Genomic DNA, 72,089 nt, shown 5'->3' with positions numbered 1-72,089 from the left:
TCCAGTTTTTTAAGGAATCTCCACAGTGTTCTCTATAGTGGCTGTACTAGTTTGCATTCCCACCAACAGTGTAAGACTGTTCCCTTTTCTCCACACTCTCTCCAGCATTTATTGTCTGTAGACTTTTTGATAGCAGCCATTCTGACTGGCATGAGATGGTACCTCACTGTGGTTTTGATTTGCATTTGTCTGATACTGAGTGATGTTGAGCATCTTTTCACATGCTTGTTAGCCATCTGTATATAATTATTTTAATACGAGAAAGTATGCAATTACAGTCTTCAACAAATATTAAGTGAGTCCCTACTTTTTATCACTACTAAAATAGATACTGGAGATACATCAGAGAATAAAAATCTCTTGACAGATTTTACAGAAATATCATTAGATGAATCAATAAACAATTTTCCTAACTTGGAAGAAATATTTTAATTTCATGCTACAGAGTATGTTATCAATATGCTAATTGCTTATCTACAATTAAATGTATAGATCAATGGTTGAAAAATCAGGAAATTATAATCTGAGAATCTCCTGTACTTATGTTTAAGAGACAAAGGTGTCTCTAAGAAGGTAAAACCATTTTATCAACAAATTCATTTTCTCATAGCAAGATTTATTCTGATGTCATTTTTAAAAGATGATATATAATGGAATCATCTATAGGATTTTTTTTAAGCCACACAGCTACGCTGCTGCTGCAGCTAAGTTGCTTTAGTCGTGTCCGACTCTGTGCAACCCCAGAGACAGCAGCCCACCAGGCCTTCCCATCCCTGGGAATCTCCAGGCAAGAACACTGGAGTGGGTTGCCATTTCCTTCTCCAATGCATTAAAGTGAAAAGTGAAAGCGAAGTTGCTCAGTCCTGTCTGACTCTTTGCGACCCCATGGACTGCAGGCTACCAGGCTCCTCTATCCATGGGATTTTCCAGGCAAGAGTACTGGAGTGAGGTGTCATTGCCTTCTCCGACACAGCTATGCCACCTCCCAAAGAAATGGAATTATATTTGCCTAAAGACTAGTGCTCAGACAAGATTGAAAACAAGTGCCCTATAAAATTAGAAAATCTAGAATAGGATGCTCAGAAATTTGGGTCAGTCCAGCATTTCATGTACTCTTTATGGAGGAGCCTGGAAGGCTGCAGTCCATGGGGTCCCTGAGGGTCAAACATGACTGAGCAACTTCACTTTCACTTTATATTTTTGTGGGTTAACATTTTGTAGTGTAGTGCCAAAACTGCAGGTGCAAAGGAAGAAATAGATATAGTGACTTTGACGGAAGCAAAGATGTTGAAAGTAACGTCTTTACTTTAAAAAAGTAAAAAAGATATTTTAAGTGTAGGACGTGAAATGCCCACTGAAAATCTGCAATAAAAAAACTCACTAGCAAATAATCCTATGTCCAAGTAAATTGTCTTTTATATATGAAAGAGACAGAACTTTTCTGATATGAAATAGCTCAGATAGTAGCTCATGTAATAGCTCATGTAATTTCTTAAATTTTTCAGCATTAATGCAGTCAAGCAAGAGATCAATGAAAGTGTCAAATATCCAAGAACCAACAGACTAAAGAAAAATTGTTACCAGTATTTGAAATATGTTGTTGATTCGTAGTCAGAATCCACTTTAGCATCCCACTGTCTGGTTTCTTGTACTATAAGGGCTAGAAAGTGAAAACTATTAGATATATTCATGTAAGAATTTAAAGGGGGAGGCAGATAGAGACTGTTCTCTGAAGTATTCTTTTCTAGAAAGTGAAATGTAAAGATGCCAGCATTTCATCTCTAGATTAATGGTTGTCAAGATGAAGATTGGATGGCAGTGTCAGCCAGATTCTCTGCTGCAGTGTGCTTAATTAATTTACTAAAGACTAGTCACAAAAAAAAGCTTGAACTAACTATGTTTAATAATGAAATAATGAATATTTTCCTCCTGAATTCAGGAACAAGATAAATACAAATCCAATTTAAAACTGTAGGAGAGACTGTAACAAGAATTAATAAGTGAAGTTGAATGCTGGCTTGATGAAAGGTGAAAATTTAAACCGAATTGGATTTCTATATGAGCAATAAACAATTGAAAATTGAAAGTGTAAAATAATACCAGTTACAATAGCATTTTTTTTTTTTATCTTTTGATCTTTTTTTTTTTTTTTAATTTTTATTTTTTTTATTATTATTATTTTTTTTTTTTAATTTTAAAATCTTTAATTCTTACATGTGTTCCCAAACATGAACCCCCCTCCCACCTCCCTCCCCATATCATCTCTGTGGGTCATCCCCATGCACCAGCCCCAAGCATGCTGTATCCTGCGTCAGACATAGACTAGCGATTCAATTCTTACATGATAGTATACATGATAGAATGCCATTCTCCCATATCATCCCACCCTCTCCCTCTCCCTCTGAGTCCAAAAGTCCGTTATAGACAGCTGCGTCTTTTTCCTGTCTTGCATCCAGGGTCGTCATTGCCATCTTTCTAAATTCCGTATATATGTGTTAGTATACTGTATTGGTGTTTTTCTTTCTGGCTTACTTCACTCTGTATAATCGGCTCCAGTTTCGTCCATCTCATCAGAACTGATTCAAATGAATTCTTTTTAACGGCTGAGTAATACTCCATTGTGTATATGTACCACAGCTTTCTTATCCATTCATCTGCTGATGGACATCTAGGTTGTTTCCATGTCCTGGCTATTATAAACAGTGCTGCGATGAACATTGGGGTACATGTGTCTCTTTCAATTCTGGTTTCCTCGGTGTGTATGCCCAGCAGTGGGATTGCTGGGTCATAAGGGAGTTCTATTTGCAATTTTTTAAGGAATCTCCACACTGTTCTCCATAGTGGCTGTACTAGTTTGCATTCCCACCAACAGTGTAGGAGGGTTCCCTTTTCTCCACACCCTCTCCAGCATTTATTGCTTGCAGATTTTTGGATCGCAGACATAAATCACAGCAGGATCCTCTATGATCCACCCCCCAGAATTCTGGAAATAAAAGCAAAAATAAACAAATGGGATCTAATTAAAATTAAAAGCTTCTGCACAACAAAGGAAAATATCAGCAAGGTGAAAAGACAGCCTTCTGAATGGGAGAAAATAATAGCAAATGAAGCAACTGACAAACAACTAATCTCAAAAATATACAAGCAACTTATGCAGCTCAATTCCAGAAAAATAAATGACCCAATCAAAAAATGGGCCAAAGAACTAAATAGACACATCTCCAAAGAAGACATACGGATGGCTAACAAACACATGAAAAGATGCTCAACATCACTCATTATCAGAGAAATGCAAATCAAAACCACAATGAGGTACCACTTCACACCAGTCAGAATGGCTGCGATCCAAAAATCTACAATAGCATTTTAAATAGAATAAATTTAAATGAATGATGTACAAGACCTCTACTTTGAAAACTACTAAACATCACTAAGAGAACTCAAAGAAGGCCTAAATAAATATGGAGCTAGACCATGTTCATCGATTGGAAGACATAATATTGTTATAATGTCAATTTTCCCCAAACTGATCTCCAGATTCAAAACATCTCCAACTAAGTAGGCAGAATAATGGCTCCCCCAGAGAGGTCCTCATTCTATCCCTTTGAACTTGTGAATATATTATGTGATGCAGTAAGAAAGAGTTAAAGTTTCAGATGGAATTAAGGCTGCTAATCAGAAACCTTAAAGTAGGGTTTAAGGTTAGCCTGTTCTGAATTATATGGATGGACCCAATACAACCAGAAGCATCCTTAAATGAAGAAAAAAGGATGCAGAAGAGTCAATGTCAGAGTGATCGATCTGAGAAAGGCTAGACTGGCCATTCCTAGCTTGAAGAGGGGAGGAGTCCATATGCCATGACCATGGCAGCCCCTAGAAACTGGAAAGTGCAAGAAAATGAATTCTGCCTAGAGCCTCCAGAAAATAATGCAACCCTACCAACACCTTGTGATTTTCTCAGAGATATCCATTTTGGACTTCCAATCTCCAAAAATGTAAGATAATAAATCATGTTATTTAAAGCCACTAAGTTTTTGGTAGTTTGGAACAGCAGCAATAGGAAATCAATATATCAACCAATTTTGTTTAAGAAATTCACCAGCTGATTGCAAAACTGACATGCAAATGCAAAAACCTACACTATCCCCAAAACTTCTTAGAAGAACAAAACTGGAGGAATGACATCACCTGATTCCTAGATTTACTATAAAACTACACCAATCAGGACAGTGCAGTATTGGCCTAAGCATAGACAAATAGGTCAATAGAGAGCTCAGAAATTGATGTATAGGGTCAACTGACTTTTTCCAAAGGTGTCAAAATTTAATAAGAAAAAGAGAATCTTTCAATGAATGGTGTTGAAATTACTGGATATTCTATGGAAAATACTGAAGTTCAACTTCTACCTCACACCATACAGAAAACTTTAACTTGAAATGAATCCCTGACTAAAAATAAAAGCTAAAATAACAAAGCTTCTACAATAAAATATAGAGAAATATCTTCATAAGCTTAGAGTAGGTAAAGACTAATCATAAAAGAAAAATTCATGTGTTGAACTTTTTAAAATTAAAGCTTTATCTCTTCCAAAGACACCACTAAGGAATTAGAAAAGCAAGCCATAGTCCAAGGTTCCTGCATATTCAGGATGATCTGTGCAATCACCAACAGACAACACTGCCTTTGTGAAACTCTGGGAGACCAATAAGAAGTACCAGCACATCACTGGAGCAGAGACAAATACAAGATGGACATACTGATGAAGTTAAGAACAGTTTTACTTTACTACCTACCACCTCTCCTCCAAGGTGTCACAGCTCAGTGCCAAAGGAGACTTCCTTAGCCTGTGATTTCTCCACTGGGAGAATGTGAGAGTATCTGAGTGAGCAACCAGCTTCCCTAGCTGTACAACAAAGACACTGACAAGCAAACCAGCAAACCGACTTCTTTCTCACTGTATTCAGTATGCTGAGATGTGCTGCAAGACTCGCGGGGAGTGGTGACCGTGAGGACGGAAGAGCCTGAAAAAGCAGCAGCTAGGACTCTTGGAGGGCAACAAAAAGAGACAGTTCCTACTAAATGCATTGCAGGCTCCATCAGCAAAAAAAAGACAGAGGACAAAAATAAATAAAAGTATGAAAAAGACATTACAACTGCTACCACACAAAATAGATAGGATCAAAAAAGACTACACCAATAAATTGGACTACTTAGAAGAAACGGTTAATTTGTAAAAACATACAACCCACCAAGATTGAATTAGAAAGAAATATTGGTAGAAAATCTAACAGACCAATTACTAGTAAAGACACTGAATCATATATGACAAGCCCAGAGCAAACACCATACTCAATAGTACAAGGTTGTAAGCTTTTCCTCTAATATCAAGAACAAGACAATAATGACCACCCTTGCCACGTCTATCAATATAGCTGGGAAGTCCTAGAAAAGGAAAAGAAATGAAAAGCATCCAAATCAGAAAGTGAGAAGTAAAACTGTCTCTGCAGATGACATGACCTTTAATATAGAAAATCCTAAAGACATAATAAAAAAGCTCTAAGAACTAATAGACAAATTCTGCAAAGTTGCACATAGGAAAAATACAGGCTATTTAGACATTCCGCACATATGTAGGGGAGTGTGTCAATGGATAAATTATATCCTAATGTAAGTATGTGATGAACACAGAATTCAAGACCATGATTCCCCTGGGGGTCAGGCAGGAAGAGAGACCGGACAGTGTGAAGCCACATAGCCAGCTCTAAGCTATTAGTAAATTTTCAGCTCTTGAACAGAAGGGCAAGCTGACACGTGTTCATGGTATTATCTGTAATTCATTGAAAATGAAACAATGATTCTATGGCTCATGAACCTAGAATTTTAATTATTCCATGATTTTGTAATCAAATATTTTATTTCCTATGGACACAATATCTAGATAATTGCCTGTATTTCTCCAACTTAATCTTACCTCTTGAATAAACCAAATTTCAATTAAATGTGTTATTTTAATAAATATGGTTTACATTATATTTATAATATTCCATAGAAACATAAGCACAATATATAAATTTACCTCTGAAATTAATTTCCATGGAAGAAATCTAAATAGAAAATGGATAGACCCCAAAGTCTTAAGGGAACTTTTCATGAAATTGTTGTTTGGATTAGATTCTGACCATAGTCAAAGATTTGTTAATCACCTCTGTGGGGCACCAGTCCCCAAGGTCTAAATCACATCCACATAGTAGCCTTTAAAATTGCACACAAATATTTCCCTGCTACATCATTACGATTCTTGTAGTATACGCAGACCAACATAGCACTCTCTTTGTTTAATTAGGCAAAAATCTATCTACAAATGCATTTAACAAAAGTATACACTAAAAGACTACAAATATACTATCAAAAATACATTTAACAAAACCTAATTCTTCAACTCTTCAACCAGTCCTGCATCTAGCTTTTCTCCAACATCCACATTATATGGAGACCTCTATTTAACCTGAGTTCAGCTCGTATTTAAACATGAATGTGATTGTCATGTTATTAATAGTATAAGAAACTGGTGGCTATTCCAATATTTCATAGGCTCAGTGACTCGCCAAACAATTTTTCTGAATTATCAGTGAAATGAAGGATCATCATAGTGTGCACAGGAGTACATCTGGACTACTTAAGAGCATGACAACTGTGAATTCTACCCTCATGAAAGTATGCTGCTGCTGCTAAGTCGCTTCAGTCGTGTCCGACTCTGTGCGACCCCATAGACGGCAGCCCACCAGGCTCCCCCGTCCCTGGGATTCTCCAGGCAAGAACACTGGAGTGGGTTACCATTTCCTTCTCCAATGCAGGAAAGTAAAAAGTGAAAGTGAAGTCACTGAGTCGTGTCCAACTCTCAGCTACCTCATGGACTGCAGCCTACCAGACTGCTCCTTCCATGGGAGTTTCCAGGCAAGAGTACTGGAGTGGGGTGCCATTGCCTTCTCCGCATGACTTTCTAATATGTTTTTCTTCTGGTAAGTATTTGCTGCTATCTCCAACAGAAGACATGGAGTAGAAACCAGATCCTAGGTAGCACAGATGATCTCAGTCTAACATGAAAGCAAATATGTGACAGATATGTGATATAAAAATGAACCCTAATACACTAATTCCCTCTCAGGAATGAAGATTATATTAAATTTCAACAAGAGCAGTTAGTGAATATTTTAACTTAGTAAATGCTCTCTATGCTGAGCATCTTACTAAACAGTTTATATGAAATATATCATTTAATTATCCTCACAAACCATTCTATAAAGCAGGTGCTCTGCTGCTGCTGCTGCTGCTAAGTCACTCCAGTCGTGTCCAACTCTGTGCAACCCCATAGACAGCAGCCCTCCAGGCTCCCCCGTCCCTGGGATTCTCCAGGCAATAACATTGGAGTGAGTTGCCATTGCCTTCTCCAATAGCAGGTGCTCTAGAATAACTATTTTACAGATGAGGAAACTCAGGCTGAAAGACAATAATTAGCTGCTTCAGTTCACACAGTGAGAAAGTAGCTGAAGGGTGTTCTAATACCATCACTGATGGTCTGAATCTAGAGTCCGGAGTCTTAACTACTTGTACGTTGTATTTTTCTGCTTTGGCTTTGTATGGTTACAGCAATGTACCATTTTATTTTACAGTTATAAAAGATCCTTTTAATATCTTTTTATTTTTTATAAAATTTTAGACAACTATGAAATTTTATGTATCTAGTTTTATCTCCATATCATTGTGTACACTCAAGTTATGTTTAAATACGTCTGGTTCATTTGTCTTAGATTTCACTAAAGAAAGTACAATGTAAAGTTATGCTACATTATTAGAAACTGAAGTTCATACTATGAAAAATGAAAGTGAGTTTTAATTAAAATATAGCATGCCTCTTTTAACATCCATTTCTTCAACACATGTTCTAAGTCTCTTTTTATATCATACTGACTTTTAAATTTAAAATAATATCTAAATTTTGAGACTTCAGAGCTTAAACCAAAATATTAAAAAGCATAAAATAAAGTCTTATATTTGGGTTCACAAGATTAAATTACATAAAGTATGACTCCTGTCTTGACAGCACTTCTAACAAGTTCAGTTCAGTTCAGTTCAGTTCAGTCGCTCAGTCGTGCCTGACTCTTTGCGACCCCATGAATCGCAGCACGCCAGGCCTCCCTGTCCATCACCATTTCCCGGAGTTCACTCAGACGCATGTCCATCGAGTCCGTGATGCCATCCAGCCATCTCATCCTTGGTCGTCCCCTTCTCCTACTGTCCCCAATCCCTCCCAGCATCAGAGTCTTTTCCAATGAATCGACTCTTCCCATGAGGTGGCCAAAGTACTGGAGTTTCAGCTTCAGCATCATTCCCTCCAAAGAAATCCCAGGGTTGATTTCCTTCAGGATGGACTGGTTGGATCTCCTTGCAGTCCAAGGGACTCACAAGAGTCTTCTCCAACACCACAGTTCAAAAGCATCAATTCTTCGGCACTCAGCCTTCTTCACAGTCCAACTCTCACATCCATACATGACCACAGGAAAAACCATAGCCTTGACTAGACGGACCTTAGTTAGCAAAGTAATGTCTCTGCTTTTGAATATGCTATCTAGGTTGGTCATAACTTTTCTTCCAAGGAGTAAGCATCTTTTAATTTCATGGCTGCAGTCACCATCTGTGGTGATTTTATTGACTTCTAACAAGGGGCCTTATATAATCCAAAGTTTAAATTAAGACTGTAATGTTTTCCACCTGCTAAAACTGGCTACATTTTAGAAAGCATGTGTAAATCATAGACTGTCACTATTCTCTTCAACAGTGTAGCACACATGGTGCACTGTGTTTACTTCTAAACTCACTATTCTGAGGCATTTGATAAACCATGGTGCATCCAATGGACTGCAACCAGAAGAGCATAGTAATTAAAGATCGTTCAGTGACCTATGCACTTGGTCTGGAACATAAATGTAAGTGTATATTTAACAATAGATTCTAATATTAAAGAGACTTAAAAGACATATAAAAATTCTTAATGAACCCAATTAAACAATAGTCTCTACAGATGCACATTTGAGTAATTAAACTAGTAAAATACAAGGAGGTGGTTACTATAAACTAAAAAATTTAAGCATTCCAGTTTAGTTGTAGACCACATGGTGAATCACCCACATGAAAAACAAAGGAAATGAGGGATAAATAGAGTAACAGTGATTTGGGGGTAGGAGAATATAGCTTTTCATTTTTAGAATTAAATGTGAACAAAGGCTTTCTGCCTTTCATTGGAAAGCCTTCCACAGAAGGATGCACTTCCAAGTATCTTCACAAATATTAACCATCACAATATCCCTTCGCATAACACATAGAGAACCTAATAGACAGACAAGTTGAATAAATTGCCCAAGGACACATTGCTTCTGAGTGATGAAGCTGGAATTTGATCCCAAGCACTCTGAGTCAAGAACTTGTGCTCTTAAGCAATCTGCTTAACTTAGTCTGGCATCTACTGCATAGAAACTGGATATTCATAATTATATTAAATTTCCATTTTATATTGAGAAAAACTACACCTCTATTTCATACTACTTAATAATAACAGTTCTTTCATCATGATTATAATATATGATCTTCTAATTAAAATGCTTATACAAATGATATACTGTAGGTAATTTATCTTTACCTTATCTTACTATAACTGTAACAAATAGGTAATTATTCCTTGGCCACAAAGACACTATAAATGCAAAGTATACATTTAGGTCTGAAGTTCACAGTTAGAGATTATATACATTAAAAAATTCATAAACTAACTCAGTAATTAAACATTCCATCTGTTTAATGATATGATACCATATCCAGACAAAGTAAGACTGATATTATTGTATCCCTTATCTGTATTCTTTTAGAGTTGAAATTAGGTGATAGTTTTACCTATAGGGTTCCAAAGCAACCAGAGGATAAACTCATGTAATTAGTAAATTCCATGGGGAAAAACAACTCATTCATTGTTTAATAAACTTCTTGTTTCAATTAACTGCCTTGTTAATTTTGCTGAAGGGACAGATAAATAGGAGCTAACGCAGATTGCTACCATGTGTATGTGGGGACCAAAGCCTTCTGGAATTAGTTCAACTTTTAACTCTGAAACAAATCAATAAGACTGCTGAGATGGTGTAACAACATTCATAAAGGTGTTCAAAGAAATCTATAGCATCTGTACACATAAATAAAGGTTAATAAAAAGGTTTTTTTTTCCTGGCACCAAAAGCACATTGCACAAAAAAAGGGCAGGATAGTAAAGAACATCAAAGTTAATACAAGAACAACAGTGTAATGTTGAATAGAAGGAAAAAGTGGAGGAGGATGCTGGTTGTGATGATTATTATTATGATTATAAAGGTTGAGATATAGACATTTGGAAGTGAATATGGAAAGTAATTGTTAGCAAACGGTAGAGCTTACCCCAGGAGAATGTCATTTAACTTTTACCTTAAGCTCAACAGCTTTATAAGAAAAATATTTGTGTGACTCAGTGGTCAAAATTTATTTTTAGAAGCGTTCTGGGGAATTCTCTGGCAGCCCAGTGGTTAGGATCCACATTTTAACTGTTGGGGTCCCAGGCTCTATCCTTGGTTAAGGAACTAAGATCCTGGGAGCCACGTGGCATGGTAAAAATAAAAAATAAAATAAAACTACACTTGATATGATTAAATATGTAGACATTTGGGGAAATGAACACAGCAGATATGTTAAGAGGTGTTCCAAAATGGAAGAAAGTATGCAAATAAGTGACCTTTGGATATTCATAACAAACTTCAGAGGTTTTTAGTTCTACCTAAGGCTGACACTATGTTTTCTTATCATGGTATAGCTTCCTAGTTTTTCAAAAGGACCAATGGGAACCAGCAATGGAAGTTCCAGAACAGACTTCATCCTTCTGGGCTTTTCTGATCGGCCCCAATTGGAACACATCATCTCTGTGATTGTCTTCATCTTCTATATTATAACCCTGGTAGGAAACACAACTATCATTCTTGTATCTTACCTAGACACCCAGCTCCATACGCCCATGTATTTCTTCTTATCCAATTTGTCTTTTGTGGACCTCTGTTACACAACTAGCATTATCCCCCAGATGCTGGTAAATCTGTGGGGTCCAAAAAAGTCTATTACATATGGAGGCTGTGTGCTCCAATTCTTCTTTGCCCTTGACTTGGGAGCCACAGAATGCCTTCTCTTGGCTGTAATGGCTTATGACCGCTATGCTGCGGTCTGTCAACCTCTTCACTACACAGTAATAATGCACCCGGAGCTTTGCCAGAAGATGGTGTTGATTGCCTGGTTAGGTGGTCTTGGCAGTGCCTTAATTCTTTGCTCTTTGACTTTGAAGTTGCCGAGATGTGGGCACCAGGAGGTGGATAATTTTTTCTGTGAGATGCCAGCATTGATCAGGATGGCATGTGTCTATTCAAAAGTAATTGAAGTTGTTGTTTTTGCTCTTGGAGTGGTATTTCTTCTGGTACCTCTGTCACTAATTCTCATCTCATATGGAGTCATCACTCAAGCTGTCATGAGAATCAAGTCAGCAGCAAGGTGGCGAAAGATCCTTCATACATGTGGTTCCCACCTCACAGTAGTATCTCTGTTTTATGGAACAATCATTTATATGTACATGAAGCCACATACTAGTGCCTCACAAGATGAGGGGAAGTTCCTTACTCTCTTTTACACCATTGTCACACCCAGCCTTAACCCTCTGATATACACTTTAAGAAACAAAGATGTAAAGAGTGCAATGAAGAGAATATTGTGGATTAAAATAAATGGCCAGCGAAGTCATGAATTAAATAGAAAAATCAGAGTGTAGAGAGTTAAAGAAATAATATTGACCTTTCCCAACAGAAGATTAATCAATACTTTTATTCAAAGAGCAATTCTTGGGTGTTTACCATGTACCAAGAATTGTACTAGGTACTGACTCTGTAAATAAATAGGAAGTAGGGATAAATGATAAGGAGACAGATAAATAAATATACATAAATAAAATGTAATTCATACATTTAAAAGCTTCAAGATTAATCAGGGACTACAAATAAATAAATAATTATGAAATGTGGTAAGTATAGCAATGTACAAAAGATTGAGGAAATATTATTCATAAGCATCTATTATAGATAAGATTGTACTGATTTTTTTTTCTTCCCAGACATATCACTTATATTAGAAATAACACTCATTTACCTGATTTTGCCAGAGGAGATTTTGTGGTGAAGACTAACAGCTCACCAACACTCATTCCACCTTCTGCCTCAAGTTTTAAAAGACCAGAGGGCTACTACACTGGGGCTTCCCTGGTGGCTCAGTGGTAAAGAATCCACTTGCCAATCCAGGAGACACAAGTTGGATCCCTGGGTTGGGAAGATCCCGTGGAGAAGGAAATGGCAACCCACTCCAGTATTCTTGCCTCGGAAATCCCATGGACAGAAAGTCTGGTGGACTGTTTGTGACAAACAGTCAGACACAACTTAGCGAATAAACAACAACTACAAGTTGACCATTTATACTGAAGTCAATAAAAAAGGCTATGCCCGCCCCATGGAAGTGTTTATGTGCAGTGTGCTCAAGAGGCAAGGATACGGCGAGGGCTTCTGCTGGCTCTCCCAGTATATTGACTGATGTTTGGACAGTGAAAATAAAAGAGTTTTACTTCTCTGGACTGATCCTATTCACAGCTTCCTCATGAACTTTTCTAATAGAACAAGGAAAGCTCTCCAACCGTGTCTGGCGTTGAGAAGCCAAGAGTCTCTCTCTGCTCTCTCATTGCCCAGTGGTGACATGTGCTCTTCTCCACACTGTTGGGAGGTAATGCTGCCCCACGTGCTGGTGCAGGTCAGCACCCCGGGCCTTGGAGGTGGCAGGATTTGTCGAGTAGAGCTGTGTGCTATCACGGGCCACCTGGAAAGAAAAACACGTCTTACCACTGTGGTTGATTTCAAAAGAAAGTGATTCTATTTTTTAAAGAAAGTGTCGTTAATGTAATTGGTGACCCTCCTCATAACTTTTTTTTAAGTTCACAATATACTTGGTCCAGAGTTTTCTTTTTTTTTAATCTAGTAAATGGCATTTAAATATTTCATAAAATTATGCACAGATACACGTTGGAGTCCAGAGCTGAGTTAAGTGAACAGCAGGCTGGTGAGAGAGGCTCCCCTGTCTCCCTGACTGCCTTTAGTAGGTGGCACCACCCTGTGGGCAGAGCACCAGGAAAGAGCAGAACTGCAGCCTCGCGGCCGAGGCTGCTTTCCACTGTGCTGGGCTCCGGTCATGTCTCCTCCCAACATGGATAGCAGATGGGTCACTGAGGAGGAGTTAGTTCTAGCGTGGGTTATTGTTACTGTCTTTATTCAATAAATTACCAATTTCAGCCAGTCTTTGCTTTTATGCAGTTTTAAACTTTCATTTCTTTCTGTAGCACCTTTTCCATTTTCAGTTGTAAAAAGTGACTTTCGCCTCATGAAAGATTTGAGAACATCTCCCATGTCACACACTACAGGTGTGTCTCAGTCATTTTTGCAAATTCTAGGGGAAATTTTTTTCTCAATAGGAGAGTCACACAGGACAAAGTTAACAGCTTAAGGACTCTTAATTCTGTGAGTTGAGAAATTCAACGTCTGATATTGTAGCATTTGTTTGAATCTAGGAAAGATTTATTCCACTTGCAGAATTTGGTTTCTTTATTGGACTTCATGAACTCTGTTTGTTTGTATTGGTTATCAATTTTTTTTTGGTGTTAAAGGTTATCATCTGTAACTTTCCCAGATTTTGGGGGTGGGTGGGAGGTGTTATGAAATTGTCTTTCTCCAGGCCAGAAATAACCTGGGGAAATTCTAATCCAAGAACTGTGTGTTGAGCTGTTCCTTTTGAGCCAGCATCACTTGTCAGTTAGCACAGGTATAAAAGCCTCCGCATCCCCAGCGGTGTGATGAGGGTTATTTTTATAGCATTCCACTTCTCTAATGCCACGTGTGAAATTGGATTTTCATGATCTTAACCAATGTTTTGGGAGAAGGCGATGGCACACCACTCCAGTATTCTTGCCTGGAAAATCCCATGGATGGAGGAGCCTGGTGGGCTGCAGTCCATGGGGTCGCGAACAGTCGGGCACGACTGAGCGACTTCACTTTCACTTTTCACTGTCATGCATTGGAGAAGGAAATGGCAACCCACTCCAGTGTTCATGCCTGGAGACTCCCCGGGACTGGGGAGCCTCATGGGCTGCCGTCTATCGGGTCACACAGAGTCGGACATGACTGAAGCGACTTAGCAGCAGCAGTAGCAGCATTCCTTATTTAACACTATCTGCTTGTACTTTCACTTTATAATGTTCTTTCTTTTCTTGAATTATAGTGGTCACTTCAGTTTAGTCACTCAGTCATGTCCGACCTGTTGTGACCCCATGGACTGCTGCTCATCAAGCTTCCCTGTCCATCACCAACTCGCAGTAGTAGATGGTAATTTGAGGGGAAGGTTTTGATGCTCTTACCTGACAAAACAAAAATTTAGTAATCATATGTTTAATCTCATTTTTACTTTATTTTCCTGGTAAATATATGCAAAATCTGGGGGTCTCTATGCTGGAGAATAAATTAAACTTCTCTACAAGTTGATCATTTCAGAGACTGAAAATCATCTTTGTAAATGAAAGAGTCTTCACATCTATAGTGCCACTGCTATGTCATTTCAAGTGCAAACGAATCCACCATCTGCCTGAAGTATCAAATATTTGGGGAAAACTGACATTAGGCTATTTCTCACCTGTGCTTTCAGTTCTGTTAAACAAAGGCAAACCTTTGTTAGGAAAAACAATTCCTTTGTGAGAAAGAATATTAGCTATTTGACATCTGTCAGAAACAACAGCTACTTCTTGAAGAAGACACTAATTATTACCACTAGACTGCAAAAATATAGATTTTTATCTTTGGAGTTGAGGATTCAAGGGAATTTATACTTTTTTTAAGATACAGTAGTATCATCAAAGGAAATAACATTAAAGAATAACATAACTTTAACATATGTTTATCTCATATTTTAAGTGCACATTCACAGTAGTCACATGAAAATGATGGGTTTTAAGTTTTTGTGCGCCAACCAAAATATCAAAGAAAAGTTTCCATCCTTGCTGTCCTGCTGGTAAGAAACATTTCATGAATTTAAATATGGCCCATTACTTTTCTTTATTGTCATTATTTTGCAATTTATTCATCAACCCCCAATTGCAATATTAACAGAACATTGTCTCCATTTTGCTCTGCCTTTCCCCCAGAATGATCTCCAAACATGAAATTCCACAAATGAGTTTGCATACCCGACCAGGAAAGGACTGGTATCTAAGTTCACTACTGCCATTTCGGCTTACTGCCACAAGGTGGTGCTATGAAAAACGGTCCTTCAAGATATAAGCACTGACATTCTAATAAGAGCTAAGAAGGTCACAGCGGTTCTTATAAGGAAACTGACTCTCCCCTTTGCTTTTTCATAACAATTCTGCACCAGTGAACCCGGCCTTCAGTCTCCCTTATTGGCAGATTTTTGTTTCCAGATTTTCCAGTCCGAAATTCACCCATCTTCATCAGAGGACCTGCACTCCATTAACTCTGGCCGAATTTGCTTGGGCATGAGGTTCTTGAGGCCTGGATCACTTTGCTCTCTTCTTCATTTGGGATCCCGATCTTCATTGGGTTGGGCAATTTTTCCTTCATCAACCAATCCGCCAACCTACAACTAGCTCTCCAGACACACACACACACACACACACACACACACACACACACACACACACACACTTTTATAATTAATCACACTCTTTCCTGAGAAGATGGCAAACTCTACCCATGTCCTCTCGATATCCCCAGCATCTCTAATTTACAAATTTGCTGCAAGAATGTGGTGCAACAGGCAATAGGATAAATACAGCAACATCACACAGTGAGAACCAAAGAACAAGATTTACTGGGGAAACATAGGAAACCAAGAGTCAGGAACAAGAGGTAAAGTACTTCCACTCTCTCATAATCTCAGGGAGAGGTGAATCAGCACCAGGGTCAAGCTGCTCTACTCCTGACACAACTGCTCTAGCTTCTCAAAAGAGAAACTTGAATTCTACTTCTTAGTGAGACATCAAGACTACTTGGTTGCCAGGCAGTCTGGGCTTAGATGCCAACTGTTTGAGGAAGGCCAGCTGCCTGGCACCTGAAGACTGTGGATACCTGGAAAGTTGGAGCCTATCCTGCTAGGGAGTGTAAGGCAATGGTCCAATGGAAAACTGAGTTTGAGTGCACCGCTTCCCTCCAGTAGGAGAGGGAAACCCCAGTTCCAGCTAGCTCCTTTCCTAGGCAACCTAGAGTGACATCTCAGGATCACTTTTGAGTAGTTCTATTCATTGCCACACAGAAGATTAAGAAAAATATTTCACACAGTGTTAGTAAAGTCTGTAATTAGTATAGTCGGTAATTAAAGTTCTCAATAAATATTAACTATTGTAATTAGTTCTATTTGACTATTATTCCTTTTATATAAACCATTAGGAATCTCATGTGAGAAGAGTATCAGAAGCAATTGACGGGGATGGACTTAGTCTTTTTCTAATCCATTAGCAAAAAGAAAAAAATATCTAGGAGTACCTCAAACCTCACCCTTAACTCTCTGTGGGTAAATTGGACTTAAAGTATACACTAAACCAGATGGACTTAATATTTACAAAACATTCCATCCGAGAACAGCAGAACACATATTCTTCTCAAATACCCATGAATATTCTCAAGGATAGATCATAAGAACTAATGTTGTTAAAATACCCATACTACCACCCAAGGTAATCTACAGATTCAATACAATCCCTATCAAAATTCCAATGGCGTTTTTCACAGAAATAGAAGAAACAATCCAACATTTGTGTAGAACCATAATGAACCTAAAGAGCCAAACCAATCTTGAAAGAACAAACTAGGAGGCACAACATTTCCTGATATTAAACTATACTACAAAGCCATAGTAATCAAAACTGTATGGTATTGGAATTTAAAACAGACACATAGGTCAATGGAACAAGAACAGAAAGCCTAGAAATTAACTCCTACATATACAGATAATTCATTTACAATAAAGGAGCCAAAACCATGCAATGACCAAAGGACAGTCTCTTCAATAAATGATGCTGGGACAACTGGATAGCCACATGCAAACAAATGAAACAAGACCTCTCACAATACTCAATTCAAAGTATTACACCTCTCACAATCATTAACTCAAAGACGGATTGAAGACTGAAATTTCATGACCTGACCATAAAACTCCTAGAAGAAAACATAGGGTGAAATGAATGGTTTTTTGGATATGACACCAAAAGCACAGCAAAAACAAAAAAAGGCAAAGACAACCCATGAAATAGGAGAAAATCTGTAAAATATATATCTACTAAGAAGTTAATAGATAAAATATATAAGGAACTCATACACTCAATTGCAAAAAAAAAAACAATTATCCAATTTTAAAATAGACTGAGTACCTGAATAGATATTTTTCCAAAGAATATATAGAAGTAGCCAAAGGTACATGAAAAGATGCCCAACATCACTAGTCATTAGGAGAATGCAAATTAAAACCACAGTGAAATATCACCTCATACCTGTCAGAATGGCTATTATTAAAAAGCTAACACAAATAACATGTGATGGTAAGGATATAGAAAAAAAGGAACTCTGTACACTACTAGTAGCAAAGTAAACTGGTATAAACCATTATTTTTAAAAGTATAAGAGTTCCTCAAACATTAAAAATAGAAGTACCATATGATCCAGCAATCCCATTTCTGGGTATATATTCAAAGGAATGAAAACAGAACTCAAAATGATATCTGCACTCCCATTTTCATTACAGTGTTATTCACAATAACCGCAATATGGAAACAACCTAAGTGCCAATCGACAGGTGAATAGATGAAGAAGATGTGGTATATATGATGTAGAATATATAATGGAATATTACTCAGCCATGGGAAAGAATGACATCCTACTATTTGTGAGAATATGGATGGACCTTCAGTGAAATGTGCCAGAGAAAAACAAACAATTCATGATATCACTTATATGTGGAATTAAAAAGAAAAATGAGTAGAAAAATGGTCAACAGGGGCTAGGGAATGGAGAAATAGAGAAAGACTTATAAAAGGTTACAAGGGGAATTCTTTGCCAGTCCAGTGGTTAGGTTCGGTGCTTTCACTGTCATAGACCTGAGTTCAATCCCTGGTTTTGGAAATAAGATCCCACAAGCCATATGGTGTGACCAAAAAGAGGGGAGGGAAATGGTTACAAACTTCAACTATAAGAAAAATAAGGTCTGAAGATCTAATGTAAAAACCTGGCGACTGTAGTCGATAACATTGTATTTTATAGTTGAAACTTATTAAGAGAGTAGAACTTAAATGTTCTCATTCCCCCTAAAAGAAGAATAAATATGTGAGGTGATGGTGTATTAATTAACTAGATGGGTGGGGAAGACGGTGATATCCTTTCATAATGCATACACATATCAAATCACAATGTACACTTTAAATATCCTACAATTTTATACTTCAATAAAGGTGAAATTTTAAAAAGAAAGGCAAAGCAGGGTAAGGGGAAACAATCATGAAAAGTGCTATTTAAAAAGGATGGTCAGGAAGTTCTGAGTATGTGATATGTGAGCAGAGACCTGAATGAAGTAAGGGAGTCAGTCTTGCAAAAAAATATAGGAAAGAGAATTCCCAGGAATTGCAAAAGATATGGCTCATGTGTTTGCCAAACAGCAAGAAAGTCAGTGTAAAGCAAGTGATAGAACTGTAGGAGATTCTTTCTATAGGGACAGTTGCTGCTGCCGCTGCTAAGTCACTTCACTCGTGTCCGACTCTACGTCCCCATAGACAGCAGCCCACCAGGCTCCGCTGTCCCTGGGATTCTCCAGGCAAGAACACTGGAGTGGGTTGCCATTTCCTTCTCCAATGCATGAAAGTGAAAAGTGAAAGGGAAGTCGCTCAGTAAGTGTCCGACTCTTCGTGACCCCATGGACTGCAGCCTACCAGGCTCCTCCGTCCATGGGATTTTCCAGGCAAGAGTACTGGAGTGGGTTGCCATTGCCTTCTCCACATACTATAAAGCTTCTTCTGAAAGGGATCATTCAGAATGTAGGATGATTCTATAACAGTTGTTCCCAACCTTTTTTGCCCCAGGGATGGGTTTCATAAAAGACGATTTTTCCATGGACTGGGGGATGGGAAGGAGGGTGGCATGGTGGCGGGGGGGGGGGGGGGGGGGGGGGAGGATTGCAATGATGCAAGTGCATTATATTTATTCTGAACTTTATTTCTTTTATTATTACATCAGCTCCACCTCAGATCATCAGGCATTAGATCTTGGAGGTTGGGGACCCATTTCTTATAAAACAAATTGCCTCAAGTCTTTCTTTAAACAATGCTTTGAAAGAAAACATTGGTGATTTGTTCTGATTCCACATATCCAACAAAAATACCACATAAGCAATAAATGCAAGTCACATCAGTATTTTAAGTTTTCTTGCAGTCATTTTTATAAAGGTTAAAATGAATAGCTGAGATTTTAATCATGTTTAATTAATTGATATATCTAAAATATTGTTTCAACATGTGATCAATATAAAAACTGAGATATCTTACTTTTTCTGTACAAAGTAAAAACTGGTGTGCATTTTAACTCACAGCACATCTCAATCACATTAACAGCATTCAGCTCAGTAGTTACATGTGACTGCTGCTGCTGCTAAGTCACTTCAGTCGTGTCCGACTCTGTGCGACCCCATAGATGGCAGCCCACCAGGCTCCCCCGTCCCTGGGATTCTCCAGGCAAGAACACTAGAGTGGGTTGCCATTTCCTTCTCCAGTGCTTTTTCACTTTCACTACATGTGACTAGAGTCTACTCTATTAGACAGCATTGCATTAGACAGCATTGCTGTTCAGTCACTAAGTCGTGTCCGACTCTGTGACCCCATGGACTGTAGCCTACCGGGCTCCTCTGTCCATGGGATTTCCCAGGAATTAATACTGGAGGGGGTTGCCATTTCCACATAGTTCTAAATTAGACTAAAGAAACACAACTACTGCAATGTGTGTACCTTAATCGAATTCTGATCGATGGTGCCAGAAAAAACAGCTATAAGACTTTGGAGGATAATGGGGAAATTTGAATGTGGGCTGGATGTTAGATGTATTATTGAATCAGTAATTTTCTTGAGTATGATAATGGTGTTGTGACTATGGAAAAGAATGCCACTATTGTCAGGAAAGCATTCTGGGTATTTAGAGATAAGTATCATGATCTCTTCAACTCATTTCCAAATGGTTCAGAGACAGGCAAAGTAAATATGACAAAAATGTTTTATAAAAGTGGGGAGTGATGGGAAGCCACTGGAGAATTTTGACAGCACCTGACTTGCATGTTCAAATAATCTGATTGACTGCTCTGTAGTATGTCTAGCATCTATCCTGGAGGGAGACCAGTGTAACATGACCTAAATGGAGACAGCAAGAAATGTATTCAGGATATATTTTTAAAATAGCATTAACATGATTTGCATGTCTTCTTGAGAAAGAAAAAGGAAGATGACTTTCAAGAGAGTGGTATAAACGTAGGTATTTATTTTTCCCATTCCACCGTCTGCCTTGAAATGACCCCATGAATACAGAAATACCATGTGTGTGGTTTATGTAAACATATTGTTGACATAGAGATGATAGCAGAGCATCATTTAGTTTAACAGGATTAGAGTGACGGTCAGGAGAAGATACAGACATTAAGACCCCCTTGCCTGAAGAATAGAACATGATACTCAGCCACAACTTAGAACAGGGAAACCAAAAGGAGCCAGCAAAAGCAAGAGGAAAGGAACAGTTATAGACACTGAAAGGCAACCCTGAAAAAGCATATGATGGAAACCAAGAATTCATTCCATTCAATACCTGGCATTGAAACATGTATACTATCATGTAAGAATCGAATTGCCAGTCTATGTCCGATGCAGGATACAGCATGCTTGGGGCTGGTGCACGGTGATGACCCAGAGAGATGTTATGGGGAGGGAGGTGGGAGGGGGGTTCATGTTTGGGAACGCATGTACACCCGTGGTGGATTCATATCAATGTATGGCAAAACCAATACAGTATTGTAAAGTAAAATAAAATAAAAATAAAAATTAAAAAATAAATAAAATCATTGTCTTATTGTGCCCCCACCACCACCACATTTACCACGTTAGGTGGCATTTAATCAGAAAGGCTGCTTTCCAAGGCAGCTATCACAAAACTTCCCACTGAGCATTTCTTGATCAACACCTGATGTCTTGCTAATTTGCATAACAATTAATGTTCAAGTGGATTATCAGTGAAAAGTAATATTAAACATACGTGGCCTGTTCAACATATATAGAAACACTCCTCATTCTGGCGTGAGAGGCATAAGAATCAAAAAAGTATGGAACCAGAATTTTAGTGACAATGCCCAGGATTTGTTTCCTAAACGGACTTACAGCCTTGTTGTTGTTGTTTCTTTTTTGACCTGAAAGTAACCAAAATTCTGCCGCTGCTGTCACATCGTCAATAAACCTTTTATGAAAGGTAGTAGTGGAGCATCTGAAACGGCAGTGAACTGGGACCTCATGAGCTTATAGAATATATGGCACAGCTGTCTTATTCTAGCAGGTAGAATATATGCCTACCTGCTAATGTCTGCTTAATAAACCTCCATATGAGTGGTACGATTTGGTCGGTGCCACTTTCACTACAACCTGGACAAAAGGTTGCAGGGAAAATGCTAGCCCTGCAGTCATCTCAAGCTTTTCAGGGACTGATTATCTACCAAAATAACCTGAAAGCTGAAGGTGACCAAATTGGCTTTTATCAGGTCAGAACCCTTGTACAGCCCAATTCTCTCATTACACACTATTAATTCTTTTCTTAATTTATTATAACTTGCTTCCTTGCACAGATCATTTCCTTGTTACACACTATTAATTCTTTTCTTAATTTATTATACCTTGCTTTCTGCATCTATAAAAATGAGAATCTGAACTAAAGTGTTTAAGAACAAATATCTACAAGACTTTCTTGTCTGTTAACAGCTGAGAGACGTACGCATACACCCTCCAAAATAAGAAGAAACAAAACAATCATTATTTTAAAATAACAATTCACTCCTTTTAAATATAACAAATTCATATGAAAATGATTACAAGCCCCTATAGTTTCAGCAAAGAGAGAATATACAAAATAAATATTTAAAATCTACAGCTCTCCTATCAAGTTAGCAATTAAATAAAGTACATCAACAAAGATAAAATTAAGATATGTAGAATATTTTTATGAAGAAGTTCTATTCATCTTTACCAAAGGAGGAGAACTTTAATAAACTGAGACATGCTGTATTCTTCAAAAAGAAAATTTTAAATATAAACTTTTTTAAAACCTTAAATACAGATATTTCAGACAACTTCCTATATTTTGTCTGGCTTATAATAAATTGATTTCAAGATTTATTTGGAAAAATGACAGCTTAGTAGATCAAGACATTCTCTATTTTAAAAAAGGTAATAGATAAGGAACTGCTATGCCAGGCATTGAAATGTTATCAAGTAATAATTATTCAAACTATTGGTTTGCAGATGATTGAAACAAAATGGACAGTTCCAAAACAAACAGGTGGGCATTTCTAGTTCTGGCAATAGGGTGATAGATCATTTTAGCTAATCAAATGATGGAACACAGTTCATTACTCAGCTTGTTAACTGAACACAAAGTGGTCAAGTAAGACATTTTCTGCAATTTGAGAGCTTTTTGTTGGTAAACACTGTTCCCACAATATTGAGTCATCTATGTGAACAATAAAATTTTATAATCTGTTGTTCCCCCTTTGGGGCTTCCCTGGTGGCTCAGACAGTAAAGCGTCTGCCTGCAATGCAGGAGACCTGAGTTCGATCCCTGGGTCGAGAAGATCCCCTGAAGAAGGAAATGGCAACCCGCTCCAGTATTCTTGCCTGGAAAATTCCATGGACAGGGGAGCCTGGTAGGCTACAGTCTATGGGATCGCAAAGAGTAGTACACGACTAAGCAATTTCACTCACTCACTCATTTTCTGGTTTCTTCATTACCCTTTTCTACAGATGTCAAAAAGTGAAAATAGTGGACATATCCAATGCCAGCTCAGGTAGTAACTTCGTTCTGCTGGGCTTTTCCGATCAACCCCAACTGGACCCCATTATCTCTGTGACCATTTTGCTCTTCATATCATGACTCTGCTAAACAACACAGCAATTATCCTGCTAACTTTTCTGGACAGCCGATTTCATACACCCATGTACTTCTTCCTCAGTAACCTCACATTTTTAGATATCTGTTACACAGCTAGTATCGTTCCCCCAGACATTGATAAATCTGTAGGGGCCAAACAAATTAATTACTTATGCAGGTTGTATCCTACAGTTCTTCTTTGCCTTTGACTTTGGTGCAACAGAAAACCTTTTTTGGTTGTCATGGCCTATGATCATTATGCAGCAGTCTGCCAACCCCTGCACTACCTGGTATCATGCACCCTCAGTTCTATAAGAAGATGGCAGCAGCATCATGGTTGACTGGCATGTGTGGTGCTCTGACTATGAGCACTTTTGCCTTTTCACTGCTGCTTTGTGGTCACATACTCAATAACTTCTTTTGTGAGATGCCTGTCTTTCTTAAGATAGCCTGTGCATACACCAAAGTAATGGATGTTACCATTTACACACTTGGAGTAATTTACCTTGTTTTGCCACTATTTTTCATTCTTGTCTCAGATGGAATCATCACTCATGCTGTGACTAAGATCAAGTCAGGCAGAGGGTGGAAGAAGGTGATTAACACCTGTGATGCTCAACACCTGTGGTGCTCATCTCACTGTGGTCAGCCTCTTTTATGGCAGTGTCATCTCCATGTACTTGCAACCAAAGAAAGGTTCCATGCACAAAGCTGATAAATTTCTTGCCCTCTTTTACACCATTAACACCCCAAGTCTTAACCCACTAATATACACTCAGGAATACAGATGTCAAGGGACTTTAAAATGGCTTTTTACAAGAACCCAACATAGGAGCACCCCACATGTAAAGCAAATGTAACAAGTATGAAAGGGGAAAATAACAGTAACACAATAATAGTGGGAGACTTTAATACCCCAACTCACACCTATGGATAGATCAACCAAACAGAAAATTAGCAAGGAAACACAAACTTTAAATGATAAAATGGACCAGTTAGACCTAATGGATATCTATAGGACATTTCACCTCAAAGCAATAAATTTCACCTTTTTCTCAAGTGCACACAGAACATTCTCCAATATAGATCACATCCTGGGCCATAAATCTAGCCTTGGGAAATTAAAAAAAAAGAATTGAAATCATGTCAAGCATCTTTTCTGATCACAATGTGGTAAGATTAGATGTCAACTACAGGAAAAAAAAACTATTAAAAATCAAACATATGGAAGCTAAACATGCTTCTGAACAACCAACAGATCACAGAAGAAATCAAAAAGGAAATCAAATATGCATAGAAACAAATGAAAATGAAAACATTACAACCCAAAACCTATGAGATTCAGTAAAAGCAGTGCTAAGAGGAAGAAGGTTCATAGCAATACAAGCTTACCTCAAGAAACAAGAGAAACATTAAATAAATAACCTAACTTTAATAAAGCAACTGGAAAAAGAAGAAATGAAGAACCCCAAAGTCAGTAGAAGGAAAGAAATCACAAAAATCAGACCAGAAATAAGTGGGAAAAAAGCAAAGGAGACTACAGCAGAAATCAACAAACTAAAAGCTGGTTCTTCAAGAAGATAAATAAAATACACAAACCATTAGCCAGACTCATTAAGAAAAAAAAGGAGAAGAATCAGATCAACAAACTTAGAAATGAAAATGGAGAAATCACAACAGACAACAAAGAAATACAAAGAATCTTGAGACTACTATCAGCAACTATATGACTATAAAATGGACAACTTGGAAGAAATGGGCAAATTCTTAGAAAACTGAACCAGGAAGAAATAGGAAATCTTAACAGAACCCATCACAAGCATGGAAATAAAAACTGTAATCAAAAATCTTCCAACAAACAAAAGTTCAGAATCAGATGGCTTCACAGGTGATTTCTACCAAAAATTTAGAGAAGAGCTAACACCTATCCTACTCAAACTATCCAGAAAATTGCAGAGGAAGGTAAACTCCCAAACTCATTCTATGAGGCCATCATCACCCTAATACCAAAACCAGACAAACATGCCACAAAAAAAGAAAACTACAGGCCAATATTCCTGATGAACACAGATGCAAAAATCCACAACAAAATTCTAGCAAACAGAATCCAACAACATATTTAAAAGATCATACACCGTGACCAAGTGGGCTTTATCCCAGGTATGAAAGGATTCTTCAATATTCATAAATCGATCAATGTGATACACCACATTAACAAATTGAAAGATAAAAACCATATGATTATATCAATAGATGCAGAAAAAGTCTTTGACAAAATTCAACACCCATCTGGAGAAGAAAATGGCAACCCACTCCAGTGCTCTTGCCTGGAGAATCCCATGGACAGAGGAGCCTGGTAGGCTGCAGTCCATGGGGTTGCTAAGAGTCAGACACGACTGCGTAACTGCCCTTTAACTTTTCAATTTCATGCACTGGAGAAGGAAATGACAACCCACTCCTGTGTTCTCTGGAGAATCCCAGGGATGGGGAAGCCTGGTGGGCTGCCATCTATGGGGTTGCACAGAGTGAGACATGACTGAAGTGACTTAGTAGCAGCAGCAGCAACAACAGCAACACCCATTTATGATTAGAAAGAAAAAAAAAAAAACTCTCCAGAAAGCAGGCATAGAAGGAACATCAGTTCAGTTCAGTTCAGTTGCTCAGTCGTGTCCGACTCTTTGCGACCCCATGAATCGCAGCACGCCAGGCCTCCCTGTCCATCACCAACTCCCGGAGTTCACTCAGACTCGTGTCCATCAAGTCAATGATGCCATCCAGCAATCTCATCCTCTGCCATCGCCTTCTTCTCCTGCCCCCAATCCCTCCCAGCATCAAAGTCTTTTCCAATAATAAAAGGCATATGTGACAAACCCACAGTGAACAGTATCCTCAATGCTGAAAAACTGACAGCATTTCCTTTAAAGTCAGGAACAAGAAAAGGGTGCCCTCTCTTGCAACTACTATGCAACATAGTTTTGGAAGTTTTAGCCACAGCAATCAGAGAAGAAAAAGAAATAAAAGGAATCCAGATTGGAAAAGAAGTAAAACTATCACTGTTTGCAGATGACCTGATCCTCTACACAGAAAACTCTAAGGACACCACCAGAAAACTACTAGAGCTAGTCAATGAATAAAGTAAACTTGAAGGATATAAAATTAACACACACAATCCCTTGCATTCCTATACACTAACAGTGAGAAAACAGAAAGAGAAATTAAGGAAACAATCCCATTCACCATTGCAATGAAAAGAATAAAATACTTAGGAATAAATTTACCTAAAGAAACAAAAGACCTATATATAGAAAACTATAAAACACTCATGAAATAAATCAAAGATGACACAAACAGATGGAGAAACATACCATGTTCATGGGTCAGAAGATTCAATATAGTGAAAATGAGTATACTACCCAAGGCAATCTATAGATTCAATGTAATTCCTATCAAGCTACCAATGGTATTTCTCACAGAACTAAAACAAATAATTTCACAATTTGTATGTAATACAAAAAACCTTGAATAACCAAAGCAATCCTGAGAAAGAAGAATGGATGGAGGAATCAACCTGCCTGATTTCAGACTATACGACAAAGCTACAGTCATCAAGACAGTATGGCACTGGCAAAAAGACAGAAATACAGATCAATGGAATAAATAGAAAGCCTAGAGATGAATCCACACACCTATGGAAACCTTATCTTTGACAAAGGAAGCAAAAATATACGATGGAGAAAAGACAATCTCTGTAACAAGTGGTGCTGAGAAAACTGGTCAACCACCTTTAAAAGAGAAACTGGAACACTTTTAACACCATACACAAAAATAAACTCTAAATGGATTAAACATTTAAATGTAAGACCAGAAACTATAATACTCCTAGAGGAAAACATAGGCAGAAAACTCTCTGACATAAATCACTGCAAGATTCTCCCTGATGCACCTCCCAGAGTAATGGAAATAAGAGCAAAAATAAACAAATGGGACCAAACAAATAAACTTAAGAGCTTCTGCACAATGAAGGAAACTATAAGAAAGATGAAAAGAGAGCCTTCAGAATGGGAGAAAATAATAGCAAATGAAGCAAGATAAAGAATTAATCCCAAAAATATACAAGCTGCTCATGCAGCTCAATACCAGAAAAATAAATGACCCAATCAAAAATGGCCCAAAGAACTAAACAGACATTTCTCCAAAGAAGACATACAGATGGCTAACAAACATGCAAAAACATGCTCAACATCACTCATTATCAGAGAAGTGCAAATCAAAGCCACAATGACATACCATCTCATGCCAGTCAGAATGGCTGCTATCAAAAAGTCTACAAACAATAAATGCTGGAGAGGGTGCAGAGAAAAGGGAACCTTCTTACACTGTTGATGGTAATGCAAACTAGTACAGCCACTATAGAGAACACTGTGGAGATTCCTTAAAAAACTGGAAATAGAACTGCTGTATGACCCAGAAATCCCACTGCTAGGCAGACCCACTGAGGAAACCAGAAGTGAAAGAAACATGTGTACCCCAATGTTCATTGCAGCACTGTTTACCATAGCTAGGACATGGAAGCAACCTAGATGTCCATGGGCAGATGAATGGATAAGAAAGCCACGGTACATATACACAATGGAATATTACTGAGCTAATTAAAAAGAACACATTTGAGTCAGTCCTAATGAGGTGGATGAAACTGCAGCCTATTATACAGAGTGAAGTAAATCAAAAAGAAACATACCAATACAGTATATTAACACATATATATGGAATTTAGAAAGATTGTAACAATCACCCTATATGTGAGACAGCAAAAGAGACACAGATACAGGAACAGATTTTGGACTCTGTGTGAGAGGGTGAGGGTAGGATAATTTGAGAAAATAGCACTGAAACATGTATATTACCATATGTGAAATAGATGACCAGTACAAGTTCAGTGCATGAAACAGTGCACTCAAAGCCGGTGCACTGGGACAACCCTGAAGAAAGGAATGGGGAGGGAGGAGGGAGTGTGGTTATGGAGAGGGGGGACACATGTACACTCATGGCTAATTCATATCAATGTATGGCAAAAACAACCACAATATTGTAAAGTAATTAGCCTCTGATTATAATAAATAAAATAATTTTTAAAATAAAAGATGATATATAATGGAATCATCTATAGGATTGTATAAGCCACATGGTATGCCACCTCCCAGAGCAATGAATTATATTTGCCAAAAGGCTAGTGCTCAACCAAGATTGAAAACAAGTGCCCTACAAAATTAGAAAATCTAGAATAGGTTGTTCATAAATTTGAGTCAGTCCATCACTTCATGTACTCTAGTTTTTGCTAGGGTTAACATTTTGTAGTCTAGTGACAAAATTGAAGATGAAAAGAAAGAAGCAGATATAGTAACTTTGATGGAAGCAAAGATGTTGGAAGTAAAAAAGACATTTTAAGTATGGTCCTTGAAATGGCCACTGAAAGTCTGCAGTGGAAAAATTCACTAGCAAATAATTCTATATCCAAACAAATTGTCTTTTTATGTGAAAGAAACATAAGTTTTTCTGATATGAAACAGCTCAGATAGTAGACAATTGATGTGATATCTTAATTTTTTCACAATTACTGCAGCCAAGAAAAAGATCAATGAAAATGTCAAATAACCCAGAACCAACAGACTAAAGAAAGCATTGTTAACAGTGTGTGAAATATATTATTGATTGATACTCAGAACCCACTTTAGCTGCACTCTGTCTGGTTTTTTGTACTATAAGAGCTAGAAAGAACAATTACATATATTCATGTAAGAATCTAAAGGAAGAAGCAGGTAGAGACCATTTTATGCAGTGTTCTTTTCTAGAAAGTGAAGATGTAAAGATGCCAGTATTTGATCCCTAGATTAATGGTTGTCAAGATGAAGATTGGATGACAGTGTCAGCCAGATTCTCTGTTGCAGTGTGCTTAATTAATTTACTAAAGACTAGTCACAAAAAAAAGCTTGAACTAACACTATGTTTAATAATGAACTAATGAGTATTTTCCTCCTGAATTCAGGAACAAGATAAATACAAATCCAATTTAAAACTGTAAGAGAGACTGTAACAAGAATTAACAAGTGAAGTTGAATGGTGGCTCGATGCAAGGTGAAAATACAAACCGAATTGGATTTCTATATGAGCAATAAACAATTGAAAATTGAAAGTGTAAAATAATACCAGTTACAATAGTATTTTAAATAGAATAAATTTAAATGAATGATGTACAAGACCTCTACTTTGAAAACTGCTAAACATCACTAAGAGAACTCAAAGAAGGCCTAAATAAATATGGAGCTAGACCATGTTCGTGGACTGGAAGATATAATATTGTTACAATGTCAATTTTCCCCAAACTGATCTCCAGATTCAAAACATCTCCAACTAAGTAGGCAGAATAATGGCTCCCCCAGAGAGGTCCTCATTCTATTCCTTTGAACTTGTGAATATAGTATGTGATGCAGTAAGAAAGAGTTAAAGTTTCAGATGGAATTAAGGCTGCTAATCAGAAACCTTAAAGTAGGGAGAGTGTTCTGAATTATATGGATGGACCCAATACAACCAGAAGCATCCTTAAATGAAGGAAAAAGGATGCAGAAGAGTCAATATCAGAGTGATCAATGTGAGAAAGGCTCGACTAGCCATTCCTAGCTTGAAGAGGGAAGGAATCCATACGCCAATGACCATGGCAGCTCCTAGAAACTGGAAAGTGCAAGAAAATGAATTCTTCCTAGAACCTCCAGAAAATAATGCAACCCTACCAACACCTTGTGATTTTCTCAGAGATATCCATTTTGGACTTCCAATCTCCAAAAATGTAAGATAATAAATCATGTTATTTAAAGCCACTAAGTTTTTGGTAGTTTGGGACAGCAGCAATAGGAAACCAATAAATCAACCAATTTTGTTTAAGAAATTCACCAGCTGATTGCAAAACTGACATGCAAATGCAAAAACCTACAATATCCCCAAATCTTCTTAGAAGAACAAAACTGGAGGAATGACATCACCTGATTCCTAGATTTACTATAAAACTGCACCAATCAGGACAGCACGGTATTGGCCTAAGCATAGACAAATAGGTCAATAGAGAGCTCAGAAATTGATGTATAGGGTCAACTGACTTTTTCCAAAGGTGTCAAAATTTAATAAGAAAAAGAGAATCTTTCAATGAATGATGTTGAAATTACTGGATATTCTATGGAAAATACTGAAGTTCAACTTCTACCTCACACCATACAGAAAACTTTAACTTGAAATGAATCCCTGACTAAAAATAAAAGCTAAAATTATAAAGCTTCTACAATAAAATATAGAGAAATATCTTCATAAGCTTAGAGTAGGTAAAGACTAATCATAAAAGAAAAATTCATGTGTTGAACTTTTTAAAATTAAAGCTTTGTCTCTTCCAAAGACACCACTAAGGAATTAGAAAAGCAAGCCATAGTCTAAGGTTCCTGCATATTCAGGATGATCTGTGCAATCACCAACAGACAACACTGCCTTTGTGAAACTCTGGGAGACCAATAAGAAGTACCAGCACATCACTGGAGCAGAGACAAATACAAGATGGACACACTGATGAGGTTAAGAACAGTTTTACTTTACTACCTACCATCTCTCCTCCAAGGTGTCACAGCTCAGTGCCAAAGGAGACTTCCTTAGCCTGTGATTTCTCCACTGGGAGAAGGTGAGAGTACCTGAGTGAGCAACCGGCTTCCCTAGCTGTACAACAATGACACTGACAAGCAAACCCACTTCTTTCTCACCATATTCAGTATGCCACGATGTGCTGCAAGACTCGCGGGGAGTGGTGACTGTGAGGAAGGAAGAGCCTACAAGAGCAGCAGCTAGGACTCTTGGAGGGCAACAAAAAGAGACAGTTCCTACTAAATGCATTGCAGGCTCCATCAGCAAAAAAAGACAGAGGACAAAAATAAATAAAAGTATGAAAAAGACATTACAACTGCTACCACACAAAATAGAATCAAAAAAGACTATACCAATAATTGGACTACTTAGAAGAAACGGTTAATTTCTAAAAAACATACAACCTATCAAGATTGAATTAGAAAGAAATATTGGTAGAAAAATCTAACAGACCAGTTACTAGTAAAGACATCAAATCATATATGACAAGCCCAGAGCAAACACCATACTCAATAGTACAAGGTGGTAAGCTTTTCCTCTGATATCAAGGGCAAGACAATGATGACCACTCTTGCCACTTCTATCAATATAGTTGGGAAGTCCTAGAAAAGGAAAAGAAATGAAAAGCATCCAAATCAGAAAGTGAGAAGTAAAACTGTCTCTGCAGATGACATGATCTTTGATATAGAAAATCCTAAAGACCTAATAAAAAAAGCTCTAAGAACTAATAGACAAATTCTGCAAAGTTACACATAGAAAAAATACAGTCTATTTAGACATTCCGCACATATGTAGGGGAGTGTGTCAATGGATAAATTATATCCTAATGTAAATATGTGATGAACACAGAATTCAAGACCATGATTCTCCTGGGAGTCAGGCAGGAAGACAGACTGGACAGTGTGAAGCCACATAGCCAGCTCTAAGCTATTAGTAAATTTTCAGCTATTGAACAGAAGGGCAGGCTGACACATGTTCATGGTATTTTCTTTAATTCATTGAAAATGAAACAATGATTCTATGGCTCATGTACCTAGAATTTTAATTATTCCATGATTTTGTAATCAAATATTTTATTTCCTATGGACACAATATCTAGATAATTGCCTGTATTTCTCCAACTTGATATCTTACCTCTTGAATAAACCAAATTTCAATTAAATGTGTTATTTTAATAAATATGGTTTACATTATATTTATAATATTCCATAGAAACATAAGCACAATATATAAATTTACCTCTGAAATTAATTTCCATGGAAGAAATCTAAATAGAAAATGGATACACCCCAAAGTCTTAAGGGAACTTTTCATGAAATTGTTGTTTGGATTAGATTCTGACCATAGTCAAAGATTTGTTAATCACCTCTGTGGGGCACCAGTCCCCAAGGTCTAAATCACATCCACATAGTAGCCTTTAAAATTGCACACAAATATTTCCCTGCTACATCATTACAATTTTTGTAGTACACGCAGACCAACATAGCACTCTCTTTGTTTAATTAGGCAAAAATCGATCTACAAATGCATTTAACAAAAGTATACACTAAAAGACTACAAATATACTATCAAAAATACATTTAACAAAACAATTCTTCAGCTCTTCAACCAGTCCTGCATCTAGTTTTTCTCCAACATCCACATTAGATGGAAACCTCTATTTAATCTCAGTTCAGCTGTTGTATTTAAACATGAATGTGATTGTCATGTTATTAATAATATAAGAAACTGGCAGATATTGCAATATTTCATAGACTCAGTGACTTGCCAAACAATTTTTCTGAATTATCAATGAAATGAAGGATCATCATAGTGTGCACAGGAGTACATCTGGACTACTTAAGAGCATGACAACTGTGAATTCTACCCTCATGAAAGTATAATTACGTTCTAATATGTTTTTCTTCTGGTAAGTATTCGCTGCTATCTCCAACAGAAGACATGGAATAGAAAACAGATCCTAGGCAGCAAGATGTTAGATTTCAGTCTAGCATGAAAGCCAATATGTGACAGATATGTGAGATAAAAATAAACCCTAATACACTAATTCCCTCTCAGGAATGAAGATTATATTCAATTTCAACAAGAGCAGTTAGTGAATATTTTAACTTAGTAAATGCTCTCTATGCTGAGCATCTTACTAAACAGTTTATATGTAATATAACATTTAATTATCCTCACAAACCATTCTATGAAGTAGATGCTCTAGAATATTTTACAGATGAGGAAACTCTGGCTTAAAGAAGATAATTAGTTTGCTTCATTCCACACAGTGAGAAAGTAGCTGAAGGGTGTTCTAATACCATCACTGATGGTCTGACTGAGTTGGGGGGTCTTAACTACTTTTATCTTGTATTTTTCTGCTTTGGCTTTGTATAGTTACAGCAATGTATCATCTTGCTTTACAGTTATAAAAGACCCATTTAATATATTTTTTATATAAAATTTTAGACAACCATGAAATCTTATGTATCTAGTTTTATCTCCATATCATTGTGTACACTCAAGTTATGTTTAAATATGTCTGGTTCATTTGTCTTAGATTTCACTGAAGAAAGTACAATGTAAAGTTATGCTACATTATTAGAAACTGAAGTTCATACTATGAAAAATGAAAGTGAGTTTTAATTAAAATATAGCATGCCTCTTTTAACATCTATTTCTTTGACTCATGTTCTAAGTCTCGGACTTTTAAATTTAAAATGATATCTAAATTTTGAAACTTCAAGGCTTAAACAAAATATTAAAAAGCATAAAATAAAGTCTTATATTTGGGTTCACAAGATTAAATTACATAAAGTATAACTCCTGTCTTGACAGCACTTCTAACAAGGGACCTTATATAATCCAAAGTTTAAATTAAGACTGTAATGTTTTCCACCTGCTAAAACTGGCTACATTTTAGAAAGCATGTGTAAATCATAGACTGTCACTATTCTCTTCAACAGTGTAGCACACCTGGTACACTGTGTTTACTTCTAAACTCACTATTCTGAGGCATTTAATAAACCATGGTGCATCCAATGGACTGCAACCAGAAGAGCATAGTAATTAAAGATTGTTCAGTGACCTATGCACTTGGTCTGGGAACATAAATGTAAGTGTATATTTAACAATAGATTCTAATATTAAAAGAGACTTAAAAGACATATAAAAATTCTTAACCAAATTAAACAATAGTGTCTACAGATGCACATTTGAGTAATTACACTAGTAAAATACAAGGAGGTGGTTACTATAAACATCAGGATAGCGGATACTTTCAAGGACAGAGAAGGGTTATGACTGGAATGAGGCACAAAGAGAAGCTCCCAGGGTGGCTGGCAGCATTCTGTTTCTTGACCTGGGTGTCAGTTACAAAAATATTCACCTTAGCTCACCAAGCTTTTATTTTCCTTTCTATATATATGATTTATTTTATAATAAAACTACCTTTATAAAGCCATGTCAAATTGACTTATTCTGTATTTATTTCCAGAAAAAATAAAAAGAGCTGGTGCCTGGATGTTAGAGGCATCTTTGAGTTCTACATGAGTAAGTAAGAGACACTGGTTAAAGGAAAGAGGCTGCTTCATGTGCAAATGACTTTCTGTTACTGAATTTATGGAAATAGGAGTGGAAGTGAATCTTCCTGTGGAAGGCTTTCCTGTGCAGGACAGAAGGCTGGATTCATGGTGCCCAAGGTTCATTTCAACTCTAAAATTCTCTGGCCTTTTAATTCCCAACACTATCCCAACCTGAAGTGGTCAAAAAAAGCCAAGTGCATTCTGTAATCAAGTCATTTTGGAAACCAAGTCTTTACACTGTATTTGAAAGTTATTTTGTGTACATAAGTATGATTGTGCACCTAAAAAATCATGCCAAAAAAATGTTTAAGCATTCCAATTTAGTTGTAGACCACATGGTGAATCACCACCATGAAAAACAAAGGAAATGAGGGATAAATAGAGTAACAGTGATTTGGGGGTAGGTGAATATAGCTTTTCATTTTTAGAATTAAACGTGAACAAAGGCTTTCTGCCTTTCATTGGAAAGCCTTCCACAGAAGGATTCACTTCCAAGTGTCTTCACAAATATTAACCTTCACAATATTCCTTCACATAACACATAGAGAACCTAGTAGACAGACTGGTTAAATAAATTGCCCAAGGATACATTGCATCCAAGTGGTGAAGCTGGAATTTGATCCCAAGCACTCTGAGTCAAGAACTTGTGTTCTTAAGCAATCTGCTTAACTTAGTCTGATATCTACTGCATAGAAACTGGACACTCAAATTAAATCTCCATTGTATATTGAGAAAAACTACACCTCTATTTCATACTACTTAATAATAACAGTTCTTTCATCATGATTATAATATATAATGTTCTAATTAAAATGCTTATAAAAATTATATACTGCAGGTAATTTATCTTTACCTTATCTTACTATAACTGTAACAAATAGGTTATTATTCTTTGACCCAAAGACACTATAAATGCAAAGTATACATTTAGGTCTGAAATTCACGGTTAGAGATTATATACAGTAAAAAATTCATAAAATAACTCAGTAATTAGACATTCCCTCTGTTTAATAATATGATACCACATCCAGACAAAGTAAGACTGATATTATTGTATCCCTTATCTGTATTCTTTTAGAGTTGAAATTAGGTGATAGTTTCACCTATAGGGTTCCAAAGCAACCAGAGGATAAACTCATGTAATTAGTAAATTCCATGGGGAAAAACAACTCATTCATTGTTTAACAAACTTCTTGTTTCAATTAACTGCCTTGTTAATTTTGCTGAAGGGACAGGTACATAGGAGCTAATGCAGATTGCTACCATGTGTATGTGGGGACCAAAGCCTTCTGGAATTAGTTCAACTTTTAACTCTGCGACATATCAATAAGATTGCTGAGATGGTGTAATAAGATTCATAAAGATGTTCAAAGAAATCTATAGCATCTGTACATGTAAATAAAGGTTAATAAAAAGGATTTTTTTTCCTGGCACCAAAAGCACATTGCACAAAAAAAGGGCAGGATAGTAAAGAACATCAAAATTAATACAAGAACAACAGTGTAATGTTGAATAGAAGGAAAAAGTGGAGGAGGATGCTGGTTGTGATGACAATTATTATTATGATTATAAAGATTGAGCTATAGACATTTGGAAGTGAATATGGAAAGTAATTGTTAGCAAACGGTAGAGCTTACCCCAGGAGAATGTCATTTAACTTTTACCTTAAGCTCAACAGCTTTATAAGAAAAATATTTGTGTGACTCAGTGGTCAAAATTTATTTTTAGAAGCATTCTGGGGAATTATCTGGCGGCCCAGTGGTTAGGATCCACATTTTAACTGTTGGGGTCCCAGGCTCTATCCTTGGTTAAGGAACTAAGATCCTGGGAGCCACGTGGCATGGCAAAAATAAAAAATAAAATAAAACTACACTTGATATGATTAAATATGTAGACATTTGGGAAAACGAACACAGCAGGTATGTTAAGAGGTGTTCCAAAATGGGAGAAAGCATGCAAATAAGTGACCTTTGGATATTCATGACAAACTTCAAAGGTTTTTAGTTCTACCTAAGGCTGACACTATGTTTTCTTATCATGGTATAGCTTCCTAGTTTTTCAAAAGGACCAATGGGAACCAGCAATGGAAGTTCCAGAACAGACTTCATCCTTCTGGGCTTTTCTGATCGGCCCCAATTGGAACACATCATCTCTGTGATTGTCTTCATCTTCTATATTATAACCCTGGTAGGAAACACAACTATCATTCTTGTATCTTACCTAGACACCCAGCTCCATACGCCCATGTATTTCTTCTTATCCAATTTGTCTTTTGTGGACCTCTGTTACACAACTAGCATTATCCCCCAGATGCTGGTAAATCTGTGGGGTCCAAAAAAGTCTATTACATATGGAGGCTGTGTGCTCCAATTCTTCTTTGCCCTTGACTTGGGAGCCACAGAATGCCTTCTCTTGGCTGTAATGGCTTATGACCGCTATGCTGCGGTCTGTCAACCTCTTCACTACACAATAATAATGCACCCGGAGCTTTGCCAGAAGATGGTGTTGACTGCCTGGTTAGGTGGTCTTGGCAGTGCCTTAATTCTTTGCTCTTTGACTTTGAAGTTGCCAAGATGTGGGCACCGGGAGGTGGATAACTTTATCTGTGAGATGCCAGCATTGATCAAGATGGCTTGTGTCTATTCAAAAGTAATTGAAGTTGTTGTTTTTGCTCTTGGAGTGGTATTTCTTCTGGTACCTCTGTCACTAATTCTCATCTCATATGGAGTCATCACTCAAGCTGTCATGAGAATCAAGTCAGCAGCAAGGTGGCGAAAGATCCTTCATACATGTGGTTCCCACCTCACAGTAGTATCTCTGTTTTATGGAACAATCATTTATATGTACATGAAGCCACATACTAGTGCCTCGCAAGATGAGGGGAAGTTCCTTACTCTCTTTTACACCATTGTCACACCCAGCCTTAACCCTCTGATATACACTTTAAGAAACAAAGATGTAAAGAGTGCAATAAAGAGAATATTATGCATTAAAAAAATGGTCAGCAAAGTCATGAATTAAATGGAAAAAATCAGAGTGTAGAGAGTTAAAGAAATAATATTGACCTTGCCCAACAGAAGATCAATCAACACACTTATTCAAAGAGCAATTCTTGGGTGTTTACCATGTACCAAGAATTGTACTAGGTACTGACTCTGTATATAAATAGGAAGTAGGGATTAATGATAAGGAGACAGATACATAAACATATAAAAATAAAATGTAATTCATACATTTAAAAGCTTCAAGATTAATCAGGGACTACGAATAAATAAATAATTATGCAATGTTGTAAGTATAGCAATGAACAAAAGATTGAGGAAATATTATTCATAAGCATCTATTACAGATAAGATTGTATTGATTTTTTTCCTTCCCAGACATAACACTTATATTAGAAATAACACTCTTTCATTCACCTGATTTTGCCAGAGGAGACTTCGTGGTGAAGACTAACAGCTCACCAACACCCATTCCACCTTCTCCCTCAAGTTTTAAAAGACCAGACGGCTACTACGCTGGGGCGTCCCTGGTGGCTCAGTGGTAAAAAATCCACCTGCCAATGCAGGAGACACAAGTTGGATCCCTGGGTCAGGAAGATCCCGTGGAGAAGGAAATGGCAACCCACTCCAGTATTCTTGCCTTGGAAACCCCATATACAGAAAGTCTGATGGGCTACAGTCCATGGGGTCACAGTCAGACACAACTTAGCGAATAAACAACAACTACAAGTTGACCATTTATAATGAAGTCAATAAAAAAGGCTATTCCTTATTTAGCACTATCTGCTTGCACTTTCGCTTTATAATGTTCTTTCTTTTCTTGAATTATAGTGGTCACTTCAATTCAGTCACTCAGTCATGTCTGACCCTTTGTGATCCCATGGACTGCTGCTCATCAAGCTTCCCTGTCCATCATCAACTTGCAGTAGTAGATGGTAATTTGGGGGGAAGGTTTTGATGCTCTTACCTGACAAAACAAAAATTTAGTAATCATATGTTTAATTTCATTTTTACTTTATTTTCCTGGTAAATATATGCAAAATCTGGAGGTCTCTATGCTGGAGAATAAATTAAACTTCTCTACAAGTTGATCATTTCAGAGATTGAAAATCATCTCTGTAAATGAAATAGTCTTCACATCTATAGTGCCACTGCTATGTCATTTCAAGTGCAAACGAATCCACCATCTGCCTGAAGTATCAAATATTTGGGAAAAACTGACATTAGGCTATTTCTCACCTGTACTTTCAGTTCTGTTAAACAAAGGCAAACCTTTGTTAGGAAAAACAATTCCTTTGTGAGAAAGAATATTAGCTATTTGACATCTGTCAGAAACAGCAGATACTTCTTGAAGAAGACACTAATTATTACCACTAGTCTGCAAAAATATAGATTTTTATCTTTGGAGTTGAGGATTCAAGAGAATTTATACTTTTTTTAAGATACAGTAGTATCATCAAAGGAAATAACATCAAAGAATAACATAACTTTAACATATGTTTATCTCATATTTTAAGTGCACATTCACAGTAGCCACATGAAAATGATGGGTTTTAAGTTTTTGTGCGCCAACCAAAATATCAAAGAAAAGTTTCCATCCTTGCTGTCCTGCTGGTAAGAAATATTTCATGAATTTAAATATGGCCCTTTGCTTTTCTTTATTGTCATTATTTTGCAATTTATTCATCAGCCCCCAATTGCAATATTAACAGAACGTTGTCTCCATTTTGCGCTGCCTTTCCCCCAGAATGATCTCCAAACATGAAATTCCACAAATGAGTTTATATCAGTTTGCATACCCGACCAGGAAAGGATTGGTATCTAAGTTCACTACTGCCATTTCGGCTTACTGCCACGAGGTGGTGCTATGAAAAATGGTCCTTCAAGATATAAGCACTGACATTCTAATGAGAGCTAAGAAGGTCACAGCGGTTCTTATAAGGAAACTGACTCTCCCCTTTGCTTTTTCATAACAATTCTGCACCAGTGAGCCCAGCCTTCAGTCTCCCTTATTGGCAGATTTTTGTTTCCAGATTTTCCAGTTTGAAATTCACCCGTCTTCATCAGAGGACCTGCACCCCATTAACTCTGGCCGAATTTGCTTAGGCATGAGATTCTTGAGGCCCACATCACTTTGCTCTCTTCTTCATTTGGGATCCCGATCTTCATTGGGTTGGGCAATTTTTCCTTCATCAACCAATCCTCCAACCTACAACTAGCTCTCCGGACACACACACACACACACACACACACACACACACACACACACTTTTATAATTAATCACACTCTTTCCCGAGAAGATGGCAAACTCTACCCACGTCCTCTCAATATCCCCAGCATCTCTAATTCATAAATTTGCTGCAAGAATGTGGTGCAACAGGCATTAGGATAAACACTGCAACATCACAGTGAGAACCAAAGAACAAGATTTATTGGGGAAACACAGGAAACCAAGAGTCAGGAACAAGAGGTAAAGTACTTCCACTCTCTCATAATCTCAGGGAGAGGTGAACCAGTGCCAGGGTCAAGCTGCTCTACTCCTGACACAACTGCTCTAGCTTCTCAAAAGAGAAACTTGAATTCTACTTCTTAGTGAGACATCAAGACTACTTGGTTGCCAGGCAGTCTGGGTTTAGATGCCAACTGTTTGAGGAAGGCCAGCTGCCTGGCACCTGAAGACCGTGGATACCTGGAAAGTTGGAGCCTATCCTGTTAGGGAGTGTAAGGCAATGGTCCAATGGAAAACTGAGTTTGAGTGCACCGCTTCCCTCCAGGAAGAGGGGGAAACCCCAGTTCCAGCTAGCTCCTTTCCTAGGCAACCTAGAATGACATCTCAGGATCACTTTTGAGTAGTTCTACTCATTGCCACACAGAGGATTAAGAAAAATATTTCACACAGTCTTAGTATAGTCTGTAATTAGTATAGTCAGTAATTAAAGTTCTCAAGAAATATTAACTATTGTAATTAGTTCTATTTGACTATTATTCCTTTTATATAAACCATTAGGAATCTCATATGAGAAGAGTATCAGAAGCAATTGATGGGGATAGACTTAGTCTTTTTCTAATCCATTAGCAAAAAGAAAAAAATATCTAGGAGTACCTCAAACCTCACCCTTAACTCTCTGTGGGTAAATTGGACTTAAAGTATACACTAAACCAGATGGACTTAATATTTACAAAACATTCCATCCGAGAACAGCAGAACACATATTCTTCTCAAATACCCATGAATATTCTCAAGGATAGATCATAAGAACTAATATTGTTAAAATACCCATACTACCACCCAAGGTAATCTACAGATTCAATACAATGCCTATCAAAATTCCAATGGCATTTTTCACAGAAATAGAAGAAACAATCCAACATTTGTGTGGAACCATAATGAACCTAAAGAGCCAAACCAATTTTGAAAGAACAAACTAGGAGGCACAACACTTCCTGATATTAAACTATACTACAAAGCCATAGTAATCAAAACTGTATGGTATTGGAATTAAAAACAGACACATAGGTCAGTGGAACAAGAATAGAAAGCCTAGAAATTAACTCCTACGTATACAGATAATTCATTTACAATAAAGGAGCCAAAACCATGCAATGACCAAAGGACAGTCTCTTCAATAAATGATGCTGGGACAACTGGATAGCCACATGCAAACAAATGAAACTAGACCTCTCACAATACTTAACTCAAAGTATTACACCTCTCACAACCATTGACTCAAAGGCAGATTGAAGACTGAAATTTCATGACCTGACCATAAAACTCCTAGAAGAAAACATAGGGGAAATGAATGGTTTTTTAGATATGACACCAAAAGCACAGTTTAAAAAAAAAGGCAAAGACAACCTATGAAATAGGAGAAAATCTATAAAATATATATCTAATAAGAAGTTAATATATAAACTATATAAGGAACTCATACACTCAATTGCAAAAAAAAAGAACAATTATCCAATTTCAAAATAGACTGAGTACCTGAATAGATATTTTTCCAAAGAATATATAGAAGTGGTCAAAGGTACATGAAAAGATGCCCAACATCACTAGTCATTAGGAGAATGCAAATTAAAACCACAGTGAAATATCACCTCATACCTGTCAGAATGGATATTGTTAAAAAGCCAACATTACTTTGCCGACTAAGGTCTGTCTAGTCAAGACGATCGTTTTTCCTGTGGTCATGTATGGATGTGACAGTTGGACTGTCAAGAAGGTTGAGCAACAAAGAATTGATGCTTTTGAACTGCGGTGTTGGAGAAGACTCTTGAGAGTCCCTTGGACTGCAAGGAGATCCAACCAGTCCATTCTGAAGGAGATCAGCCCTGGGATTTCTTTGGAGGGAATGATGCTAAAACTGAATATCCAGTACTTTGGCCACCTCATGTGAAGAGTTGACTCATTGGAAAAGACTCTGATGCTGGGAGGGATTGGGGGCAGGAGGAGAAGGGGACGACCGAGGATGAGATGGCTGGATGGCATCACTGACTCGATGGACGTGAGTCTGAGTGAACTCCGGGCATTTGTGATGGACAGGGAGGCCTGGCGTGCTGTGATTCATGGGGTCGCAAAGAGTGGGACATGACTGAGCGACTGAACTCAACTGAAAAAGCCAACACAAATAACGTGATGGTAAGGATATAGAAAAAAAGGAACCCTGTACACTACTAGTAGCAAAGTAAGCTGGTATAAACCATTATTTTTAAAAGTATAAGAGTTCCTCAAACATTAAAAATAGAAGTACCATATGATCCAGCAATCCCATTTCTGGGTATATATCCAAAAGAAAGAAAACAGAACTCAAAATGATATCTGCACTCCCATTTTCATTGCAGTGTTATTCACAATAACCACAATATGGAAACAACCTAAGTGCCAATCGACAGGTGAATAGATGAAGAAGATGTGGTATATATGATGTACAATATATAATGGAATATTACTCAGCCATGAGAAAGAATGACATCCTAGTATTTGTGAGAATATGGATGGACCTTCAGTGAAATGTGCCAGAGAAAAACAAACAATTCATGATATCACTTATATGTGGAATTAAAAAGAAAAATGAGTAGAAAAATGGTCAACAGGGGCTAGGGAATGGAGAAATAGAGAAAGACTTATAAAAGGTTACAAGGGGAATTCTTTGCCAGTCCAGCGGTTAGGTTCGGTGCTTTCACTGTCATAGACCTGAGTTCAATCCCTGGTTTTGGAAATAAGATCCCACAAGCCATATGGTGTGACCAAAAAGAGGGGAGGGAAATGGTTACAAACTTCAACTATAAGAAAAATAAGGTCTGAAGATCTAATGTAAAAACCTGGCGACTGTAGTCGATAACATTGTATTTTATAGTTGAAACTTATTAAGAGAGTAGAACTTAAATGTTCTCATTCCCCCTAAAAGAAGAATAATATGTGAGGTGATGGTGTGTTAATTAACTAGAGGGTGAGGAAGAGGGTAATATCCTTTCATAATGCATGCTGCTGCTGCTGCTGCTGCTAAGTCGCTTCAGTCGTGTCCGACCCTGTGCGACCCCATAGATGGCAGCCCACCAGGCTCGCCTGTCCCCAGGAATCTCCAGGCAAGAACACTGGAGTGGGTTGCCATCTCCTTCTCCAATGCATGAAAGTGAAAAGTGAAAATGAAGTCGCTCAGTCGTGTCCGACTCTTAGCGACCCCATGGACTGCAGCCCACCAGGCTCCTCCATCCATTGGATTTTCCAGGCAAGAGTACTGGAGTGGGGTGCCATTGCCTTCTCCGTTCATAATGCATACACATATCAAATCACAATGTATACTTTAAATATCCTACAATTTTATACTTCAATAAAGGTGAAATTTTAAAAAGAAAGGCAAAGCAAGGTAAGGGGAAACAATCATGGAAAGTACTACTTAGAAAGGATGGTCAGGAAGTTCAGAGTATGTGATATGTGAGCAGAGACCTGAATGAAGTAAGGGAGTCAGTCTTGCAAAAAAATATAGGAAAGAGAATTCCCAGGAATTGCAAAAGATATGGCTCATGTGTTTGCCAAACAGCAAGAAAGTCCTATAAGAGATTCTTTCTACAGGGACAGTTGCTGCTGCTGCTGCTGCTAAGTCACTTCACTCGTGTCCGATTCTGCGACCCGATAGACAGCAGCCCACCAGGCTCCACCGTCCCTGGGATTCTCCAGGCAAGAACACTGGAGTGGGTTGCCATTTCCTTCTCCAATGCATGAAAGTGAAAAGTGAAAGGGAAGTCGCTCAGTAAGTGTCCGACTCTTCGTGACCCCATGGACTGCAGCCTACCAGGCTCCTCCGTCCATGGGATTTTCCAGTCAAGAGTACTGGAGTGGGTTGCCATTGCCTTCTCCACATACTATAAAGCTTCTTCTGAAAGGAATCATTCAGAATATAGGATGATTCTATAACAGTTGTTCCCAACCTTTTTGGCCCCAGGGATAGGTTTCATAAAGACATGATTTTTCCATGGACTGTTGGGGGGGAAGGAGGGTGGCATGGTGGCGGGGGGGGGGGGGGCGGGGGAGGGGGGGAGGATTGCAATGATGCAAGTGCATTATATTTATTCTGAACTTTATTTCTTTTATTATTACATCAGCTCCACCTCAGATCATCAGGCATTAGATCTTGGAGGTTGGGGACCCATTTCTTATAAAACAAATTGCCTCAAGTCTTTCTTTAAACAATGCTTTGAAAGAAAACATTGGTGATTTGTTCTGATTCCACATATCCAACAAAAATACCACATAAGCAATAAATGCAAGTCACATCAGTATTTTAAGTTTTCTTGCAGTCATTTTTATAAAGGTTAAAATGAATAGCTGAGATTTTAATCATGTTTAATTAATTGATATATCTAAAATATTGTTTCAACATGTGATCAATATAAAAACTGAGATATCTTACTTTTTCTGTACAAAGTAAAAACTGGTGTGCATTTTAACTCACAGCACATCTCAATCACATTAACAGCATTCAGCTCAGTAGTTACATGTGACTGCTGCTGCGGCTAAGTCACTTCAGTCATGTCCGACTCTGTGCGACCCCATAGATGGCAGCCCACCAGGCTCCCCCGTCCCTGGGATTCTCCAGGCAAGAACACTAGAGTGGGTTGCCATTTCCTTCTCCAGTGCTTTTTCACTTTCACTACATGTGACTAGAGTCTACTCTATTAGACAGTGTTGCATTAGACAGCATTGTTGTTCAGTCACTAAGTCGTGTCCGACTCTGTGACCCCATGGACTGTAGCCTACCGGGCTCCTCTGTCCATGGGATTTCCCAGGAATTAATACTGGAGGGGGTTGCCATTTCCACATAGTTCTAAATTAGACTAAAGAAACACAACTACTGCAATGTGTGTACCTTAATCGAATTCTGATCGATGGTGCCAGAAAAAACAGCTATAAGACTTCGGAGGATAATGGGGAAATTTGAATGTGGGCTAGATGTTAGATGTATTATTGAATCAGTAATTTTCTTGAGTATGATAATGGTGTTGTGACTATGGAAAAGAATGCCACTATTGTCAGGAAAGCATTCTGGAGTATTTAGAGATAAGTATCATGATATCTTCAACTCATTTTCAAATGGTTCAGAGACAGGCAAAGTAAATATGACAAAAATGTTTTATAAAAGTGGGGAGTGATGGGAAGCCACTGGAGAATTTTGACAGCACCTGACTTGCATGTTCAAATAATCTGATTGACTGCTCTGTAGTATGTCTAGCATCTATCCTGTAGGGAGACCAGTGTAACATGACCTAAATGGAGACAGCGAGAAATGTATTCAGGATATATTTTAAAAACAGCATTAACATGATTTGCATGTCTTCTTGAGAAAAAAAAAAGGAAGATGACTTTCAAGAGAGTGGTATAAACATAGGTATTTATTTCTCCCATTCCACCGTCTGCCTTGAAATGACCCCATGAATACAGAAATACCATGTGTGTGGTTTATGTAAACATATTGTTGACATAGAGATGATAGCAGAGCATCATTTAGTTTAACAGGATTAGAGTGACGGTCAGGAGAAGATACAGACAATTAGGACCACTTGCCTGAAGACTAGAACATGATACTCAGCCACAACTTAGAACAGGGAAGCCAAAAGGAGCCAGCAAAAGCAAGAGGAAAGGAACAGTTATAGACACTGAAAGGCAACCCTGAAAAAGCATATGATGGAAACCAAGAATTCTTTCCTTTCAAAAATTATCTTATTGTGCCCCCACCACGACCACATTTACCACGTTAGGTGGCATTTAATCAGAAAGGCTGCTTTTCCAAGGCAGCTATCACAAAATTTCTCACTGAGCATTTCTTGATCAACACCTGATGTCTTGCTAATTTGCATAACAATTAATGTTCAAGTGGATTATCAGTGAAAAGTACTTATCAAACATACGTGGCCTAACATATATAGAAACACTCCTCATTCTGGCGTGAGAGGCATAAGAATCAAAAAGGTATGGAACCAGAATTTTAGTGACAATGCCCAGGATTTGTTTCCTAAATGGACTTGCATCTTGCCTTTTTTTTTTCTTTTTTTTGACCTGAAAGTAACCAAAATTCTGCCGCTGCTGTCACATCGTCAATAAACCTTTTATGAAAGGTAGTAGTGGAGCATCTGAAACGGCAGTGAACTGGGACCTCATGAGCTTATAGAATATATGGCACAGCTGTCTTATTCTAGCAGGTAGAATATATGCCTACCTGCTAGCATCTGCTTAATAAACCTCCATATGAGTGGTACGATTTGGTCAGTGTCACTTTCATTACAACCTGGACAAAAGGTTGTACGGAAAATGCTAACCCTGTAGTCATCTCAAGTTTTTCAGGGACTGATTATCTACCAAAATAACCTGAAAGCTGAAGGTGACCAAATTGGCTTTTATCAGGTCAGAACCCTTGTACAGCCCAATTCTCTCGTTATACACTATTAATTCTTTTCTTAATTTATTATAACTTGCTTCCTTGCACAGATCATTTCCTTGTTACACACTATTAATTCTTTTCTTAATTTATTATACCTTGCTTTCTGCATCTATAAAAATGAGAATCTGAACTAAAGTGTTTAAGAACAAATATCTACAAGACTTTCTTGTCTGTTAACAGCTGAGAGACGTATGCATACACCCTCCAAAATAAGAAGAAACAAAACAATCATTATTTTAAAATAACAATTCACTCCTTTTAAATATAACAAATTCATATGAAAATGATTACAAGCCCCTATAGTTTCAGCAAAGAGAGAATATACAAAATAAATATTTAAAATCTACAGCTCTCCTATCAAGTTAGCAATTAAATAAAGTACATCAACAAAGATAAAATTAAGATATGTAGAATATTTTTATGAAGAAGTTCTATTCATCTTTACCAAAGGAGGAGAACTTTAATAAACTGAGACATGCTGTATTCTTCAAAAAGAAAATTTTAAATATAAACTTTTTTAAAACCTTAAATACAGATATTTCAGACAACTTCCTATATTTTGTCTGGCTTATAATAAATTGATTTCAAGATTTATTTGGAAAAATGACAGCTTAGTAGATCAAGACATTCTCTATTTTAAAAAAGGTAATAGATAAGGAACTGCTATGCCAGGCATTGAAATGTTATCAAGTAATAATTATTCAAACTATTGGTTTGCAGATGATTGAAACAAAATGGACAGTCCCAAAACAAACAGGTGGGCATTTCTAGTTCTGGCAATAGGGTGATAGATCATTTTAGCTAATCAAATGATGGAACACAGTTCATTACTCAGCTTGTTAACTGAACACAAAGTGGTCAAGTAAGACATTTTCTGCAATTTGAGAGCTTTTTGTTGGTAAACACTGTTCCCACAATATTGAGTCATCTATGTGAACAATAAAATTTTATAATCTGTTGTTCCCCCTTTGGGGCTTCCCTGGTGGCTCAGACAGTAAAGCGTCTGCCTGCAATGCAGGAGACCTGAGTTCGATCCCTGGGTCGAGAAGATCCCCTGAAGAAGGAAATGGCAACCCGCTCCAGTATTCTTGCCTGGAAAATTCCATGGACAGGGGAGCCTGGTAGGCTACAGTCTATGGGATCGCAAAGAGTAGTACACGACTAAGTAATTTCACTCACTCACTCATTTTCTGGTTTCTTCATTACCCCTTTCTACAGATGTCAAAAAGCAAAAATAGTGGACATATCCAATGCCAGCTCAGGTAGTAACTTCGTTCTGCTGGGCTTTTCCGATCAGCCCCAACTGGACTCCATTATCTCTGTGACCATTTTGCTCTTCATATCATGACTCTGCTAAACAACACAGCAATTATCCTGCTAACTTTTCTGGACAGCCGATTTCATACACCCATGTACTTCTTCCTCAGTAACCTCACATTTTTAGATATCTGTTACACAGCTAGTATTGTTCCCCAGACGTTGATAAATCTGTGGGGGCCAAACAAATTACTTATGCAGGTTGTATCCTACAGTTCTTTGCCTTTGACTTTGGTGCAACAGAAAACCTTTTATTGGTTGTCATGGCCTGTGATCGTTATGCAGCAGTCTGCCAACCCCTGCACTACCTGGTATCATGCACCCTCAGTTCTGTAAGAAGATGGCAGCTGCATCATGGTTGACTGGCATGTGTGATGCTCTGACTATGAGCACTTTTGCCTTTTCACTGCTGCTTTGTGGTCACATACTCAATAACTTCTTTTGTGAGATGCCTGTCTTTCTTAAGATAGCCTGTGCATACACCAAAGTAATGGATGTTACCATTTACACACTTGGAGTAATTTACCTTGTTTTGCCACTATTTTTCATTCTTGTCTCAGATGGAATCATCACTCATGCTGTGACTAAGATCAAGTCAGGCAGAGGGTGGAAGAAGGTGATTAACACCTGTGATGCTCAACACCTGTGGTGCTCATCTCACTGTGGTCAGCCTCTTTTATGGCAGTGTCATCTCCATGTACTTGCAACCAAAGAAAGGTTCCATGCACAAAGCTGATAAATTTCTTGCCCTCTTTTACACCATTAACACCCCAAGTCTTAACCCACTAATATACACTCAGGAATACAGATGTCAAGGGGCTTTAAAATGGCTTTTTACAAGAACCCAACATAGGAGCACCCCACATGTAAAGCAAATGTAACAAGTATGAAACGGGAAAATAGCAGTAACACAATAATAGTGGGAGACTTTAATACTCCAACTCACACCTATGGATAGATCAACCAAACAGAAAATTAGCAAGGAAACACAAACTTTAAATGATAAAACGGACCAGTTAGACCTAATGGATATCTATAGGACATTTCACCTCAAAGCAATAAATTTCACCTTTTTCTCAAGTGCACACAGAACATTCTCCAATATAGATCACATCCTGGGCCATAAATCTAGCCTTGGGAAATTTAAAAAAAAAAATTGAAATCATGTCAAGCATCTTTTCTGATCACAATGTGGTAAGATTAGATGTCAACTATAGGAAAAAAAAACTATTAAAAATACAAACATATGGAGGCTAAACAACATGCTTCTGAATAACCAACAGATCTCAGGAGAAATCAAAAAGGAAATCAAATATGCATAGGAAAAAAGGAAAATGAAAACATTACAACCCAAAACCTATGAGATTCAGTAAAAGCAGTGCTAAGAGGAAGGTTCATAGCAATACAAGATTACCTCAAGAAGCAAGAGAAATATCAAATAAATAACCTAACTTTAATAAAGCAACTATAAAAAGAAGAAATGAAGAACCCCAAAGTTAGTAGAAGGAAAGAAATCACAAAAATCAGACGAGAAATAAGTGGAAAAAAGTGAAAATCAACAAAATCAAAAGCTGGTTCTTCAAGAAGACAAATAAAATACACAAACCATTAGCCAGATTCATTAAGAAAAAAAGGGAGAAGAATTAAATCAACAAACTTAGAAATGAAAATGGAGAAATCACAACAGACAACACAAAAACACAAAGGATCATAAGAGACTATATAGGATCATCAGCAACTATATGACAATAAAATGGACAACTTGGAAGAAATGGGCAAATTCTTAGAAAACTGAACCAGGAAGAAATAGGAAATCTTAACAGAACACATCACAAGCATGGAAATCAAAACTGTTATCAAAAATCTTCCAACAAACAAAAGTCCAGGACCAGATGGCTTCACAGCTGAATTCTACCAAAAAATTAGAGAAGAGCTAACACCTATCCTACTCAAAATCTTCCAGAAATTTGCAGAGGAAGGTAAACTCCCAAACTCATTCTATGAGGCCATCATCACCCTAATACCAAAATCAGACAAACATGCCACAAAAAAAGAAAACTGCAGGCCAATATTACTGATGAACTCAGATGCAAAAATCCTTAACAAATTTCTAGCAAACAGAATCCAACAACATATTAAAAAGATCATACATCGTGACCAAGTGGGCTTTATCCCAGGGATGCAAGGATTCTTCAATAATCACAAATCGATCAATGTGATACACCACATTAACAAACTGAAAGATAAAAACCATATGATTATCTCAATAGATGCAGAAAAAGTCTTTGACAAAATTCAACACCCATCTGGAAAAGGCAATGGCAACTCACTCCAGTGCTCTTGCCTGGAGAATCCAATGGACAGAGGAGACTGGTAGGCTGCAGTCCATGGCACTGCTAAGAGTCAGACATGACTGAACGCATTCACTTTAACTTTTCACTTTCATGCATTGGAGAAGGAAATGACAACCCACTCCAGTGTTCTTGCCTGGAGAATCCCAGGGATGGGGAAGCCTGGTGGGCTGCCATCTATGGGGTCGCACAGAGTTGGACATGACTGAAGCAACTTAGCTGCAGCAGCAACAGAAGCAGCAAAAGCAACACCCATTTTCGATAAAAAAAAAAAGAAAAAAACTTTCCAGAAAACAGGCATAGAAAGAACATAGCTTAACATAATAAAAGGCATCTATGACAAACCCACAGTGAACAGTATCCTCAGTGGTGAAAAATGACAGCATTTCCTTTAAAGTCAGAAACAAAAAAGCATGCCTTCTCTTGCAACTACTATGCAACATAGTTTTGGAAGTTTTAGCCACAGCAATCAGAGAAGAAAAAGAAATAAAAGGAATCCAGATTGGAAAAGAAGTAAAACTATCACCGTTTGCGGATGACCTGATCCTCTACACAGAAAACTCTAAGGACACCACCAGAAAACTGCTAGAGCTAGTCAATGAATAAAATAAAGTTGAAGGATTTAAATTAACACACACAATCCCTTGCATTCCTATACACTAACAGTGAGAAAACAGAAAGAGAAATTAAGGAAACAATCCCATTCACCATTGCAAAGAAAAGAATAAAATACTTAGGAATAAATTTACCTAAAGAAACAAAAGACCTATATATAGAAAACTATAAAACACTGATGAAAGAAATCAAAGATGACACAAACAGACAGAGAAATAAATATACCATGTTCATGGGTCAGAAGAATCAATATAGTGAAAATGAGTATACTACCCAAAGTAATCTATAGATTCAATGTAATTCCTATCAAGCTACCAATTGTATTTCTCACAGAACTAAAACAAATAATTTCATAATTTATATGTAAATGCAAAAAACCGCAAATAACCAAAGCAATTTTGAGAAAGAAGAATGGATGGAGGAATCAACCTGCCTGATTTCAGACTATACTACAAAGCTACAGTCATCAAGACAGTATGGTACTGGCAAAAAGACAGAAATACAGATCAATGGAATAAATAGAAAGCCTAGAGATGAATCCACACACCTATGGATACCTTATTTTTGACAAAGCAGGCAAAAATATACAATGGAGAAAAGACAATCTCTGTAACAAGTGGTGCTCGGAAAACTGGTCAACCACCTGTAAAATAAAAACTAGAACACTTTTAACACCATATACAAAAATAAACTCTAAATGGATTAAAAATTTAAATGTAACCAGAAACTATAAAACTCCTAGAGGAGAACACTTTTAACACCATACACAAAAATAAACTCTAAATGGATTAAAGATTTAAATGTAAGACCAGAAACTATAAAACTCCTAGAGGAGAACATAGGCAGAACACTCTCTGACATAAATCACAACAAGATCCTCTACGATCCACCTCCCAGAGTAATGGAAATAAGAGCAAAAATTTTTAAATGGGACCTAATCAAACTTAAAATCTTTCAAACAATGAAGGAAACTATAAGCAAGATGAAAAGACAGCCTTCAGACTGGGAGAAAATAATAGCAAATGAAGCAACAGACAAAGAATAAATCCCAAAAATATACCAGCTGCTCATGCAGCTCAATACCAGAAAAATAAATGACCCAATCAAAAATGGCCCAAAGAACTAAACAGACATTTCTCCAAAGAAGACATACAGATGGCTAACAAACACATGAAAACATGCTCAACATCACTCATTATCAGAGATATGCAAATCAAAACCTCAGTGAGGTACCATCTCATGACAGTCAGATGGCTGCTATCAAAAAGCCTACAAACAATAAAGGCTGGAGAGGCTGTGGAGAAAAGGGAACCCTCTTACACTGTTGGTGAGAATGGAAACTAGTACAGCCACTATGGAGAACAGTGTGGAGATTCCTTAAAAAACTGGAAATAGAACTGCCCAATGACCCATCAATCCCACAGCTGGGCAGACACACTGAGGAAACCAGAAGTGAAAGAAACATGTGTACCCCAATGTTCATTGCAGCACTGTTTACAATAGCTAGGACATGGAAGCAACCTAGATGTCCATGGGCAGATGAAAGGATAAGAAAGCTGTGGTACATATACACAATGGAATATTACTGAGTTAATTAAAAAGAACACATTTGAGTTAGTTCTAATGAGGTGGATGAAACTGCAGCCTTTTATAAAGAGCGAAGTAAATCAAAAAGAAACATACCAATACAGTATATTAATGCACATATATGGAATTTAGAAAGATTGCAACAACTACCCTATATGTGAGACAGAAAAAGAGACAGAGATATTGGATTCTGTGGGAGAGGGTGAGGGTGGGATAATTTGAGAAAATAGCACTGAAACATGTATATTACCATATGTAATATAGATGACCAGTCCAAGTTCAATGCATGAAACAGGGCACTCAAAGCCGGTGCAATGGGACAACCCTGAGGGATAGAATAGGGAGGAAGGAGGGAGTGGGGTTAGGGAGAGAGGGGACACATGTACACCCATGGCTAATTCATGTCAATGTATGGCAAAAACAACCACAATATTGTAAAGTAATTAGCCTCCAATTATAATAAATAAAATAATTTTTAAAATAAAAGATGATATATAATGGAATCATCTATAGGATTGTATAAGCCACATGGCTATGCCACCTCCCAGAGCAATGAATTATATTTGCCAAAAGGCTAGTGCTCAGCCAAGACTGAAAACAAGTGCCCTACAAAATTAGAAAATCTTGAATAGGATGTTCAGAAATTTGAGTCAGTCCATCACTTCATGTACTCTAGTTTTTGCTAGGGTTAACATTTTGTAGTCTAGTGACAAAATTGAAGATGAAAAGAAAGAAGCAGATATAGTAACTTTGATGGAAGCAAAGATGTTGGAAGTAAAAAAGACATTTTAAGTATGGTCCTTGAAATGGCCACTGAAAGTCTGCAGTGGAATAATTCACTAGCAAATAATTCTATATCCAAACAAATTGTCTTTTTATGTGAAAGAAACATAAGTTTTTCTGATATGAAACAGCTCAGATAGTAGACAATTGATGTAATATCTTAATTTTTTCACAATTACTGCAGCCAAGAAAAAGATCAATGAAAATGTCAAATAACCCAATACCAACAGATTAAAGAAAGATGTTAGTGAAGTGAAGTCGCTCAGTCGTGTCCAGCTCTTTGCCACCCCATGGACTGTAGCCTATCAGGCTCCTCCATCCATGGGATTTTCCAGGCAAGAGTGCTGGAGTGGATTGCCATTTCCTTCTCCAGGGGATCTTCCCGACCCAGGAATCGAACCCGGGTCTCCCACATTGCAGGCAGACACTTTACCATCTGAGCCACCAGGGGAGCCCCGTGTATGAAATATATTATTGATTGATACTCAGAACCCACTTTAGCTGCACTGTGTCTGGTTTTTTGTACTATAAGGGCTAGAAAGTAAGAACAATTACATATACTCATGTAAGAATCTAAAGGAAGAGGCAGGTAGAGACCATTTTATGCAGTGTTCTTTTCTAGAAAGTGAAGATGTAAAGATGCCAGTATTTCATCTATAGATTAATGGTTGTCAAGATGCAGATTGGATGGAAGTATGAGCCAGATTCTCTGTTGCAGTGTGCTTAATTAATTTACTAAAGACTAGTCACAAAAAAAAGCTTGAACTAACACTATGTTTAATAATGAAATAATGAGTATTTTCCTCCTGAATTCAGGAACAAAATAAATACAAATTCAATTTAAAACTGTAGGAGAGACTGTAACAAGAATTAATAAGTGAAGTTGAATGCTGGCTAGAGGCAAGATGAAAATTAAACACTGAAGAGTATTTCTATATGAGCAATAAACAACTGAAAACTGAAAGTGTAAAATAATACCAGTTACAATAGCATTTTAAATAGAATAAATTTAAATGAATGATGTACAAGACTTCTACTTTGAAAACTACTAAACATCACCAAGAGAACTCAAAGAAGGCCTAAATAAATATGGAGCTAGACCATGTTCATCAATTGGAAGACATAATATTGTTATATTGTCAATTTTCCCCAAACTGATCTCCAAATTCAAAACATCTCCAACTAAGTAGGCAGAATAATGGCTCCCCCAGAGAGGTCCTCATTCTATCCCTTTGAACTTGTAAATATATTATATGATGCAGTAAGAAAGAATTAAAGTTTCAGGTGGAATTAAGGCTGCTAACCAGAAACCTTAAAATAGGGAGAGTGTTCTGAATTATATGGATGGACCCAATACAACCAGAAGCATCCTTAAATGAAGAAAAAAGGATGCAGAAGAGTCAATGTCAGAGTGATCGATCTGAGAAAGGCTAGACTGGCCATTCCTAGCTTGAAGAGGGGAGGAATCCACACGCCAATGACCATGGTGAACCTAGAAACTGGAAAGTGCAAGAAAATGAATTCTGCCTAGAGCCTCCAGAAAATAATGCAACCCTACCAACACCTTGTGATTTTCTCAGAGATATCCATTTTGGACTTCCAATCTCCAAAAATGTAAGATAATAAATTCATGTTATTTAAAGACACTAAGTTTTTGGTAGTTTGGAACAGCAGCAATAGGAAATCAATATATCAACCAATTCTTTTTTATGAAATTCACCAGCTGATTGCAAAACTGACATGCAAATGCAAAAACCTACACTATCCCCAAATCTTCTTAGTAGAACAAAACTGGAGGAATGACACCACCTGATTCCTAGATTTACTATAAAACTGCACCAATCAGGACAGCACGGTATTGGCCTAAGCATAGACAAATAGGTCAATAGAGAGCTCAGAAATTGATGTATAGGGTCAACTGACTTTTTCCAAAGGTGTCAAAATTTAATAAGAAAAAGAGAATCTTTCAATGAATGGTGTTGAAATTACTGGATATTCTATGGAAAATACTGAAGTTCAACTTCTACCTCACACCATACAGAAAACTTTAACTTGAAATGAATCCCTGACTAAAAATAAAAGCTAAAATTATAAAGCTTCTACAATAAAATATAGAGAAATATCTTCATAAGCTTAGAGTAGGTAAAGACTAATCATAAAAGAAAAATTCATGTGTTGAACTTTTTAAAATTAAAGCTTTATCTCTTCCAAAGACACCACTAAGGAATTAGAAAAGGAAGCCATAGTTCAAGGTTCCTGCATATTCAGGATGATCTGTGCAATCACCAACAGACAACGCTGCCTTTGTGAAACTCTGGGAGTCCAATAAGAAGTACCAGCACATCACTGGAGCAGAGACAAATACAAGATGGACACACTGATGAGGTTAAGAAGAACAGTTTTACTTTACTACCTACCACCTTTCCTCCAAGGTGTCACAGCTCAGTGCCAAAGGAGACTTCCTTAGCCTGTGATTTCTCCACTGAGAGAATGTGAGAGTACCTGAATGAGCAACCGGCTTCCCTAGCTGTACAACAAAGACACTGACAAGCAAACCCACTTCTTTCTCACCGTTTTCAGTATGCCAAGATGTACTGCAAGACTCGTGGGGAGTGGTGACTGTGAGGAAGGAAGAGCTTGAAAAAGCAGTAGCTAGGACTCTTGGAGGGCAACAAAAGGATGCAGTTCCTACTAAATGCGTTGCAGGCTCCATCAGCAAAAAAAGATAGAGGACAAAAATAAATAAAAGTATGAAAAAGACATTACAACTGCTACCACACAAAATACAAAGGATCAAAAAAGACTACACCAATAAATTGGACTACTTATAAGAAATGGTTGATTCCTAAAACTAAAACCTATTAAGACTGTATTAGAAGGAAATGGTATCACTGACTCCATGGACATGAGTTTGAGTAGGCTCTGGGAGTTGCTGATAGACAGGAAAGCCTGGCGTGCTGCAGGCCATGGGGTCACAAAGATCCGACTGAGCAACTGAACTGAACTGATCTGACTGGTAAAAAATCTAAACAGACCAATTACTAGAAAAGAGATTAAATCATATATGACAAGCCCACAGCAAACACCATACTCAATAGTACAAGGTTGTAAGTTTTTCCTCTAATATCAAGAACAAGACAATAATGACCACTCTTGCCACTTCTATTCAATATAGCTGGGAAATCCTAGAAAAGGAAAAGAAATGAAAAGCATCCAAATCAGAAAGTGAGAAATAAAACTGTCTCTGCAGATGACATGATCTTTGATATAAAAAATCCTAAAGACCGAATAAAAAAACTCCAAGAACAGATAGACAAATTCTGCAAAGTTGCACATGCAAAAAAATATATGCTATTTAGACATTCTACACATATGTATGGGAGTGTGTTAATGTATAAATTATATCCTAATGTAAGTATTTGATGAACACAGAATTCAAGACCATGATTCTCCTAGGAGTCAGGCAGGAAGACAGACTGGACAGTGTGAAGCCACATAGCCAGCTCTAAGCTATTAGTAAACTTTCAGCTCTTGAACAGAAGGGCAAGATGACACGTGTTCATGGTATTATCTGTAATTCATTGAAAATGAAACAATGATTCTATGGCTCATGAACCTAGAATTTTAATTATTCCATGATTTTGTAATCAAATATTTTATTTCCTATGGACACAATATCTAGATAATTGCCTGTATTTCTCCAACTTGATATCTTACCTCTTGAATAAACCAAATTTCAATTAAATGTGTTATTTTAATAAATATGGTTTATATTATATTTATAATATTCAAGAGTAACTTCAGTACAATATATAAATTTACCTCTGAAATTAATTTCCATGAAAGAAATCTAAATAGAAAATGGATAGACCCCCAAAGTCTTAAGGGAAATTTCCATAAAATTGTTGTTTAGATCAGATTCTGACCATAGTCAAAGATTTGTTAATCACCTCTGTGGGGCACCAGTCCCCAAGGTCTAAATCACATCCACATAGTAGCCTTTAAAATTGCACACAAATATTTCCCTGCTACATCATTATGATTCTTGTAGTATACGCAGACCAACATAGCACTCTCTTTGTTTAATTAGGCAAAAATCTATCTACAAATGCATTTAACAAAAGTATACACTAAAAGACTACAAATATACTATCAAAAATACATTTAACAAAACCTAATTCTTCAACTCTTCAACCAGTCCTGCATCTAGCTTTTCTCCAACATCCACATTAGATGGAGACCTCTATTTAACCTCAGTTCAGCTCTTGTATTTAAACATGAATGTGATTGTAATCTTATTAATAGTATAAGAAACTGGTGGCTATTCCAATATTTCATAGACTCAGTGACTCACCAAACAATTTTTCTGAATTATCAATGAAATGAAGGATCATCATAGTGTGCACAGGAGTACATCTGGACTACTTAAGAGCATGACAACTGTGAATTCTACCCTCATAAAAGTATAATTACATTCTAATATGTTTTTCTTCTGGTAAGTATTCGCTGCTATCTCCAACAGAAGACATGGAGTAGAAAACAGATTCTAGGTAGTAGAGATGTTAGCTCTCAGTCTAACATGAAAGCAAATATGTGACAGATATGTGATAAAAAAAAAATGAACCCTAATACACTAATTCCCTCTCAGGAATGAAGATTATATTAAATTTCAACAAGAGCAGTTAGTGAATATTTTAACTTAGTAAATGCTCTCTATGCTGAGCATCTTACTAAACAGTTTATGTGCAATATATCATTTAATTATCCTCACAAACCATTCTATAAAGCAGGTGCTCTGCTGTTGCTGCTGCTAAGTCACTTCAGTCGTGTCCGACTCTGTGCAACCCCATAGACGGCAGCCCTCCAGGCTCCCCCGTCCCTGGGATTCTCCAGGCAAGAATTTGGAGTGGGTTGCCATTGCCTTCTCCAATAGCAGGTGCTCTAGAATAACTATTTTACAGATGAGGAAACTCAGGCTTAAAGACAATAATTAGCTGCTTCAGTTCACACAGTGAGAAAGTAGCTGAAGGGTGTTCTAATACCACCACTGATGGTCTGAATCTAGAGTCCAGGACTCTTAGGTACTTTTACACTGTATTTTTCTGCTTTGGCTTTGTATGGTTACAGCAATCTACCTCTTACTTTACAGTTATAAAAGATCCATTTAATGTCTCTTTATTTTTTATAAAATTTTAGACAACTATGAAATTTTATGTATCTAGTTTTATCTCCATATCATTATGTACACTCAAGTTATGTTTAAATGTCTGGTTCATTTGTCTTAGATTTCACTGAAGAAAGTACAATGTAAAGTTATGCTACATTATTAGAAACTGAAGTTCATACTATGAAAAATGAAAGTGAGTTTTAATTAAAATATAGCATGCCTCTTTTTAACATCTATTTCTTCAATTCAGGTTCTCTTTTTTATATCATATTGACTTTTAAATTTAAAATGATATTTAAATTTTGAGACTTCAAAGCTTAAACCAAAATATTAAGAAGCATAAGATGAAGTCTTATATTTGGGTTCACAAGATTAAATTACATAAAGCATAATTCTTGTCTTGACAGCACTTTGAACAAAGGGCCTTATATAATCCAAAGCTTAAATTAAGACTGTAATGTTTTCCACCTGCTAAAACTGGCTACATTTTAGAAGGCATGTGTAAATCATAGACTGTCACTATTCTCTTCAACAGTGTAGCACACATGGTGCACTGTGTTTACTTCTAAACTCACTATTCTGAGGCATTTAATAAACCATGGTGCATCCAATGGACTGCAACCAGAAGAGCATAGTAATTAAAGATTGTTCAGTGACCTATGCACTTGGTCTGGGAACATAAATGTAAGTGTATATTTAACAGTAGATTCTAATATTAAAAGAGACTTAAAAGACATATAAAAATTCTTAATGAACCAAATTAAACAATAGTGTCTACAGAGATGCACACTTAAGTAATTAAACTAGTAAAATACAAGGAGGTGGTTACTATAAACATCAAGATACTGAATACTTTCAAGGACAGAGAAGGGTTATGATTGGAATGAGGCACAAAGAGAAGTTCCCAGGGTGGCTGGCAGCATTCTGTTTCTTGACCTGGGTGTCAGTTACAAAAATATTCACCTTAGCTCACCAAGCTTTTATTTTCCTTTCTATATATATATGATTTATTTTATAATAAAACTACCTTTATAAAGCCATGTCAAATTGACTTATTCTGTATTTATTTCCAGAAAAAATAAAAAGAGCTGGTGCCTGGATGTTAGAGGCATCTTTGAGTTCTACATGAGTAAGTAAGAGACACTGATTAAAGGAAAGAGACTGCTTCATGTGCAAATGACTTTCCTGTTACTGAATTTATGAAAATAGGAGTGGAGTCCTTCCTCCTGGGGAAGGCTTTCCTCTGCAGGATAGAAGGCTGGATTCATGGTGCCCAAGGTTCATTTCAACTCTAAAATTCTCTGGCCTTTTAATTCCCAACACTATCCCAACCTGAAGTGGTCAAAAAAAGTCAAGTGCATTCTATAATCAAGTCATTTTGGAAACCAAGTCCTCTCCTCCTTCTGAAGCTTATTGGTTCAATCTGTACACTGTGTTTGAAAGTAATTTTGTATATATAAATATGCTTGGGCACCTAAAAAATCATGCCAAAAAAAGTATTTAAGCTTTCCAGTTTAGTTATAGACCACATGGTGAATCATCACCGTGAAAGACAAAGGAAATGAGGGATAGAGTAACAATGATTTGGGGGTAGGTGAATATAGCTTTCATTTTTAGAATTAATCATGAACGAAGGATTTCTGGCTTTCATTGGAAATCTTTCCACAGAAGGATTCACTTCCAAGTGTCTTCACAAATATTAACCTTCACAGTCTCACTTCACATAACACATAGAGAACCTAGTATACAGACAGGTTAAATAAATTGCCCAAGGACACAATGCTTCCAAGTGGTGAAGCTGGAATTTGATCCCAACCACTCTGAATCAAGAAACTGTGCTCTTAAGCACTATGCTTAACTTATTCTGACATCTACTCCATAAAAACCAGACATTCATAATTAAATTTTCATTTTATATTGAGAAAAACTATATCTCTATCTCATATTACTTAGTAATAACAGTTCTTTCTACATGATTATAATGTGTAATTTCTAGGTAAAATGCTTATAACAATGATATACTGTAGGTAATTTATCTTTACCTTATCTCACTATAACTACAACAAATAGGTAATTATTCCTTGGCCCCAAATACACTATAAATGTAAAGTATACATTTAGGTCTGAAGTTCATGGTCAAAGATTATATACATTAAAAAATTCATAAATAAAAATAAAGATATGATACTGTATCTAATCATAGTAAGACTGATTTAATTTTATCCCTTTTCTATATTCTTTTAGAGTTGAAATTAGGTGATAGTTTTACCTATAGAGTTCCAAAGCAGCCAGAGGATAAACTCATGCAGTCAGTAAATACCATGGGGAGAAACAACTCATTGATTGTTTAATAAACTGCTTTTTGTTTCAGTTAACTGCCTTGTTAGTTTTGCTGAATGGCCAGGTAAATAGGAACTAACACAGATTGCTGCCATGTGTATGTGGAGACCAAAACCTTTTGGAATTAATTCAACTTTTAACTCTGCAACAAATCAATAAGGCTACTTACATGGTGTAATAACATTCATAAAAGGTGTTCAAAGAATTGTACAGCCTCTGTACACATGAATAAAGGTTAATAGTACTAAGGACTTTTATCTGGCATCAAAAACACATGCACAAAAAAAGGGCAGGATAGTAAAGAACATCAAAATGAATACAAGAACAACAGTGTAATGTTAAAGAGGGGGGGAAAAGGAGGAGGATGTTGGTTGTGATTATAATAATGATTACAATTATAATGGTTGAGATGTAGACGTTTGAAAGTTAATACAGAAAGTGATTCTCTTAGCAAAAAGTAGAGCTTACCCCAGGAAAATGTCACTTAACTTTTACCTTAAGTTCAACAGCGTTGTAAGAAAAATATTTGTGTGACTCAGTGGTCAAAAATTATTTGTAGAAGCATTCTGGGGAATTCTCTAGCAATCCAGTGGTTCAGATCCACGTTTTAACAGTCGGGGTCCCAGGCTCAACCCCTGGTCAAGGAGCTGGAAGCCAAATGGCATGGCAAATTAAAAAAAAAAAAAAATAGAATAAAACCACTATGGATATAACAAAATATGTAGAGATTTTGGAAAATGAACACAGCAGATATGTTAAGAGGTGTTCCAAAATGGGAAAAAGCATGCAAATAAGTGACCTTTGGATATTCATGACAAACTTCAGAGGTTTTTAGTTCTAACTAAGGCTGACACTATGTTTTCTTATCATGGTATAGCTTCCTAGTTTTTCAAAAGGACCAATGGGAACCAGCAATGGAAGTTCCAGAACAGACTTCATCCTTCTGGGCTTTTCTGATCGGCCCCAATTGGAACACATCATCTCTGTGATTGTCTTCATCTTCTATATTATAACCCTGGTAGGAAACACAACTATCATTCTTGTATCTTACCTAGACACCCAGCTCCATACGCCCATGTATTTCTTCTGATAAGAAGAAATTTGTCTTTTGTGGACCTCTGTTACACAACTAGCATTATCCCCCAGATGCTGGTAAATCTGTGGGGTCCAAAAAAGTCTATTACATATGGAGGCTGTGTGCTCCAATTCTTCTTTGCCCTTGACTTGGGAGCCACAGAATGCCTTCTCTTGGCTATGATGGCCTATGACCGCTATGCTGCGGTCTGTCAACCTCTTCACTACACAGTAATAATGCACCCGGAGCTTTGCCAGAAGATGGTGTTGACTGCCTGGTTAGGTGGTCTTGGCAGTGCCTTAATTCTTTGCTCTTTGACTTTGAAGTTGCCAAGATGTGGGCACCGGGAGGTGGATAACTTTTTCTGTGAGATGCCAGCATTGATCAAGATGGCTTGTGTCTATTCAAAAGTAATTGAAGTTGTTGTCTTTGCTCTTGGGGTGGTATTTCTTCTGGTACCTCTGTCACTAATTCTCATCTCATATGGAGTCATCACTCAAGCTGTCATGAGAGTCAAGTCAGCAGCAAGGTGGCGAAAGATCCTTCATACATGTGGTTCCCACCTCACAGTAGTATCTCTGTTTTATGGAACAGTAATTTATATGTACCTGAAGCCACAAACTAGCACCTCACAAAATGAGGGGAAATTCCTTACTCTCTTTTATACCATTGTCACACCCAGTCTTAACCCTCTGATATATACTTTGAGAAACAAAGATGTAAAGAGTGCAATAAGGAGAATATTGTGGATTAAAAAATGGCCAGCAAAGTCATGAATTAGATGGAAAAATCAGAGTGTAGAGAGCTAAAGATATAATATTGACCTTGTCCAACAGAAGATGAATCAAATCATTTGTTCAAAGAGTATTTCTTGGGTGTTTACCATGTACCAAGAATTGCACTAGGTACTGACTCTGTAAATAAATAGAAAATAGGGATAAATGATAAGGAGACAGATAAATAAATATACATAAATAAAATGTAATTCATGCATTCAAAAGCTTCAAGATTAATCAGGGACTACAGATAAATAAATTATGAAATATGGTAACAACAACATACAAAATATTGAGAAATTATTTATCATAAGCATCTATTCTAAAATAAGATTATATTGACTTTTTTCTTCCCAGACATATCACTTTTATTAGAAATAACAGTCTTTCATTCACCTGATTCTGCCAAAGGAGACATTGTGGTGGAGACTAACAGCTCACCAATACCCATTCCACCTTCTGCCTCAAGTTTTAACAGAGCAGAGGGCTACTACGCTGGGGCTTCCCTGGTGGCTCAGTGGTAAAGAATCCACTTGCCAATGCAGGACACACAGGTTGAATTCCTAGGTTGGGAAGATCCCATGGAGAATGAAATGGCAACCCACTCTAGTAGTCTAGCCTCAGAAATCTGGTGGGCTACAGTCCATGGGGTCACAAAGAGTCAGACATAACATAACAAATAACAACAACTGTAAGTTGACCATTTATAATGAAGTCAATATAAAAGATTATTCCTTATTTAACACTATCTGCTTCCACTTTCGCTTTATAATGTTCTTTCTTTTCCTAAATTATACTGGCAGTAGAAGGTAATTTGGAGGAAAGGTTTTGATGCTCTTACCTGACAAACAAAAATTTAGTAATCATATGTTTAATTTCATTTTTACTTTATTTTACTGGTAAATACATTCAAAATCTGGGGATCTCTATGCTGCAGAATAAATTAAACTTCTCTACAAGTTGATCATTTCAGAGACTGAAAATCATCTCTGTAAATGAAAGAGCCTTCGCATCTATAGTGCCACTGCTATGTCATTTCAAGTGCAAACGAATCCACCGTCTGCCTGAAGTATCAAATATTTGGGGAAAACTGACATTAGGCTATTTCTCACCTGTACTTTCAGTTCTGTTAAACAAAGGCAAACCTTTGTTAGGAAAAACAATTCTTTTGTGAGAGAGAATAATATAAGCTATTTGACATTTGTCAGAAACAGCAGATACTTTTTGAAGAAGACACTAATTATTACCACTAGTCTGCAAAAATATAAATTTTTCTTTGGAGTTGAGGATTCAAGGGAATTTATACTTTTTTTAAGATACAGTAGTATCATCAAAGGAAATAACATCAAAGAATAACAATACTTTAACGTATGTTTATCTAATATTTTAAGTGTACATTCACAGTAGCCACATGAAAATGATGGGTTTTAAGTTTTTGTGCGCCAACCAAAATATCAAAGAAAAGTTTCCATCCTTGCTGTCCTGCTGGTAAGAAATATTTCATGAACTTAAATATGGCCCATTGCTTTTCTTTATTGTCATTATTTTGCAATTTATTCATCAGCCCCCAATTGCAATATTAACAGAACGTTGTTTCCATTTTGCGCTGCCTTTCCCCCAGAACGATCTCCAAACATGAAATTCCAAAAATGAGTTTTTATCAGTTCGCATACCCGACCAGAGAAGGACTGGATCTAAGTTCACTACTGCCATTTCGGCTTACTGCCACAAGGTGGTGCTTTGAAAAATGGTCCTTCAAGATATAAGCACTGACATTCTAATAAGAGCTAAGGAGGTTTTGCCATACAATACTGGAGAAGGCACTGGCACCCCACTCCAGTCCTCTTGCGTGGAAAATCCCATGGACGGAGGAGCCTGGTAGGCTACAGTCCATGGGGTCGAACAGAGTCGCACACGACTGAGCGACTTCACTTTCACTTTGTATTGTAAAGTAAAAAAAATAAAATAAAAAAGAGCTAAGGAGGTCACAGCGGTTCTTATAAGGAAACTGACTCTCCCCTTTGCTTTTTCATAACAATTCTGTACCAGTGAGTCTGGCCTTCAGTCTCCATTAGTGGCAGGTTTTTGTTTCCAAATTTTCCAGTTTGAAATTCACCCATCTTCATCAGAGGACCTGCAGCCCATTAACTCTGGCCAAATTTGCTTGGGCATGAGGTTCTTGAGGCCCGCATCACTTTGCTCTCTTCTTCATTTGGGATCCCGATCTTCATTGGGTCAGGCAATTTTTCCTTCATCAACCAATCCTCCAACCTACACCCAGTTCTCCAGATACACGCACACACCTGCACACACACACACACACACACACACACTTTTATAATTACACTCTTTCCCGAGAAGATGGCAAACTCTACCCACATCTTCTTGATATCCCCAGCATCTCTAATCCATAAATTTGCTGCAAGAATGTGGTGCAACAGGCATTAGGATAAATACTGCAACATCACACAGTGAGAACCAAAGAACAAGATTTATTGGGGAAACACAGGAAACCAAGAGTCAGGAACAAGAGGCAAATTACTTCCACACTCTCATAATCTCAGGGAGAGGAGAATCAGCACCAGGGTCAAGCTGCTCTACTCCTGACACAACTGCTCTATCTTCTCAAAAGGTAAACTTGAATTCTACTTCTTAGTGAGACATCAAGACTACTTGGTTGCCCGGCGTCTGGGTTTAAATGCCAAAGTTTGAGGAAGGCCAGCTGCCTGGCACCTGAAGACCATGGATACCTGGAAAGTTGGAGCCTATCCTGTTAGGGAGAGTAAGGCAATGGTCCAATGGAAAACTAAGTTTAAGTGCACCGCTTCCCTCCAGGAAGAGGGGGAAACCCCAGTTCCAGCTAGCTCCTTTCCTAGGCAACCTAGAGTGACATCTCAGGATCACTTTTGAGTAGTTCTATTCATTGCCACACAGAAGATTAAGAAAAATGTCTCACACAGTGTTTAGTATAGTTGGTAATTAAAGTTCTCAATAAATATTAACTATTGTAATTACTTCTGTTTGACTATTATTTTGTTTATATAAGTCCATTAAGAATCTCATATGGGAAGAGTATCAGAAGCAATTGACAGGGATGGACTTACTCTTTTCTGAATCCATTAGCAAAAAGAAAAAAAAATGTAGGAGTACCTCAAACCTCACCCTCAACTGTGTGTAAATTGGACTTAAACTATGCACTAAACCAGATTTAACATTTACAAAACATTCCATCCAAGAATAGCAGAACACATATTCTCAAACACCCATGAATATTCTCAAGGATAGATCATAAGAACTAATACTGTTAAAATACCCATACTACCACCCAAGGTAATATACAGATTCAATACAATCACTATCAAAATTCCAATGGTATTTTTCACAGAAATAGAAGAAACAATCCAACATTTGTGTGGAACCATAAAGAATCTAAATAGCCAAACCAATTTTGAAAAAACAAACTAGAAGGCATAACACTTCCTGATATCAAACTATACTACAAAGCCACAGTAATCAAAACTGTATGGTATTGGAATAACAACAGACACACAGATCAATGGAACAAGAATAGAAAGCCTAGAAATAAGCTCATACATATACAGATACTTAATTTACAATAAAGGAGCCAAAACCATGCAATGACCAAAGGACAGTCTCTTCAATAAATGATGCTGGAAAAACTAGATAGCCACATGCAAAAGAATGAAACTAGACCTCTCACAGTACTCAACTCAAAGTATTACACCTCTCACAATAATTTACTCAGAAAAGGATTAAATGAAGACTGAAATTTCATGACCTGACCATAAAACTCCTAGAGGAAAACATTACAGGAAATAAATGGTTTTTTGGATATGACACCAAAAGCAGAGTTTAAAAACAAAATGCAAAGACAACCTATGAAATAGGAGAAAATCTCTGTAAAACATATATTTAACTAAGAGTTTAATATATGAAATCTATAAGGAACTCACATACTCAATTGCAAAAAAGCAATTAGCCAATTTTAAAATAGACTGGGTACCTGAATAGATATTTTTCCAAAGAATACATACAAATGGCCAAGGGTACATGAAAAGATGCCCAACATCACTAGTCATCAGGAAATGCAAATTAAAACCACAATGAAATATCACCTCATACCTGTCAAAATGGCTATTATTAAAAAGCCAACACAAATAACATGTGTTAGTAAGGATATAGAGAAAAGGGAACCCTGTACACTACTAGTAGCAATGTAAACTGGTATAAACCATTATTTTTAAAAGTATAATGAGTTCCTCAAAAAATTAAAAATAGAAGTACCATATGACCCAGGAATCCCACTTCTCGGTATATATCCAAAGGAATGAAAACAGAACTCAAAATGTTATCTGCACTCCCATTTTCATTGCAGTGTTATTCACAATAGCCACAATATGGAAACAACTTATGTGCCAATCAACAGGTATGAATGGATAAAGAAGATGTGGTATATATGATGTAGAATATATAATGGAATATTACTCAGCCATGAGAAAGAATGGTATCCTGCCATTTGTGAAAATATGGATGGACCTTCAGTGAAACGTGCCAGAGAAAAATAAATACTTCATGATATCACTTATATGTGGAGTTAAAAAGAAAAAAAGAGTAGAAAAATGGTCAACAGGGGCTAGGGAATGGAGACATAGAGAAAAATTTGTAAAAGGCTACCAGAGGAATTCTTTGCCAGTCCAGGGGCTAGGTTCGGTGCTTTCACTGTCATATACCTGAGTTCAATCCCTGGTTTTGGAAATAAGATCCCACAAGCCATATGGTGTGACCAAAAAGGAGGGGAGGGAAATGGTTACAAACTTCAACTATAAGAAAAATAATGTCTAAAGATCTAATGTAAAACCCAGTGACTATAGCCGATAACATTGTATTTTATAGTTGAAATTTATTAAGAGAGAACTTAAATGTTCTCACTCTCCCTAAAAGAATAAATATGTGAGGTGATGGTGTATTAATTAACTAGATGGGTGGGGAAGAGGGTGATATCTTTTCATAATGCATACACATATCAAATCACAATGTACACTTTAAATATCCTACAATTTCATACTTCAATAAAGGTGAAATTTAAAAAAGAAAGGCAAAGAAGGGTAAGGGAAAACAATCATGGAAAGTGCTATTTAGAAAGGATGGTCAGGAAGAACTGAGTATGTGATATGTGAGCAGAGACCTGAATGAAGTAAGGGAGTCAGTCTTGCAAAAATATATAGGAAAGAGAATTCCCAGGAATTGCAAAAGATATGTTTCATGTGTTTGCCAAACAGCAAGAAACTCGGTGTAAAGCAAGTGGCAGAACTGTAGGAGATTTTTTCTACAGGGACAGAGCTAAAATGAGAGGCCTTATACTTCACGTACTATATTCTGAAAGTGATCATTCAGAATGTAGGATGGTTCCATAACAGCTGTTTCCAATTTTTAGCACCAGGGGTAGGTTTCATAGAAGACACGATTTTTCCATGGACTCGGGTGTAGGGGGCAGGGTGCAGGAGGATTGCAATGGTTCAAGCTCATTTATTCTGAACTTTATTTCTATTATTATCACATCAGCTTCACCTCAGATCATCAAGCATTAGATCTCAGAGGTGGGGACCCATTTTCTATAAATCAGATTGCCTCAACGCTTTATTTAAACAATCAATGCTGCTGCTGCTGCTGCCAAGTTGCTTCAGTCATGTCCGACTCTGTGTGACCCCATAGACGGCAGCCCACCAGGCTCCACCGTCCCTGAGATTCTCCAGGCAAGAACATTGGAGTGGGTTGCCATTTCCTTCTCCAATGCATGAAACTGAAAAGTGAAAGTGAAGTCGCTCAGTAGAGTCCGACTTTTAGCAACCCCATGGACTGTAGCCAACCAGGCTCCTCCATCCATGGGATTTCCCAGCCAAGAGTACTGGAGTGGGGTGCCATTGCCTTCTCCCATGAAAGAAAAGTTGAGTGATTTGTTCTAGTTCCACATATCCAAAAGAAATGCCACATAAGCAATAAATGTAAGTCATATAAGTATTTTAAGTTTTCTTGCAGTCATTTTTAAAAAGGTTTAAATGAATAGCTGAAATTTTAATCATTTAACTAATTTGTATATTTAAAATATTATTTCAATATGTGATCAATACAAAAACTGAGATATCTTACTTTTTTCCTGTACAAAATCAAAACTAGTGTGGATTTTAACTGACAGTACACCTCAATCACATTAATAGCATTCAGCTCAGTAGTTACATGTGACTAGAGTCTACTCTATTAGACAGCGCTGCATTAGACAGCATTGTTGTTGTTCAGTCACTAAGTCGTGTCTGACTCTGTGACCCCATGGACTGTAGCCTACCGGGCTCCTCTGTCCATGGGATTTCCCAGGAATGACTACTGGAGGGGGTTGCCATTTCCACATAGTTCTAAATTAGAGTAAAGAAACACAACTACTGCAATGTGTGTACCTTAACTGAATTCTGATTTATGGTGCCGGAAAAAACAGCTATAAGACTTTGGAGGATAATGGGAAATTTGAATGTGGGCTGGATGTTAGATGTATTACTGAATCAGTAATTTTCTTGAGTATGATAATGGTATTGTGACTATGGAAAAGAATGCCACTATTGTCAGGAAAGCATTCTGGAGTATTTAGGGATAAGTATCATGATATTTCCAACTCATTTCCAAATGGTTCAGAGAGAGGCAAAGTAAATATGACAAAAATGTTTTATAAAAGTGGGGAGTGATGGGAAGCCACTGGAGAATTTTGACAGCACCTGATTTGCATGTTCAGATAATCTGATTGACTGCTCTGTAGTCTGTCTGCATCTATCCTGTAGGGAGACCAGTGTGACATGACCTAAATGGAGACAGTGAGAAATGTACTCAGGATATATTTTAAATATAGCATTAACATGATTTGCACGTCTTCTTGAGAAAAAAAAAAGGAAGATGACTTTCAAGAGAGTGGTATAAACATAGGTATTTATTTTTTCCATTCCACCATCTGCCTTGAAATGACCCCATGAATACAGAAATACCATGTGTGTGGTTTATGTAAACATACTGCTGACATAGAGATGATAGCAGAGCATCATTTAGTTTAACAGGGTTGGAGTGAGGGTCAGAAGATACAGTTAAGACCGCTTGCCTAAAGAATAGAGCATGATACTCAGCCACAACTTAGAACAGGGGAACCAAAAGAAGTCAGCAAAAGCAAGAGGAAAGGAACAGTTGTAAACATTGAAAGGCAACCCTGAAAAAGCATATGATGGAAACCAAGCATTCCAATCAAAAAATATCTTACCGTGCCCCCCCCCCACCACCGTATTTACCAGACAAGGTTCTAGTGACCTTGAATATATCAGTAAACAAGTGACTAAAGTTTTTTGTCCTCATGGAGTTTATATTCAAGGAAAAGGATAATATACATAATAAACATCATAAGTATGTATTAGAAGTTATTAAGAGGCATGGGGAAAAGTAGGGTAGGATAAAAGCAACTGAGAATACCAAGAGGCAGGATACAATATTAAATAAGGTTAAGTTCCCCAAAAAAATAAGGGTTCCTTGGTGTCAAATGTTACAGGGAGGTAAATATGGATATGGCTGAGAAAATAACACTGGACTTAATTTTTTACTTTCACACTCAGAAAGTTTCTCTTCAATATGCGTTCTTCTCTTATGTTCACTGGGATCTGTATTCACTCTAAAAGCTTACTCATACTTTTCACATTTATATGGTTTCTTTCCTGTATGGACTCATAGATGTACGTTACGTTCTGAGCTCGGATGAAAGGTCTTCCTACATCCAAAGGGTTTCTCCTCAATATGTACTCTTCTGTGGTGCCTTAGGCCTAAGCTATAACTGAAGGCTTTTCCACACACTTGACACTCATAAGGCTTCTCCCAATGTGGGTTCTTTTGTGTTCAGTAAGATGACTTTCCACCCAAAGCCTTCCCACATAGGTTACAACCATATGGCTTCTCCCCATAGTAAATTATATTTGATGTCAGATCTGCAACTGAAAGCCTTCCCACACTCAGCACACTGGTAGGGTTTTTCTCTTTCTCCAATGTGGATTCTTTTGCATTTGGTAAAGTCTGGACTCCTATTGAAGATCTTCCCACTTCTGCACATTCACAGAGCTTCTCTCCAGTGTGAATCCTCTGATGCACTGTAAGGTAGTGTCTAAACTGGGATTGCCAGTCAGAGCACTCATAAGTCTCCTCCCCACAGTGGATTTTCTGGTGCATGGTAAGGCAGCTCTTGGTTTTAAGGGCTTTCCTACAGTCACTGCACTCAGAGGATTTCCCTGCACTGTGTATCCTTTTATGCTGAGAAAGGACTGACCTGCTACTGAAGGTCTTCCAACTTTCATTACATTCAAAGGGTTTCTCCCCATTATGGATTCAGTGGTGTTTAGATAGGGTTGAGCTTTTCTTAAAAGGATTTCCCACAGTCCTCACATTCATAGGTCCCCCTCCAGTGTGAATTCTCTTGTGTTTATTAAATAGAGCTGAGCTTCCACCAAAGGCTTTGTAACACTAGTCACACATACAGTTTCTCCCCATTGTAGATTCTTTATAGTGTTGGAATAGGGCAGAGTTTCAGCTGAAAGCGTTCCCCCACACTTTCATATCTGCAAGTTTCTCCCCAGTGTGGATTCTTTTATGTAGTGTGAGGGTGCGGGGAACCAGCGTGAGGAACTCCGCCCATGGCAAAGGTCATGAAGAAGGAGGCTTGGCATACGCAAAGGCATGATCAAGCCTCAGGAAACCCCCTGTTCCCGAGCATCTACCCCCAAAGCCAGAGTCTACCTAGAAATTATTAGTATAGTGGGTTGGTTAGGAATTACATTGGTGAAGGGTTTTTTCATTTGTTGTGCCAATAATTGCTGCTAATTCCCTGCCCTGGGTGTGATAAGGGTGTCTCAGGTCAAACCTCTCTGCTGGCAAACTAGCTTGTATGACAGGATTATCCATACTCCTGCCACTAGCACATGATTGTTTACTACTTCTCAACCATAAACAGCACACAGGAGTTTTGGAGTATTTTGAGAGTCTTAATTAACATAGGGCTTTTCTCATTGTTGAGTCAATGATTGCCACCAGGCCTCCATATCCTTAGGCACCTGGAAATATATTAATCAATGTATTTGGAATATAGAAAAGGAAATATAGTAGTTTTTGATGTTAGCAATACTAGACTTTTTGAGTTAATGAATTTTCTCTTTTGTTATAGATCACTGTACTTTGTTATAAATCACTGTGTCCTTGCTATGTAAAAATGTAACTTTATCACTATCTTAAGACTAAATAGATCTTAAGGGGAACATTAGTGAAAGGTTTTCATTTGTTGGGCTGATGTTTGCTGCTAAATCTCCATATTCCCTACCTTTATAATAAATATAAATAGCATATAGGAGAAATAAGTATTAACCTTTAAGATTGATCATGTTAACCTTGGGTTAAATCAATTCCTTTCTTGATTGTAACTCACTACACCCTCACCCTATAGGAATGCAACTTTA

The 72,089-nt window shown here is 37.3% G+C and overlaps 2 protein-coding genes and 2 pseudogenes across 2 annotated transcripts; all 4 read left to right on the top strand.

Moving 5' to 3' along the window:
- Window positions 1-10,876: 10,876 nt before the first annotated feature.
- Window positions 10,877-11,881, top strand: LOC128055458 (putative olfactory receptor 2W6). The gene is given in 1 exon segment (XM_052648031.1): window positions 10,877-11,881. A coding segment is annotated over 1 exon segment (1,005 nt).
- A 24,789-nt stretch (window positions 11,882-36,670) lies between these two features.
- On the top strand, window positions 36,671-37,650 carry LOC128055563 (putative olfactory receptor 2W6). The gene is given in 2 exon segments (XM_052648174.1): window positions 36,671-37,589; window positions 37,592-37,650. Coding segments are annotated over 2 exon segments (978 nt in total).
- A 4,066-nt stretch (window positions 37,651-41,716) lies between these two features.
- On the top strand, window positions 41,717-48,737 carry LOC128055562 (olfactory receptor 2J3-like; annotated as a pseudogene).
- Window positions 48,738-61,600: 12,863 nt separating this feature from the next.
- On the top strand, window positions 61,601-62,575 carry LOC128055460 (putative olfactory receptor 2W6; annotated as a pseudogene).
- Window positions 62,576-72,089: the final 9,514 nt, after the last annotated feature.

Source organism: Budorcas taxicolor, chromosome 11 (assembly GCF_023091745.1).
Source record: "Budorcas taxicolor isolate Tak-1 chromosome 11, Takin1.1, whole genome shotgun sequence".
In the NCBI taxonomy this organism is placed as follows: domain Eukaryota; kingdom Metazoa; phylum Chordata; class Mammalia; order Artiodactyla; family Bovidae; genus Budorcas; species Budorcas taxicolor.
Note: the sequence above shows the minus strand (reverse complement) of the source record. Positions and strands in the feature narration are given on the sequence as shown.